At 34.4% G+C, this 60,948-nt stretch overlaps 2 protein-coding genes and 1 long non-coding RNA gene across 9 annotated transcripts; 2 read left to right on the top strand and 1 right to left on the bottom strand.

The window, feature by feature from the left end:
• The first annotated feature begins 499 nt into the window (after positions 1-499).
• LOC141387811 (uncharacterized) lies at positions 500-7,501 on the top strand. 3 transcript variants are annotated; one of them, XR_012408648.1, is made up of 5 exons: positions 500-657; positions 911-1,626; positions 5,267-6,256; positions 6,874-6,929; positions 7,363-7,501. It is a non-coding gene; the product is annotated as an uncharacterized lncRNA (long non-coding RNA). The 3 variants fall into 3 exon arrangements; XR_012408645.1 differs by lacking the exon at positions 5,267-6,256; XR_012408647.1 differs by lacking the exons at positions 6,874-6,929; positions 7,363-7,501 and having other exon boundaries at positions 5,267-6,414.
• LOC141387808 (uncharacterized) lies at positions 7,065-36,084 on the bottom strand. 5 transcript variants are annotated; one of them, XM_073958055.1, is made up of 6 exons: positions 34,482-36,084; positions 14,622-15,664; positions 14,381-14,529; positions 8,153-8,432; positions 7,827-8,081; positions 7,065-7,548 (listed from the first exon to the last, which is right to left on the bottom strand). In XM_073958055.1, exons 2-6 carry the CDS (start codon positions 15,438-15,440, stop codon positions 7,468-7,470), a joined length of 1,584 nt encoding a protein of 527 aa, XP_073814156.1. In that variant the 5' UTR covers positions 15,441-15,664; positions 34,482-36,084; the 3' UTR covers positions 7,065-7,467. The 5 variants fall into 5 exon arrangements, with proteins under 5 accessions (XP_073814156.1, XP_073814166.1, XP_073814177.1 ...); XM_073958065.1 differs by having other exon boundaries at positions 34,575-36,084; XM_073958076.1 differs by having other exon boundaries at positions 14,622-15,197; positions 34,575-36,084.
• St2 (Sulfotransferase 2) lies at positions 23,192-40,332 on the top strand. The gene is made up of 3 exons (XM_073958092.1): positions 23,192-24,931; positions 39,451-39,565; positions 39,652-40,332. Exons 1-3 carry the CDS (start codon positions 24,597-24,599, stop codon positions 40,192-40,194), a joined length of 993 nt encoding a protein of 330 aa, XP_073814193.1. The 5' UTR covers positions 23,192-24,596; the 3' UTR covers positions 40,195-40,332.
• Positions 40,333-60,948: the final 20,616 nt, after the last annotated feature.

Raw genomic sequence — 60,948 nt, 5'->3', positions numbered from 1 at the left:
AAATAAAGCGATAATTTGAACAGAAATATATGTTTTTTAATTTGCCGATTTTGAAAAATTTTTGCCGATTTTGCCGATTTTGGCACCCGAAAAGTGCCGATTTTCGACCAAACTTATCTGGCATCCCTGGATAGGTAATGGAAAACAATAAACGATTTTCGACTTTTCGATTTGGTCTAAAACTAAAAATGCGATTTTTCGGTCTTGCGATTATTTCAGTTGTCTTAAAACTCGATTTTCGACTTTTTCATAACCGCAGAAAATCGATTATAATAGACTATTCGTCGATTTTTGAGTTTTCTTTTGAAAATGTACAACCGCCAAAAGTGTAAAACCGCCAAGTCCACAATCTATGGGCAAACTCGAAAAACGATCACAAGATTTTCCCTCCAGACAAAAGACGACTACGATCTTTAGATTTTTGACTGCAAAAAGTCGATTAATCGATTAACCGAAAGTCGCCTTACCTATCCCTATTAAGTGTTAAACAACTGTAATCACTAAAGATTTTGTCTATAAAATCCAAAAAGACAATAGCCTTTTTGGCTATCTGCAAAGAATTTTTGTTTCCAAACGGAAAATATTTACAGTTTTGCCATAGACTAATGAATTTATAGACGACGGAATGCTCTCACCGAGTATGTTCGAGTGAATGTGGTAACTAAGAAGCTCTATATAAAATGCCAAAAAAAATACAAGTTAATAAATATTGTGTTCTGGCAAAAGACTATATGGTGTTAGTTTTTGATGGGAACTATATTCTCAGATAAAAATATCCAAGAAGATATTGCCATTTTCCTCAAAAATCGTCTTCGAACTTTTTTGAGTTTTCGGGTTTGAGTGACTTGACCGCGGAAAAATTGAGTAATGCGTCGTCTATAAATTCATAAGTCTATGGTTTTGCTCGTAGATTCCTTTATACCAGTGTTCACCAGCGAGCCCTTACTGAGAGGAAGTGAGCATACATTACTGCAGGTATCGGCACCAATACAAACGCATTGTTTGCGGCCTCACGCATACGACTCTCTCTCGCTCTCTCTACAAACAGCGTGTGCGTTAATGCATTGCTAAAATTAAAAATCATTGAAACAAGCGACAACAGAACCTTCTTCATTGACTTCTGAACGAAGACTGAGTGGTGGTTGTTCTGTTGTTATTCTCATCAAGGGCACGTGTGCCCCTTTTTGCCGGATGCTGCATTACTGTGTGTTTTACATTGAAAGTTACGCTCACTTGTTCTCAGTAAGGGCTCGCTGGTGAACACTGTTTTACATTGAAAGTTACGCTCACTTGTGAATAAAACAACAACCATATGATATTTATCGTGTGTTTTTATTCACGTACACTGTAAGTGAGAGAGAAAAGCAAATGCAAAAACAACTCAGGGGGCGCCCTCACTATACTTCTTTGCAAAGAAGCTCTTCTCTGATTTAGACTATGGTGGATTTAGGAAAAGTACCTGAAACTTTTTTAATGATAAAAGTGTCAAAAGAGATAAAAGTGTCAAATAATGGCAGAAACGTCAACTTTGTTGGTTTACTGGAACGCATTTTGGTGAAAAATGTGCAAAATGTGTTAAATATGTAAAACCTTTTTAGTTCTGTAACGAAGCTATGGTAACCTCAGGTATGTAAAGGAACACAATTAAAGAGAAAATGTTAAGTGTTTCTTAAACAAAATAAATATATTTAATCAAATAAATTACACTATTATACATCAAAGATATTCAGAAGGTGTTACTAATTATGAAAAACATCAAATGAGATTGGAAAATTCCAAGGAGACAGTGCAAGTGCAATTGATTCCACTGTGCTATTAAAGTCCGTGTTTTGACGTTCAAACTGGAATTTCTCAATTTCTTTTAAAAATTATTTGCAGTTTAGACACTCAAATAATGTTTGTGTCAAATTTCTGATTCTTCTTCACACTCATTTTCTCGTTTGATCATTCAAAGGCTTATAGAAATTGAATTAAAGTTAATTAAAAATTAAATAAGTACATATGAATATGTTTACTATTAATTTTTACAGATAATTTTTTGTTTAATTTATTTTTCATCACAAAAGTTTTTAATTCAAATGTATGCGTTGTTGTTTATTTGCCGGCGGAGAAAATAAAATGAAAGAAAATGCAAAATAAATCTGCAATGCATAAAGAAACAAAACAGAATACCGGGGTGTGTGAACCCCCTCTTATTACTCCCTCGCCCATAAACTCAATTTTCTTTCCCATTAACTCTGAACGTCTTAACACCGACAAACTGCCACTATCGTGAAATTGAAAAAAAAAAAACATTTATTTTGAATTAAAAATAATTGAAAATATGCATTTATCCAGTGTTTTTTCAACAATATCGAACGGGTGTTTTGTATGTGCAGAATTCTCTCATCCCATCGTTGATCAATACAAAAAGTTGAGAGAGACTGAGTTTGCAAACTATTCAGCCCAATCATGAATGAAAACAGCGTCGTCAGTATTGGGAATTTTTCCTCAAATTTGGGAATTTTTATTTGAATTGGGGAAAAACTTTCGACTTGGGGAATTGGGAACATTTTGAGGAAATCTGAAAAATATTTGGGGATTTTTGGGGAATTTCTTTTTTGACTAATTTCTTCAGATTATCTGACCTTTTTTAATTTCAGTACGTACTTTATTCCTTATTTTTCTTAAATTAAGGTATAACAAACGGGGATTTTAAAGAAAAGATGTAAGAATGGGCCTTAATCTTATTTTTCAAACCGATGCACATTGCTAATATGCATTTTCCCTGTGTATTCGAATATTGAAACCATTTATAAAAAAATTAAGAAGATATTGAAACAAGTTAGTAGAGTTGGGTAATCTAGTTCCTAGTTCCTTGTACTAGTTCCAAAACGTATGAGTAACATTATGAAATATAACGTGTGATGTTAAGTATACGCAGTTTGTTCAAAGAAAAAATATGGGCCATTGGAACTGCGAAGTGAACTAGATAGTTCCATATAGTCCCTTTGGCACAACTCTACAAGTTAGCCAAGGCTATAGTCGGGTTGGGCCGACTATGTGATACCCTACACCACTACCCCTGTGCATAAGCGTTTGACTGGTAAAATTCAAAATATTAAAATTGGGATAACTTAGCGCATTTGCTCTGAATTTCTTCATTAATACAGGTCAATTTTGTTGAAACGCATTTAAGTGCATCGTCAGTACAACTCAAATAAAAAAATGGAAAATGGGATGTACGCCAACCATCAATAGGCTTCTTTCTCTGTGAGATCTTCATCAGCCCTCAAAATTTCGTGAGGATACGATCAAAATTCAGTCCTGTAGTGTGATTGCACAAAAAATGGAAAATGGGATGCATTATCGACTATTGTGATATCTCTGTTGTTTGACCGCCTATGACAACCTACTTCACATCGTTGTAAAGGTCATATTTTCCTCTAACTGAAATCGCAAAAATGAAAAGATGGGTTTAAAAGGTGATATTTTCTACTTTCATTAGCAGGTTCTGCTTTTGGTATACCCCTTACGGAAGCTGAGATATTTGCTTTGGAAAAATACGTTGACTTTTTCTCCAAATAAGTTTTTTGTCCATTCCTACCCCTAAATATTATTCGACCATCACAAAAATCAATAGGCTTCTTCCCCTCCGGGACCCTCATCAACATCCAAAATTTGGTGACTATCCGATCAAAATTGCGACCTGTAGTGTGATTACAAGGTTTAGATGGACAGACGGACGGACACACATAGCCAGATCGACTCAGCTCGTCGAGTCTATCATTTTGGTATATATAAGTATGGGTCTACGACCATTATTTCGATGCGTTACAATTTTTTGGGCAAAACCAACTTATAATACCCTCCCCACATAGTGGTGTAGGGTATAAAAATATTGGAATCAATCGAAAACGACTCGGGCTATTTACCATGGCTTTAATTTTGACTTGTACTTTTTTGAGTAAACAATTATTAAAGTTAAAAAGACCAGTGCCGAATATCTTAAACGCTGTTAATACAAATGCTGAAACCGATGCCTACCAATATGCAATTTTTAAACTTCCAAGCAATTTTACCCCAATATTTGCAGCTATTCACTGGGTCAACACAATTTTAGCTCTATACGAACCTTTTTGGAACCAGTTTTCACCACAAAAATCTCCACGATTGTTTACGAATCGTAATGGAGAAAGTTATCATTCGTAAATTGGAGATGGTATTAAATATGCTTTCCGTTCCAACAAGTAATTCTTAAGTAGAAAGAGTATTTTATTTTGAACCATATTCAGAAATAAAATGCAGTACGAGTTACTAGAATAAATAATCATTTTTCTAACAACTCCATTTGTTAGAAATTTTGACCCACCTAAAGAAATGTTACAGCTCTTTTATATAGATCCAATGAGACTAATGATTCTGAATCACTTGAAAGTGAAGTTTTCAATGTCGTTAATTTAATTCATATATAAGTGTATAGAATACTTTACAAGTTTAATGATATGAATTTCAATAGTAAAATAAAACTACTTTGTTTTTTTGTTTTTGTAATTATTTGTTAAACATTTTTGGGGATTTTTTTTGAGGAAATTCAATAAAATCTGGGGAATTTTAGGGAAAAGAGTATAAAAAATACTGGCAACGCTGAATGAAAATTCCGTGCGGAAATTCTCTCTTTTCCCTTCTTTCCTATGACAAACAAAGATCGGCACGGAAAAAAATTAAGATGGAGAAAAAGTAGGTATCATGATTCATGAACGCTCTCAAACATGTGTTTTCCTCAAAAAAAAAACTCTCTCTTGCAAAACTGAAGGGAGTTTACCAAAAACCTTAGTATTTCCCACAAACTTTGGGATTTTATACTAAAATCTTTAACTTGTGGTTGAAAATTTATTAACAATTGAACAAATTTTACAAAATAACATTAGTTTGCAAACTCAGTCACTCTCCCCTTTTTGTACCGATCAACGATGGGATGAGAGAATTTTGAACATACAAAATTGTTGCCCATCAATTGTTGAAAAAAAAACACTGGATAAATGCATGGTAGAACAATAAAAGCAATACCCAGCTGACTGAACTGGGCTGTAATGTTACTGTCAAATTCCATACGAAATTTTATATACAGTATGCAAAGTTCATATTCGTACACCACTAAAAAATTAATAAAATCGTTGTTAATTTCATATTTTATGTGCAAATATGAAACAATTGATGAGAATTACTATAACGAAGAAAGATTTAAGAATAACAAAACACATTTCTAATTTATTCCTTCATTTAGGTATAGATGGCGCCTGTGTGATTGGCAAAGTTCGTATTCGTACACCTATAAGTACTATATATTGGGGTTTTTAAGGCCTTTTTAAGCAAAATACCAAAATTGTTTGTTCTTTTCTTCTTTTGGAATGTCTCTGCTATAGAAACATATAAAAATAACGATAATTTTATTAAAAATTTGCATGAATAAAAAGTCGGACGAATATTTACAATACTTAAGAAAAATGTGGTAGATGTGAATAGCTACAACAATTTATTCCCGAATTTTGGACGAAAATAGCAATTTTTTAAATTTTTTTCCCTCTATTAACTTTTTAATTTTTTCCCTCTATTAACTGCAACACTTCACTCAATATCACTGACAATGTCGGCTGAGCCATCTTGAGGTTAAAGTCATTGCCATGAGTTTTTTGAAAGCTTCCTTCTGCAAAAACCCTTAAAGCAGCACACACTTTAAGGAGTGGCTGTATTGCTGTTGATCTGTGTTTTCTTTAAGTAATTTTTTTAATGCCTCTACTATATAAATGACAGCGTCTTTTGGAAGCCGAAAATAGGCTTTACATAAAAATTTAATTATTTTGATGAATGTTGCAAACCAAACATACAATACTGATGGCAATTCTAAAGGACTCGATTTATTTCTTAAGTGTGATCTGCTAGATGCTATGTTAACTAAATTTTTGTCTCTATCATCAAAAAATAGTTCCACTGAGCTTATCATTTGTGTACAACTTGTTTTGATATTTTTTTTCATTTATTCAAATCAAAACAAAAAACGCTCCGCTACATCGCCGATAACTCGTTATCGGCTATTATTTTTGATGGCTTTACGTAATACAAATCATAAATTTTGTCGCAGAGACGACTGACAACGCGAGTTGACTATTGCCGCAATGCGGAATAGACCCATAAATGCCATCATTAGAGTACGCGGAACTTATAGTCGAAAAGGAATTAACCAAGGCTACAAGTATTAATATCATATAGTAAAAAGGTAGCTATATCTAACCTTTTTTTATTTATTTAATAACTTTCTTTAAAGGGAAGTGTAATAAGCTCCATTTGCTTGCAGCACTGAACGGGTAGAGAACGGCTTCATATCTCCTATATTTGTGCATTAAAATATACCGGGTTTAGTTAGTTCTAAATAAAACGAAGTACGATATTTTATATTTTAATATGACAAATTTAAATTTAGCTGGATTTGGCAAATACACAACAATGACATTAGCTTTGTTCCTTTACTTTTTAATGGTTAAAATGGTAAAAGAGAAAAGTGTCAAAATTTCTCAAAATTGCTCTCATGAACATTTTTACCAGAAAAGTAAAGGAACGGAAAAATGGTAGATCTGGTAGCAATGTCAAAAAGAAACATAAAAAATCAATTTTCGTCTTTTATTTCACAGTTTTTAATTTTGTTTTGTCAGCGTTCGGCTTTTTCTTCTGTTTTTCGTCCATTTTTTTTCTTCATTGTGAAATAATCGTCGAACAAAATTCGAAAAATCAGTTCAACCATTTTTTACCTGCAGAAATTTTGCTGGTAGCCTGTAATAGAAGAGAAAGGCATATGTGCTCTCTCTCATCTCTCACTCTCTTAAAAATTACTTCCAGTTTTCCCACTTTTTGAGGTTAAGGAACGCTTTGCAGGTTAAAAATGGTAACCTCAGGTAAGTAAAGGAACACAGCTATTAATACCTCGAAGAAAACATAATTGTAGACGATGTTAGTGGTAAGCCTATAATAACTTTTCTTTGAATCGTTTATCTAGAATTTTAAATAAGAAAAAACACGTAAAACCACAATTACATAACTTGAGTTTAATTTATTTTTATAGTCATATCAGATAATACTAATTATTTACATTTAAAACTTAAATTGTTCACAGTAAAAACGTGTAAAATTAAATTAACTTTTTAACTTAACGTACCAAATAATTAATAATAACCTATTGCATTTTGTTTGAGATTATAACGGAAAACTCGAATATCTATTATCATCATGTTTTCGTTTAACTGTGGCGAAAAGGCAGCTACAACCAAATGCTTGCTATCTTACAACTACAATTGATTACCTATAAAATTAGCGTGTTTTCTATTTTAGGAGTCTGCAGCGGGGCAATTGGAGCAGATACAGATACATGCCACGACCACGACATTGAGTTGTTAATTGGCATTTCTCAGCAATCAGAATACAATGATGAAGGAATTACAGTTCGTTGTGTATGTATTCAGTAGTCACTCTAGCTTCACCCTCATGGAAACCGCTACAATCAACAGGATATTTAACCTAGAAAACAAATGTAAAGAAATGAAATGTATAAATAATGATTGTTCAAATGAAGAAATGACCAGTTGTACAATACAACAACAGTTTGTGTATATGAGAACAGTAAAAAAGTGCTAATCATTGCAGTAAATAGTTCAACAAATGGTTGGTAGTAGAACCACATATTAGTTGGTCTGGTCTAATTGAAATTTTTTTAAACACGCATTCACATCTCATCTTAAACTCATAAACCGGTAATGTACGTACGTGTGAATGCACTCGTATGTGTTTACACTCACCTCACAATTTGATGCCGATGTAATGACACTAAACAGTGTCCAGAATGGAGTTCCAGTTTCTGTACTAATAAAGAAAGCAGCACCCATACTGCCAACTTTAACAATTTTCGGACTAACACCAGATATGAGACCTTTAGATTCTTCAGCTGAATATTTTTCGGCGTCATTTAATTGACACAACACATAACGATCACATTGTGGTTGTTTGGTAATGTAACGATAGGCACGATGGACTTTCAAAACTGGTTCAATAACCTAGAGATAATTATTGTATTCAATTGATTATAATATCAGGATAAACTTTTTTTCGCTCTAAGAAAACTTACCTCCAAGTTAATGGTGTCTGTTAGTTTATCACTAATTTCGGTGGCATTAAATTGCAAAAGTCCGCGAGCTTGTCCAAGTTGTAGCAAATCCTTGGCATAACCTACTGCGGGTTTCACATATTGTCGTGAATCGATTTTAACATTTAGGTGATGTTTGGCGACGTGGTCCAATAAATTGGATATAGTTTCACTGGGTCTGTTAGGATCGAAGAAGGTGCTCTTAGGATAACCCTGGGATTTGAGAAAACCGTTGAACATGAATTGTGCCGTTTGGAAATATCTGTTAAGAGGAAAAAGAGGTATACATATATGTTAATTAAAACAAGTAAAACCATGGACCTATTAACCCTAAATGCCAAATAACACCCAAATAGCGCGATCATTACACTACGCTACTAAATGCTAAATTACACCCAATTCTGATCGAAAATTTAGATAAAGACTTAAAAATACCTGCCTTTACGCTACCTTAAGGAAGTGATCACCAATGATCTAGTTCAGTGGACACCGGTCGTATGAATGAACCAACTGCGTATACTTAATATCTCACATTAGTTTGTATTATGTTACTCATACGTTTTTGAACTAGGACAGAGAACTAGGTCGTTCAATTGCCCAACTCTAGTAGTCACGTTAACGTATATAAGTGATCTTGGCTGCCATAAAGTTTATCGACCACTGAGAACCCTAAATGTCAAATTACCGAAAATGAACATAATAACAAATACCTGAAATCGGGCGGTACCATATACCGGTACCGGCTATACCGTGCGTGGACCTATGCCTAAAACTTTTTATGGAGAAGGTTTTCTGATTACCTTGAACCCTAAATTTCAAATTACAACAAATTCAGACATATAATGTAGACAAAATCTTCCAAACTACTGAAACCGGTGGATTATACAAAAACGTTGACCTGCGTCCAAAATATTTAATGGAGAAGTTTTCCGAACTGTAACCAAGCCCCAAATTGCATATTACTGCTAATTCGTTGTGAACATGTACAAGAAAATCAAACATCAAAATAACTGAATTCGGGTGGTACCGTTATATGGGAGCTATTCGAAAACGTGGACATATGTATGTCGGTTATTCTTGGTAGAGACGTTTCCTGATTACTAGGAATCCCAAATATCAAATTGTAAATAATTCGACCAGAAAATGTTGTTAAAAACGTTAAAATATTTGAAGTCGGGCGGCGCCGTTATTTGGGGGCTATTCGAAAACGTGGTCACTGGGAAACCTAAATACCATATTATAGCTACATAATTCGGCCAAAAAATATAGATAGAAATGTCAAAATACCTATCGATTACCAATAGAGCCCATCTTCGAATCTTTGAGCTGTCTGCAAAATGAAAACGCATAAAAAAGTAAATAAACAAGTAAAAAAGTATCAGTCGGCTTTGCCGACAGAGATATACCCTCAGCCTGTGCAAATTGAAACACTTTTTTCACAAAAAACTTATGTATTTAGGGGGTTTCAAAATTTTGGTCATATGAACCGACAAAATGTTGATTAGGATTAAAGTTCAAAAATTTTGCGGAAAAGGTACTTAAAGGAATGGACCGACATAGACCATGGGGGTGCCATAGGGGGTTTTTACAACCTTCGGGCTGTTTTCTCAAGAAGTATGGACTTGCCCCTGAAACAACTTTTACCATCGTAATTGAGGCTGCGAATGTAAGTTGCTTCAACAAAAATCAATGTGATTCAATAGCAGGTCTTAAAGTGAACTTATCCAAAATTTTGTGTGGGAGGTACGGGATGGAATGGACAAATATAGTCCATATTCGAACCTGATCTATATCTGGTAGATATTAAGAGAAAGTGTAAAATATGGACCAAATCGGTCACTCCCATCAAGAGTTATCGTGCGCACAATTTTTCCGAATATTTTTGAACTTTTGTGGGGTAGGTACCTGAAGGAGTGGACCGATATGGCTTATCTACGAACTTAAACTAAGTTTGGAAACAATATTACGAAGGCCAAATTTTGGCCGGAATCGGCATATCCGTTCGAGAACTATCTTGCGCTTCTACCCATAAACATGGTGTCATAGGGTTTGTTTTTCAACTTTCAGGCTATCTTTTCAGGAAGTATGGACTTGCCCCTGAGGAAACTTGTATCTTCGTATAGGGAACAATGAATACAAGATGCTACAACAAAAACCAAGGCGATTCGAGAGCAGGTCCTAAACTGGACTTTTCCGAAATTTTGTGTGGGAGGTACCCGAAGGAGTGGACCGATTGGAACCTCATATAAGTTTATTAGAAATTACACGATGTGAAAAGTATGAACCAAATCGGTTATACCCTACAAGAGTTATCGTGCGCACACGTTTTGCGACAATTTTTGAACATTTGTGGGGGAGGTTCCTGAAGGAATGGACCTATATGACCCATCTTCGAACTTATATCGAATCTGGACAAATTATTTCGATACCCAAAATTTGAACCGAATCGATTGATCCGTTCGAGAGTTATCGTGCGCACCAGCCAGCCAGACCGACAGACAGACAGACAGACGGACGGACATTGCTAGATCTACTCAAAATTGCCTGAAATGGATATCGTACAAACATACTTGGGGTCTAAAACCATTATTTCGATGAGGCACATTTTTGGTTGTATCAAAGTGTAAATACCCTCTTTAGCCTAAAGGCTGAGGGTATAAAAATAAACATAAATAACGGTATCATTACTCATTCCAAGAAAGCCCTGTCCACTTTTATACGACCAAAATGTGCCTCATCGAAACGAAATCCGTTTCAGGCCATTTGGAGTCGATTTAGCAATTTCTGCCCGCTTTTCTGGCTGGCTGGAACGCACTATAACACTTGATCTGATCAACCGATTCGGTATAAAATTTGGTTGTCGTAATATTTTGATCAAGTTACGACGATACAAGTCGAGGGGCGAGTCCATAAATCCTGAAAAAACCCGGTCAGCACTAATTACAATGACTGAGAAATGAATGAGACGGATACTTTGCACATTGTAATATTTCTTCCAAATGCACGTCAACCTCTCAGAGGGTCTATATCGTACAACAATTACGGATACGTCCCTGACAAAAGTTCTAAATTTAGCTTAAGCGCAGTTTAATGGCTGTCTAAAGATCATTTTGAAATTTTTGCTTAAGGTACTTCTGGTGACTTTGCTTTCAGCGATATTATGTTTTTCGTGGGCAACTCCTTGCTTCCTTTTATAATGGTCCAATAGCTCCTATCATAATGGTCTATTATAATGGTCCAATAGCTCTAAATCTTACGATGACCGACTAAAATGGCTGGTGGACGCAATAAATAAGAAGGGAAAGATTTCCAAATTAGCAAAAGGTAAGCATTTACTCAGAACATCCGCAATCGTTAAGATAAATATCCAAAAAGTCTCGATATTTTTGTCGGCAAGTTATACGTCAAAAGGGCTATTAATCGTTTTATTTTAAAAGTGAAATTTAAAAGTGAAAATAAACGAATAAATGTGAAAGAAGAGAAAAACACAATAGACTTCCATATCTAACAACAATTTACGTTGTGAAAAAGTAGAAGCAACAAGAATGTTAATTTTGTCTAAAAGCTAAACTTTGTTGTTGAAAAAGAAAAAAAGAATATAGTATTTTGTTAATTTCTGATTGACCCAATTTTCACTTTGTTTACACAAACTTTCATGTGGTCAAAAAGACGACAGACAGCTCCGAGTAAAGCTATTAAAATGTCACACACACACAAACAATCATCCACAATTCTTTCAGTCTTTCCAAGTAAATCTTAACAGTGTTTGTTGTAGGTAAAGTTTACTCCAAAGAATGCATGGATGAGAGACAATGTTCGCTGCTAACAGGTTCTTCACGACTTCTTTATATACATATAAATATATAAATATAAATGTTTGTACATAAACAATATAAACATATGTATGTGTGCGTGAGTATAAATGTATTGCTACTATAACTGTAACGTATTAACTTTTAGTTAAAGCTACGGCATCATACACGTAACGGTATGGTTAGAATCAAACTTATGGATCAGCTGGACACAAACAAGTTGTCACTGATCAACCCACAGTGTATACAAAATGCGCTCATTTGCCGCATTGGTGTGAGAATCATTTCTCGTATACTGTTTGTTGTTTTTGCCCAAAACGTAGACAGAATGTAAAATAAAAAGTGTGTCATGTAGCTTCTTCTTCTTTCTTCAACACTAAGGAGAGATTTCACCAATTTGAAATTAAGTTGAAATGAAGTTTGTACTGTAGGTAGAAGCCAAGATGCGAAGATTATGGAGAATGTTATAAAAATTTAAATACCATAATTCAGTATTCAATCCGATGTTATCCGATTTCACTTTCAATTATTAAATATGGGGATCGGTATACCAGTTAGTGCAGGAAGTGAATTCCGCTTCATTGATAACCGTCTTTTAAATAGTTTGTGACCTTTGTTTTATCTGAAATAACTAAATAGAAATGCTTCCAATAAATGCCTATATAGCGGGCTAACTTATCATCATGTACACTATCTGCTTAATATTCAAAATCAAATAATTTGGCCAAAAGAAAACGGGTCAGTGGAACGTTTATGATAGAATTGCCGACAATTATCGCTAAATGAAAGCATCAGTTTGAGTGATTTCATTGAAAAAAAAAAAATCATGAAATTATGCGTCCCTAGATCGAGTTCCATAGTGGAGTAATATAATAAAGTTACTGTAGTGGGGAACTCGATCTAAGAATGCCTAATTTCATGAACTTTTCAATGAAATCACTCTAGTGTGGACCGGGACTAACTTTGGTAATTATTGATTTTTTTCAGAAAGTTACTAGGCCTTTAAACCAGACAGTTTGTCTTCAAAAACAACTCTGACTTACTATCATATACATTAGAGTGGTTTTAAAAAATCGATGTCGGATTTTTGTATGCGGCAGGATTACTTGTTAAGCCACTACAAAGAACTGGTAAACTGTTCTCATCGATTGGACAATAAATGTGGTCTGTAGAGTGATCGAGTTCCAACTAGAGTAATTTTGTGAAAATGTTGTTCTGAGAACGCATAATTTCATGAATTTTCCAATAAAACCACTTTAGTGTTGCCTGGGACTAAAACGCATTTTACATTTTGCATGTTTTAGAAAAATGCGTCATTTAGATTGTTAATTTCATACAATATCTGTCAAATAAATGACGTAAACTTTCAATACACACGTTTTAAGTGCAAGTGTGACATGTGTGCCGACAATTATCGCTAAATGAAACCATCAGTTTGAGTGATTTCATTGAAAAAAAATCATGAAATTATGCGTCCCTAGATCGAGTTCCATAGTGGAGTAATATAATAAAGTTACTGTAGTGGGGAACTCGATCTAAGAATGCCTAATTTCATGAACTTTTCAATGAAATCACTATAGTGTGGACCGGGACTAACTTTAGTAATTATTGATTTTTTTCAGAAAGTTACTAGGCCTTTACACCAGACAGTTTGTCTTCAAAAACAACTCTGATTTACTAACATATACATTAGAGTGGTTTTAAAAAATCGATGTCGCATTTTTGTATGCGGCAGGATTACATGTTAAGCCACTACAAAGAACTGGTAAACTGTTTTCATCGATTGGACAATAAATGTGGTCTGTAGGGTGATCGAGTTCCAACTAGAGTAATTTTGTGAAAATGTTGTTCTGAGAACGCATAATTTCATGAATTTTCCAATAAAACCACTTTAGTGTTGCCTGGGACTAAAACGCATTTTACATTTTGCATGTTTTAGAAAAATGCGTCATTTAGATTGTTAATTTCATACAATATCTGTCAAATAAATGACGTAAACTCTCAATACACACGTTTTAAGTGCAAGTGTGACATGTGTTTAACTACTAACATTTTAGTCTTTAATTTCTATCGATTTCTGTCCTTAGCTACATATCAGATTCAGAATTCCACCACAGTCCAATTGGAATATAAATTCAAATGGAATATTAAATATCGAAAAAACACTATCTTTTAATGCAAAATTATGTTATGTTTGAAATTCGGCACATTCATTGCTACAAGAACAAATAAAGTGCAAGGGCATATGTACATATGAACATTCCTATTTACGTATACTTGTACAACATTATTCTAAAGATTTACAGGTAAAAGGGAATGTTGTAAATTACTTTACCAGTGGCTAACTGGTAAGTCCAAATTGTCTCTAAAGGTTTTATATTTAATAAAAAGTACTTACTTCAGGTAGACTTCGGGATTAGCCAAATAACTTGCCCAATCGGCCAGGTATAATGTTGCCGATTTAATCCAACGTCTGCGGAATGATTGATTATTGAGCGACTCAAATAATTTGTCATAATCCAATTTGCCGTCACGTCCCTTGAATCCCTGTGTTGAAAAAAATTACATACATATGGATTTAGTGTGAATCCGAGCTCGTATTACCTGCTAGGTGTTTTTAAGTTTCTCTCTAAACTTACCTTCAAAATTTTGTTGATGCCTGATTTCTCATACAATGCATCGGCCAATTCAGAGTTTGAAAAATGATCCCACAGAACATGTAGATGTTCAAGGAATGGTGGTAGAACCCAGGCATGATCTTTATGTTTTTCCTGTGTATGTTGGCCTTCGGGACCAGCAAAAGAACTAACCGCTTGCATAACTAGAGGCAATAAGCTCATAAAGCCGTTTTCTTCCTGTTGGCCTTTGGCTGTATTTCCCGGTGTCGAACGTTTTTGCTGGTGATGTTGGTGGGATTGCTCTTCGTTACTTTGACCCATAAACGCTGAGGCAATTTGAAGAATTGAACCTAAATCGATTCCTGGTTCACTAGTTTGACTTTTCTGTTGATGATGATGCTCGGTACCATCATCTTCATCAGCATCATCGCCCTGTGTGAACATTTCAATGACATTTCCAATTATCGATGGATCGAATCCACCACCGTTTCGTCCATTGTTATTTCCAGCATTGGCCAGAAGACTTCCAAGGCCAGAGAGAATTTGCATAGCACCAGATCCGGCACTTTTGCCTTGGCCTCCACCACCTGTATTGGCCTGCATAAATGAACCGATTAATGAAGCCACGCCGGCTAATGCGGCGCCACCCCCACCGCCTCCTCCTCTTGCTACGTTATTTTGATTATTCATGGCTTCCTGAATAAACATTGAGGCCATATCGAACAGGGGATTCGAATCATCTTCTCCAGCCGAGGAACGACTGGGCCGTTGTGTTGTATGACCAAAGGATAAATTAAAGCATAGCAATGCTAATAACAGAATCGCTTTTTTCACTAACATTTTTCAACACGCAACTAACTTTCACAATCACTTAAAGTTTCCGATTGTAACGATACGCTTTTTGATTTCGGCCGCCTCTTTCGGTAAACTGCGTTTATTTCCAAAAATTAATGGTTTTGTTCCACTCTGCGTCGATCACCACACTCACTACAGTTTGGAATGGGTGTCTGTGGTTTTTACTAACAAGAACTAAAAAAGACTTGCACACCCGCCAAGACTTCCGTCTGCAATGAAAACTTTTTCCTTCTAATCACTACGAAAATGCTTACAACATTTCGTGTTGGATGAACGACGAACTGAGTTCTTGGCTTTTACCTGTGTACCCACAATTTGTACCTGTATATTTGTATCAAGACTACTTCTCCAAATGCATAGTTGTTGTTGTTGCTTTTAATTTTCTTTGCCTCTTGAGTAGATCGAACATGTTGTGATGATGTTTTTGGTTGCAAAGAAAGGGGAAATTTTATTTACGGAACATCGCTTAAAACAATTTTACCTTACCAGTTGAGGTATAGAAAGCGAGGCAACAACGGGTTAGCTAACATTAATTCTTCGTTGGTACACGTCAATAAAGTCTTTCATACAGGTTGTTTGTGTGTGCTCATTTCATGGTATTGATGCAGCAGAAAAAAACCTACCTACTTTCTTTTTCAGAATTCGTATTTTAAAGAGCGTAAATATTATAAAGAAATAATTTCTTAATGATGATGTGCACACATAAACTTACATACACTACCGCCTAAATTAATGTATGCATATACATATTAGTATACATATATGAATGTACATACATGTGTATTTACATAATACATAGCAAACTTATTTCGTCTTAACCATTAGATTAAATGCAGATTACACTCAGGCAAAAAATAACGACATTTAAAAGAACACCTGTGGAAATGCGGAATTTTACATAATAAGTAATTTGAAATCAATCGATTTTCTATTTTGGTAGAAACGAAGTGTTCATCAGCATCGAATAAAATACGTCCTTAGTTACCAGTTGAGCATGGGGTTTACAATTACAAACCATTGAAGCTATCAAATGTTGAAAATAATACCCTTAGAAATTAATCTTAAAATAGCGCCCAAAGACCCGCAATTATGTCTGCACATATGTACATACAGTGTGCGCGAATGTCACACTTGACAAACATTTTTTGCGACATCGTTACTGTGTGTTCGATTTCGTAGTAAATTGTCAGCTACAGATAAATACAAAGTTTTCAATTTAGAACTTTCTAAAAATTCAATTCTAAGCATTTTGTTTAATAACTCCATATTCGGTAATAAGTGTTGTAGACAAGTTTATTTCTTAAGTCTTTTGTTTGAAATCCGATTTGTTCAAATGAGGTACATGTGTCTTAAGTCTTTTACTTCAACCAAATTTTTTATTGTTTGAAACTAAAATGTGTAAATGTAAAGCAAACTACGCCTTGTGTTTATTTTTATACCCTCCACCATACTATGGAGGATATAATAAGTTTGTCATTTCGCTATATGGGGAATTTTGAGTGAAAAAGGAACCTTTTTAAAAAGAGGTTTTTTGGTTTCCTTTATCTTTTGCTGTGTTGATGCTGCTCTTCAACAAAACATTTCAGTATATTTTCAGATTTTTTGACTAACGGTTCCAGAGATGTCGCGCCTTGAAAAAGTCGAATTTTGTAAAAACTCAGGCAAAGAAATACTCATAGCTGGTCCAAATAGAATTTTTTTAGAAATACTCATAACTTCTTTAATATTGGGGTTTGTTTTAGTTTTTATCAGTTACCGAATTAAAAATAGAAAAAACGTTGCACAGTGGGCTTGGTGCAATTTTCGGGATTTTAAAATCAATTTTATCAATGATTGTACTCTTCGATTTTTTGTATTAAACTATGATTAATTACAAAAACTGTAAGTTCTATTTGGTAGTGGGATTCGAATAATTACTATTTTTTTTAACTTTTTAAAAATTTTCAATACAATTTATCCTTTATACCAGAGAGAAACAAAAAAAAATTACATTTTTAACATTTGTTTTGTGTTTCTATTTAGCAATTTATCTTAAACATTTTGAAAATGTATTAGCAATTATAGTACAATAAATTAACTAAATTGATGATGAAATAACTACAGCTCGGAAATTATATGAATGGGCATCCGAGCCGAATATTCTACCAAATATTAAAGTGATATATTCTTCAGAAGATGATTATTTAAATACGAAAGAGGATTTGAATTTGAAATTTGCAATGGCTAAACCTATCGAGGGCACAAAAAAAGACATCATTCAGTAATATCCATTCATAGCATCGCAAAATGAAGAAGTTTTAAAGATGTTTAAGATAAAGTCCTGAATAAAACAACAAACCAACTGTTAATAAATGCAACGTATTATTTTTTTTATAAAATAACATATTTTGCACAATGGTATTTAGGAAAATCTTTATTGACAAATTTAAAAAAAATTAGAAAAATAGCAATTCGAATCCCACTACCAAATAAAGCTTAACATTTTTGTTACTGATCATAGTTTAATACAAACATTTTTTTTAAGAAAATCGAAAAGTACATTTATAAAAATTGATTTTAAATATTAAAACGCGAAAATTGCATCCAAGCCCACTGTGCAAATCCAATCTGGATATCATCCCGAATAATATTATTTATAATAAAATATAAAATTATACACGGCACAATAATAAAGCTAAAGTCATTAGAAAATTCTGATATGGCAACGCTTGCAGTTTTGTAACTCAATTGTCAATTCGCATTAAAAATACATTCCATAAATTTGTACGTACGACAAGAGGCACATTTTTTATGATATTTAAAACAATTATAGTTTAAATACCCAGCAAAAAGTTTGCATCCGCGGGTGCAGTTAAATCACTAGAACAATTGCCGCTGGAGTACATCTTTTCCTATGAATTCACCTATGAATTTTACAAGAGAGCGCGCAGCTAGGATGCACTCCATTTTGCTTCCACGGCACACAGCTAGGATGCACTCCATTTTCGATCCAGATCACAGCCTTTGATGTAGTGTTTTCGATTGAATTTAAATGCAGTCTAAAGATGCTATAGAATGCAAGCCATTGCAACTATCCCAAAATAAATAAAATACATTGCTTATTGGGATAAAACTAGAATATTAACTTTATTACATTGACACATATTATAAAAACTCTCCATTAAATATGATCGTAACTGTGTTTACTTCCTCTGCTCTGCTTTATATGACACCGAAATTGATATTGCTTCATCATCCAAATGGTTTTTCATTTTTCCTCCTACTCCAGTCCAGATTTTCAAAAAAAAAAACTCCAACTCCACTTCAAAAATAATTTGCGTTCCGTGAATTACAGCAATGTTCATAACTTTAGTTTGTATTTCTTTATTTTTTTAAAACATTCTTATAATTTTAGACACTCTTTCTTATGTTCAGAAAAAAAGACTGCGACTTTAGGGATCAAAAATTGGCTTGCTTGGCTAGGGATCTTTAAGCGAGTGCTTCCAAAATGTATCGAGCGGAGTGCATTTTCATAACTCCGTGTGGATGGCATCGAAAGATGTATTGAAATCATAACTCTGCATTGCACTACTTCCAAACTTTTTTGCTGGGTAGTAGAAACTAATAATTCAAACTGGATGTGGATAATTTTTCGTTAATTTGCAGATAAACACTATGATTACATATATACATATTTTTGCAGATATAAAAAATATCATGGCATAACCTTCAAATCAGATAAACTTGCAAAAATGAGAATAGTTTGCGATAAAGGTGATGCAGGACACATCCCTGAAATATATGTTATATCTTTCATTTGCATTTTAATGTTAAGCTGGGTACACATTGTCGGTTTTGAATGACAGATTTGCGGTTGCTTGCTAGTGTGGCCGTTCATTTTTATCATTCATCATGCAACCACAAAATATGTTGTGGTTGCTGGACGGTTGGACAGTTATCGATAATTGCGGAAAATCGACATTCAAAACTGATAATGTGTACTGCACTTTAGGGAAACATCTGTATACCTACAAATGTTGAAATTTTGCCTGTTGTTCTGTATATTAGTATACCCAAAGTGACAGCATACATTTCTGATGGTCGCCTTAGCGTTTATGTACATGTACCCAACGAGAATCGAAAAGTTCGTCAAACACACATACAGTTAGCCAACTTAATTATTGCAAAACCAAAATTATTACAAAATTTAAAATATAACATCATTTTATTGGCATAAATAAATAAAATTTTTAATATTTTTGTTAACAGTATAATTCTTACAGATGTTTATTAATATAAAACAAGTAAAAAAGCGTTAAGTTCGGCCGGGCCGAACTTTTCATACCCTCCACCATAAAATATTCTGAACTAAAATGGAATAATTAGTTTTCATTCCTGTCCCCAACTTTAAGTGGGTACTTTAAAATGTCAGATAAGGTACATAAAATGCTTTATTCGGGAGGCCCTTTTTATGGTGCCTATATCTAACTATGTATGTTGACATTTTTGGGCCAGAAATTAGGAGGTACCGTTATATAGGGGTTATAATAAAACATGGACCTATGTTGACAGTTTTTGATGGGAGCCTTTAATGTCAAATAACTCCTAATTCGGTTAAAAATTGTAGCTAGAATCCTCAAAATACCGAAAATCGGTACATACCGTGGGAACTTCAAATGTCATTAACAGCTAGTTCGGTGGTATGTGGGCTATACGAAAATATGAACTTAAATGAACAATTTTTGTTGCAGAATTTTTGTTGGCTTTTAAATTTCAAATTACAGAAAGTTCGTCCAAAAAATAAAGCTCAGGTACGGAAAATAGGGAGGTTTGTTTTGGGACTATACCAAAACATGGACCTACGTGGTTAAACATTTTAAGTAAAACCCTCAAAGTACCGAAAATCGGGAAGTATCGTTATATTGGGGCTATGTTGAAAATTGTTGATGCAGATGTGTGGTGACCACTACAACCTTCAAATGTCAAATTTCAGTTAGTTCGGTTAAAAATTGTAGCTAAAATTGTCAATAACTGAAAATTGGGAGGTACCGTTATATGGGAGCTTTATCCGAACATGGACCTATGTTGAAAATTTTTTATGGAGAGGTGTTGTGACCACTAAGAACTTCAAGTGTCAAATTACTGCTAGTTCAAATTGCTGAAAATCGGGAGGTACTTTTATATGGGAGCTTTATCAATACATCGACCTTTCTTGACAATTTTTGGTGGAGAGGTGTGGTGACCACTAAGAATTTCAAATGTCAACTGTTCAAATTACAGATAATTCGGTTAAAACTTGTAGGTAAAATTCTCCAAATGCCGAAAATCCGTTATATGGGGATACCGAAATCCGTTATACCGAGGTACCGTTATATGGGGCTATACCAAAACATGGACCTACGTTCATAATTATTTCGAATATAAGTTTTTTGGTCACTAAGAACCCTAAATATCAAATTATAGCTAATTCGGTCTAGAAATGCGACTTAAATCGTCAAAATACCTAAATCGGGCGGTAACGTTATATGGGGGCTACTCCAAAACATTGATCTATGTCCACTAGTTTTGTTATATAAACTTATTGACACTTAAGAACCCTAAATGTCAATTTATAGCTAAATCGGTCTGAAAATGTAGCTAAAAACGTCAAAATACCGTAAATCGGGGGGTACCGTTATATGGGGGCTATACCAAAACGTGGACCTATGTCCACAACTTTTGTTATATAAGTTTAGTGATGTTTAAGAGCCCTCAATGTCAAATTAGAGATAAATCGGTCTGAAAATGTAGCTAAAAACATCAAAATACCGTAAGTCGGGGGGTACCGTTATATGGAGGCTATACCAAAACGTGGACCTATGCCCACAACTTTTGTTATATAAGTTTATTGACACTTAGTAACCCTAAATGTCACATTATAGATAAATCGGTCTGAAAATGTAGCTAAAAATGTCAAAATACCGTAAATCGGGGGGTACCGTTATATGGGGGCTATACCAAAATGTGGACCTATGTCCACAAGCTTTGTTATATAAGTTAAATGACACTTAAGAACCCTAAATGTCAAATTATAGCTACATCGGTCTGAAAATGTAGCTAAAAACGTCAAAATACCGTAAATCGGGGGTACCGTTATATGGGGGCTATACCAAAAGGTGGACCTATGTCCACAAGTTTTCTTATATAAGTTTGTTAGCACTTAAAAACCCTAAATGTCAAATTATTTCTAAATCGGTCTGAAAATGTAGCTAAAAACGTCAAAATACCGTAAATCGGGGGGTACCGTTATATGGGGACTATACCAAAACGTGGACCGATATAGCCCATCATCGAACTTGACCTGCCTGCAAACAAAAGACGCATTTTCCCAAAATTTCAGCGTCTTATCTCCATTTTTGTGGATGCTAGAGTGATTACCACAGACGGACGGACGGACGGACGGACGTGCACAGATCGACTCAGAATTTTACCCTGATCAAGAATATATATACTTTATAGGGTCGCAAATGAGTATTTCAATGCGTTACAAACGGAAAAACAAACTTAATATACCCTCCATACTATGGTGGAGGGTATAAAAAAAATAAAAAGTAGCTAAATTTCACTTAACATTTTCTTAAAATTAACAAAAATGAGAACAACTCATTATTTGCACTGTCAACTAAAGAATTGCAAAATTCACAACTTTTCAGTCTTTCATGGTATTTTTTGAAAAGTTGGTTCTAATATTTCGTATGCCCAACTTTGACATCAAAAACAGCTTATAAACGTATCTGAATTTAATAAATAAGTATCGGAATGTCATATTCCAATGGTATTTTTTTCCATTCTTCTTTATTGCATTTTATTTAGTCCCCCAGGTTAGTGGCCGGCCTATTCCCGACTTTTTCCTTCAAGTGTACCCATGAATTGTCGATGGGGTTAATATCTAGACATTGGAACGGGGTATAAATGACTTTGGTACAGTTGTATAACAACCAAGTCCTACATAAATTAAATTTATGCTTAGGGGCGTTGTCTTGGTAGTACTTATAGCGCAATTTGTATGAATTTTCAGGGCCAACAGGCCTAAATTTCTTGACGGTTTTGGTTAAATCATGTTTTGAAACATCTAAGTAAACTTCCTTTGTCATTATTTCCTCCAAAATCTGGATGTTACCAACGTCACTGCTTGGTATACAACCCCATACCATAAATGACAGTTTTCCGAACTTTACGGTATGCATTAAATTCTGGTTTTCCATGGCTGTAAGGGGTTTTCGCAACTCTTTCTGAGACCCATCGTTATAGTACAGCATAATTTTAGTCTCATCAGAAAGTATAATGTCATGCCGATACTAAAGATGTCGTGAAAAGTTGTCTGTAATAAGTGTGAATAGTTTCTATATATTGTGCTGTGGGAGAGCAATGGTTTTTAGTTAGAGGTAGTTTACACTATCTATCAATGTCATATGACACGAAATAAAAACATTCCATATCTACCCACGGAGGCAATGTGGAGACGAAATTCTATTGTATTTTTGTTGGGGTGGACGCACAGAATAAATGGCGTAAGGAAAATCTCCAATATTCCACATATTAGTGAATATTTAACGATCGAAAATTTCATGTCATATGACATTTACATATAGTGTAAACTACCCCTTAGTCACTCGTGATGAGTACTTGTTATTATGTAGCACTTTTCTGACTCTTCCATGTGACACACTTACTCCAAAATCATTTTTAATAAAAAAAAGCAATTTTCTGATGCTGCTTTGGGCTTTTTCGCCAATTTCTTTAATCATTCTTCTGTTGATTCGTGGGATTACTTTTTTGGGCCTGTCATGTAACGCCTTCATTTTGAGCCTTTCTCGGTGCGGTATATGATGTTGTATACACTTCTCAGGTTACGAGATGTGGCCTTAAGGATTTCTGTTTCGGATTTACCATTATTATAAATGGAATAGACCAAATGTAGCATATTTTCCGAAACCGTTTACCTGCCTTTTTTTTCTGATTATAATGTCTATGTTACACACACAAAAATTAATTTATGATCAAAAATTATGGATCTACATGTCCACATACCATAAAAATCACAAAAATCCTTAATTGGAAATTATGATCAGATAGATATTTTTGGCTTTGAGTTCGAATTTGAATTTTTCGATACTGTAGTGCGATTCTCTAACACATTTTTTGAGTTACCGACAAAAATCGGTAACATTAAAACGCAAAATTATGAACGAAAAAATAAAAAAAAAGTTGTGTTGTCAACTTGCTATCGGTAGACTTTACGACTGCTTTTTATTCCTCGCTAACTTACCGAAAAACATCGGTATCCTATGTATATATGTAAGTTAATCAAACGTAATCCATGTCTTTGCTTTTTTTTTTGTTAGTTATGTATGTACATTTGTACGTATACACTGCAAGGCAAAACTACAGTAGGGGATCGATTAGCTGTCATGGTCGGGACCTTAAGTACCTCTCATAATTGATTTTCTCAATTAATGGAGAAACTGTCCTTCCAACTATTTTCCCATATACATATTTTAATTAAGAATATATTTTTTACATATTTCTAAACTAATAATGTTCAAAAAGTAATGTGAAGATTTGGAGATGCTTAATGTTAAAAATATTTCATAGCATTTGTAAAATATATGGTTATTTATGTATGGAAACACACATTGTGTATGTATTTTGACATTTGGTTATGTACCTTAAATTCCCGGATAATAGAGATTCCCGGCTAAGTGATATCGCAGCCGGATATTAGAGTTCCAACTGTATTTGTGAAAACTTGCAATGATTCAATGCAGTGATATTAAAAACGGCCTAGGTCCATTGGCAATTGCCTATGGTGCGGAAACTTGTTACGATTTATCAAAGCGAAAAACAAACAAATTCCAGTTTTCATTTGCAAATGCGGAAAACACACAAAATGCTCTCAACAACTGGAAAATCAAACTTTCACTACTGTCATTGAATGAACATGAAAGCGTCGTACAACCACCGTATTGAAATTTCCCAGCGATAGCCATCGTGTATGTTGCAGTTTTCCAAACGTCGTTCACATAAACGGTTGCCTGTTGAATAAATACGAGTAGGTCTGGAGCAAAATAATCATTGAATGAAATTAAAAATTAGAAACTCCCGCAAAAAAGTTTACGCAACATGTCACTAGTTTTCAAAGAATTGGAAGAAGAAATTGCGAAACGTGTGGACACATTCTATGTCGATAAAAATTGTTTTATCGAGGTTTTGCCGGGCAATGTCATAGTACCGAGAAAATTTATGGAAATTGGAGAGTCCATTCGAAATCTCAAAACTTATTCAGATGACGTCTGGTTAGTATCATATCCAAGAACAGGTTCAACGTGGGCCCAGGAAATGATATGGTTATTGGGCAATCACTTGGACTTCGATGGTGCCAAACAAATGCAACAGATACGATCACCAATAGTCGAGTTGTCGGCTTTATTTAGTGTTGATCATCATGAATGGGTTTCGTAAGTATATAATATGTATTATTCAGGGCAATCATGAGCTACGTTCCCGTACTTTTTAATAGTAAAATTCGTAAAAGAGAGAACTTTAAAAAATGTTTTCTTACACAAAAGTTTTTTGAAATAGTTCGGGAACGGAAAAATGGAAAATACGTCAAAAAAACTGGAACAAATGTCAAAGTCGGCGTATCAGCCAATCAGACGCCGGCAACCATGTTACTATTTTTTACACGCTCAAATTTGTCGAGTAAAAAGCTTTTAAAGAGAGCGCCATTCAGCGCCATTTTTGTTCAAAGAGAAGTGAACATTTTACAACTTTTTTGTGTACGGGAACGGGTTTTCGGGTAAAATGTGTAAAAGTCGTAAAAATTGTAAAAACTTTTTAGTTCTGGAACAAAGCTATGAATAAAAAGTCCGTGCGGAATTTGTTCCCTTTCCCCAATTTCACAATTTTTTATTTCCAAATTTATGTCCAAAAAGGGGAATATATTTGTCGATTCGGCGAAAATATTCTATAATTAAGTGATTGATTTTTTAAAGAATTTCACTTTTTAAATTTATTTTCCGAGCGGAAAATTCCGAGGGAATTATTTATGATTGCCCTGATTATTCTCGCTTATAGGGTTGTCTTGAATCCATGTCATATACATTTTTTTAATTGCCACAGGACCAACAATTTTTATGTATTTGGTTATTGGGTATGGACTTCTTAAATACTGAGGTCTTATTATTCATAAAAAGTAAATCGAATATTTTTGACACTCACTGTATAAGCAAATATGCCTTATAAGATTAAAATGAATTCATATCGAGCTTAAGAATTTAAAACACCTGAAACTTTTTAATGTTATTTTAAAATAAAAGTTGGGTCTATATTCGGAATACGCTTGGCACAAAACGAATGTCATCATAATTTTCGGACGTCACTGCAAATAAGAGATGACCAGATCGCCTTAAATCTGATCGGTTATTATAGTGAAACATGTTAGATATATAATCTCTGTTCTAGTTTTTGTTATATCATCCACCGAAACAGGGGTAACATTAAATTTGTCATACCGTTTGTAACACATCTTAGGCCCCATAGAATAGTATACATTAGAGTGACCCAAAAAAACATGTTTTATACCCTCAGCATTTATGCTAACGAGGGTATATATACACTTTCATACGGGAAAAATGTGCCTCATGGTTTCAGACCCCAAGTATTTTGGACGAAATGTGTTTCAGACAATTTGGAGTCGATTTATCCATGTCCGTCTGTCTGTCTGACTGGCTGGTGCGCAAGATAACTCTCGAACGGATGAACCGAATTGGTCCAAAATTTGGCGTTAGTAATATGTATATTATACTTATTTTGAATATCGGATTTTGATATAGCTATATACGGCCCAAAATATGCCAAATATGCATATGGGAGCAAAATCAAAATCCGATCCGATTTCCAAAATTTTTTGTAGAAATCGTTTTTAGCCACAATAATGAACTGGTAAAGTTTTTTCATTGATTGGACCATAATTGTAGCATTTAGAGAATTTTGGTGAAAATGCCCCTTTGGCCCCATACAAATTACTATGGTAACAAAGATCGCTAGGTTGGCACGGGTCAACCTTAACCGATCGCCTTAAATTTCATATATATGGTTTTTGGATCAAATGGAAAAAATTTGGGGGGTAGGAAATATATTTTTTTGTTTTTTGTTATTGGGTCACTCTAGTATACATATATATTCCTGATCAATATAAAATTCTATGACAATTTAACGATGTCCGTATGTATTTCCATCCACCTATTAAATCAATATAGATCTTGCAATATTTAAGACAGAACTTTACATTCCTCCTAGTATTCCCAAAAGATTTGATATTGAAAATGTACTATATCGGACCACGATTAATGTAGCCCCAAAGGATACCACCCGATTGTGCGGAATTTGAAGGTTTTATTCACATTATCCAATGACTGAAATTTGGTATATAGTATTCCCCAGGAATTTTCTAGCAGATAATTCTTGATATAATTCCACGTTCCTGCCACACGATGAAATAAATTTTATGAAATTATAAGTCCTTAGATCGAGTTCCATGCTAGGGCAATTTCATGAAATTTCTGTAGTGGGGAACTCGATCTAAAAACGCATATAAAATGGAAAATTTTTATTGCAAGTTTCACCGTGTGGCATAGCACCAAGTAGTGTCGTAAAACATACCGTTCGGACTCGGCGATAAACAGTAGGTCCCATGTCATTCCATATCATTCAGCCAATATGAATCAGCGTACACCCATCGATATGAGAGAGGTCTCCCTTTATCCCTTAGGGGATGTTGTGGGAGCATATGTATATACATATGTAGCCAATCGAATGGCTAACTAATTATTTTATATTTCTTCAATAAAATTTGTGGAGTAGGGTAAAAAATTCGACCAGGCAGAACTTAACCATAAAGCATTGAAATAATCATTTGCGGCCCTATGAAGTATATATGTATATTCTTGATCATGGTAAAAATCTGAGTCGATCTATGCATGTCCGTCCGTCCGTCTGTGGTAATAATTCTCGTGTCCTCAAAAATTGATATAGGACGCCAAAATGTTGGAAATTCTTTTGTTTTGGTATAAACCCCATATAACGGCACCGCCCGATTTAAGGTATTTTTACGTTTTTGGCTACATTTTCAGACCGAATTAACTGTTTGACATTTGAGCATTGTGTTGACCAAAAATATATCTATTAAAAATTGTGATCGTAGGTCCATGTTTTGGAATGGCCTCTACACAACGGTAGCTCGATTTCAGGCAACACCGCGTGTTGCCAGGCGCCATTTAAAAAAAATTTTGGACAGTTTGACAGTTTTTAGCCTATACGGTCAAGGTCAAGGTCAAGGTCATACGACCTTGTGTTGTGTTGTTTACAGTGATTTGAAAAAAAAATCACTTTGCAAAAAAATTTAATTTACTTGTGAACACTTTCGTCCGATCATTTTTACAACGTTCGACGTGGATAATCACGGGAAGAGTACATCGATCGAATTAAACCTGTGTATGTCGATAAAGGGCCATCCTACAGCGCTATGAAAAACTGGTTTAATGAATTTAATCGTAGCCGACACTAGCCTAAACCAGTAAGGAAAGGATCATAGTCGGGCGGGGCCGACTATATGATACCCTACACCACTGTGAATATGTAAAATATATATACGAGATATATGTATATCGATATATATATATAGTATGGTACACTTATTAATAGAGAAAATTCCGTCACACATTCCAAATTTCATCAAAATCGGACGTATATAACGTGTTTGTTGCAGCAAATACGTCAAATCGGCCGAAAATATATATGGGAGCTATATCCAAATGAGGACCGATTTCGATATAATTTATTTTTAGACCGAATTCAGTCACACATTCCAGATTTCATCAAAATCGGGCGTATATAGCGTGTTTGATGCATCAAATACGCCAAATAGGGCGAAAATATATGGGAGCTATATCCAAATCTGAACCGATTTCAATATAATTTAGCATACTTATTTTTCGATCGAATTTGGTCAGACATTCTAAATTTCATCAAAATCGGACGTATATTGCGTGTTTGGTGCATCAAATACGCCAAATCGGGCGAAAATATATATGGGAGCTATATCCAACTCTAAATTGATTTCAATATAATTTGGCATACTTATTTTTAGACCGAATTCAGTCACACATTCCAAATTTCATCAAAATTGAACAGATATAGTGTGTTTGGTGCATCAAATACGCCAAATCGGGCGAAAATATATATGGGAACTATATCCAAATCTGAACCGATATTCACCAAAAGCAATAGCGTTCTTCCTGTGGCTAAAAAAATTATATTCCCCAATTTTCAGCTGAATCGGACAAAAAAATGCGAACTGTACGTTGCGAACGAAAATACATGCACAGACGGACGGACGGACATGCATAAATCGACTCAGAAAGGGATTATATGTATATCCTCAAAAATAACTATGGGTCTATTTCGTTTCCTTTTGTATGTTACATACAAATGCACAAAGACATAATACCCCTTACCACAGTGTGGTGTAGGGTATAAAAACGTGAGTTTCGCCCAAAATCGGCCATTGTGTCAGAAAAAATATTAAGCCGAATATGAACGGATAATGCAAGATCGCCATATTATATACCGTGAAATAGGAACATCCTTGGCTATTTCTTCCACCAACTAACATTGGATATTACATTAACACCTGGCCGCAAAAATGGATTTTTCTCGTTAAATCCACCAAAATTGGACAATCAAAAAGAGGTTCTTGGGGATTGGTGCAAAGAAATTGTGAATAAACACAATCGTTGTGCTTCAAACGACGTTAATAACATCGTCACAGACGAATCTTGGATCTATCCTTAAGCTTCAACTATGTTAAATTTTCAAAAATATTGCCCATACACTGAGGGTATAAAAATTTCGGCCCAGCCGAACATAACCCCCTTCTTACTTGTTTTAATTTATAAATATTTTTTCTACTACATACTTGGCAGCATACATATGGGGATTTCTGAATGAAATCGGACACTTTTTCAAAATGAGGTTACTGCATCAAAACAACATTTCAAATTTTTTTGACTAAAGGTTCCAAACTTATCACGCCTTGAAATCGTCGAATTCTGTAAAAACTATATGCAAATAAATGCTCAAAACTTCCTTAATATTGGTCCAATTTGAAAAAATCTTTTTTTGTATGATTCGTTGTTTTATCAGCTGCAGTGCCAGGCATAATTATGTTGACAAAATTTACATTTGTCTTAAAAGGCATATAATTATTGTCACCTTTCATAAAACGGGATATTAATAGCTTAGGGGTTTTATTTGGCCCCTCAGCTAAATAAAAATCAATGGATCAAAGAAATTTCAGCTAAATTTCTGATTAGATAGCCCAATGTTTAAATATGGAGACAAAAGCAAAACGGCATAAGTATCTTGACACGTCATAATTATGTTACTTTTGGTACTTAATCGTACCTTTTGGTACCAAAATTAATAGCTTTAGCTAAATTATTCACATTCAAGTAAAAATGTACTTGACAGTCATATATTTTATATTAAAATAGGAAATGTTGGTGTCAAAAGTTGTAACGAAATTTAAAATGACAGTCTCGGTGATAAATGAAGCTAGTTATTAGATATTGCTGCAGTTATCAGTTTATTTTGTAACGAATAAATACCAAAATACTAAAAACTCTAAATTACGGACGTTGGTCTTCGGTAAATAGAGCAGAATTATAAATCTAATCTTACTTGTGCACACAAATCCTCAACTTCTGAACAATTTCGATGTCAGAACAATTTCTCTATCAAGACTAGAACCTCTAGATAATTTGAAGTCATATTTTGCTATTCCACTCGGTTGATAAGGCATAACTACAAAAATTGCCAATTAGATTTTTAATAAAAATCAGTTACCTTCTATAATCATTGTGGTAGAGCATATTATGTATGGACTGATAAAAATGTATTTGAACATAATTCATCTTAAAATACACTTTTCAGTAAGCTTGAGTCAAAAAACCGCCCAAAAGTTGGGTATCTTTGTGAAATAAATGTCCTTCTAATGCTATTTTCATGCCCAAATGCTTCCAGGCATAAGAATAGTCTGATCAACTATTTAAAATACTGTGATATTTAATTTTTATCGTTAATGCTGCGGACTATAATGAATATTTTCATAACAACATGGTAGTAAACTGATCGAGGTGTTATGTATTCATTTGCAGAACACTGCTACTATGGTAAGGCTGAATTTTGTGGAGCACGTTTTGAGCGTATTTCGTGTTCAAACTTAAAGGCACTTCCTTCAAATATCATATTTTTAAGAGAGTAAATGTTCTTACTCACATAAAAAATATTCTGAGATAATAAGAGAAAACCATCGAAAATGTTGTTTAATGATGAATCTCTTGCATATCCCTATATCCTTGAAATATCGATCCATAAATGAGTCCATAATGGTACAGATGTGTGTGAAATATATTATTTTTACCGTAACTGATAATAACCAAAAGTATAAATAAGACATTTTCAATTGTTGAGGTCTAAAAATCAATAGAACCATTTTGTCAAAATATGTACTTATGCCACGCAGTGAAATTTTATATCCATTACAAAAGTGCAAGCGTATATTCGATTTGGTAAAATTTATTAAAAATTTTAAGTACTCTAGTAAAGGATTAGCCAGAATATTTTTTCATATTTTTGTAAAAGACTAATAAGGTAAAAAATCAAACACATAATTTTTTAAATCTTGTCAAAATAATTATACCAGGCACTGTATATAATAAAAATTAAAAAAATCTTGGTTGCAATTTTCTCGATTTTTCTTGATTTTTCTTTGTATTAAACTACGATCAATTACAAAAACTGTAAGTCCTATTTGGTAGTGGGATTCGAAGGATTACTATTTTTTCTATTTTTATACCCTCAGCCTTTAGGCTAAGGAGGGTATATACACTTTGATACGATGAAAATGTGCCTCATCGAAATAATGGTTTTAGACCCCAAGTATGTTTGGACGAAATGTGTTTCAGACAATTTGGAGTCGATCTAGCCATGTCCGTCCGTCTGTCTGTCTGTCTGTCCTGCTGGCTGGAGCGCACGATAACTCTCGAACGGATGAACCGATTCGGTTTAAATTTTGGCTTTCGTAATATTTTGCCCGAACTTAGTTTAAGTTCGAAGATGAGCTACATCGGTCCACTCCTTCCGGTACCTCCCCCACAAAAGTTCGAAAATGTTCGGAAAGTTTGTGCGCACGATAACTCTTGAAGGTAGTGACCGATTTGGTCCATACTTTGTACGGCGTAAACTTTCTACCAGAGGAATATGAGGCTCCAATATGGTCTCAATAAGTCTACTCCTTCGGGTACCTCCCACACAAAATTTCGGAAAAGTTCAGTTTAGGGCCATCTCTTGAATCGCTTTGATTTTTGTTTTAGCAACTTGTATTCACTGCCCTCCATACGACGGTACAAGTTTTATCAGGGGCAAGTCCATACTTCCTGAGAAAATAGCATGAAAGTTGCAAAAAACCCCTATGACACCGTGTGAGGTGGTAACTCTCGAACGAATCTTACGATTCGGTCCAAAATATGGCCTTAGTAATATTTTGTCCCAACATAGTTTAAGTTTGAAGATACGCCATATCGGTCCACTCCTTCAGGTACCTCCCCCACAAAAGTTAAAAAATTTTCGGAAAAATTGTTCGTACGGTAACTCTTGAAGGTAGTGGCCGAATTGGTCTATACTTTACACATCCTAATATATCTACCAGATATAGATCAGGTTCAAATATGGACTATACTTGTCGACTCCATCCGGTACCTCCCACAAAAAATTTCGGATAAATTCACTTTAAGACCTGATATCGAATAACTTTGATGTTTGTTGAAGCAACTTGCATTCGCTGCCTCATTTACGATGGTAAAAGTTTTTTAGGGGGAAGTCCATACTTCTTGAGCAAACAGCCCGAAGAGTGTAAAAACCCGCTATGGCACCATATGTTGTGGCTGGAGATACACTTCCATAACGGTCAATGTCGATCCATTCCTTTTAGTATCTCCTCCGCAAAACTTTTGATCTTTAATCCTAATCAACATTTTTGTTTGTTCAAACGCCCAACATTTTTAAAACGCCCTAAATACATACGTATTTTGGGAAAAATTGTTTCAATATACACAGGCTGAGGGTATGTCTCTGTCGGCAAAGCCGACTGATACTTTTTTACTTGTTTTTTTTTTTAAATTTGTCAATACAATTTTTCCTTTATACCATTATGAAACATTTGTTATTCTACCAAAAAATACATGGTAGAACAAGAAAAGGTAACAGCAATACCCAGCTGACTGAACTGGGCCGTAATGTTAGTGTCAAATTCCATACGACATTTTATGTATTTATTTCTATGTTCGATGTATATTAGGGATATATGTTTTTTGAAGAACAAATTTATTCATCAGAAAAAAACTATTTCCCATAAAGACTTCTTCATATCGTTGACATGTAACCTCCTCCAAGTCCGAACAATATGCCGCACACTAAAACACCGCTTATAGAGGCGGTATAATATTTATTAATATGCGTGGCATTTTGTTAACCTTGAAAAGAATAAAGCCCTAATAAACGTGTGTATTTTGATTTCAAAAACAAAAGTTTGAGGCAGCTTCTCCTTTTTCAATGAATTTCCAGCGACCTAAAACATATTTGCAAGAATTATACTTTCTGCGAGAAATAATGCATTTAGTGGAATGATATGGAAACATTCAAATTGAACATCTAACGAGTTTTCATTCATGTTTTCCAAAATATTCAATCAAATGTGAAAAATATTAGTTTTTTAAATTCCAATAATTTATAGACTTTTCCCTATTTTGTTTACATTTATATTTGACACTAACGTTTCAAACAAAAACAAATTCCTATGTGGTTGTATTTGTTGTAGTACTTACTTTACCCGGTTTGTTCTACCATGCAAAAAATACATAATTACATTTTTTAACATTTGTTTTATTTAGGAATTTATCTTAAACATCTTAAAAACTTCGATATTTTTTCGATTTTGAAAATGGATTAGCAATTATTGCACCAGCCGAACATTACACTAACTAAATTGATTATCAAATAAATACAGCTGGGCATCCGAGCCGAATAATCTACCAAATATTAAAGTGATATTTTTTAAGAAGATGATTTTTTAAATATGAAAGAGGATTTGAATTTGAAATATGCAATTGCTAAATCTATCGCGCGCACAAAACAACTTAATTCAGTAATACCTACTAATGCTGATACACTAATTGCCAAACCATTTTCAAAATCGAAAAATGACGCAGTTTCTAAGATGTTTAAGATAAATTCCTAAATAAAACAACAAAACAAATGTTAAAAAATGTAATTTTGTATTTTTTTTTGGTAAAATAACAAATTTTTCACACAGGCATAAAGGAAAAATTGTATTGACAAATTTTAAGAAATAAAGAACAGGTGCGATATTTCGGGAACCGTTAATCAAAAAATCTGGGACACACGCCGAATTTTAAAGACGTTGAAATATTGGCACATGAAACAATTTACAAACGAAGATTTATGCTGGAGATGCTACATATCATAAACGTGTCAGTGGAAAATCGTATAAACTACAAAATGGATACGGAACACTGTGCACAAATTTATAGAAATGCAATAGAGAGACATAAAAAGACTTTAGTTTAGTTGTAAAATACTAAAAATAAGATGTCCATAATTGACTACCGCTAAAAAAAGGAAAACAAAATGTAATTATGTTAAAATAATTTAGTTTAATATTTATATTATAATTGTTAATTGTTCTTTTAAAGTCAATTTCCCTGATGATGTTCTTCGGAGTGGGTCGAAATATTGGAAAAATAAAACTAAAATAAAAAACAAAATCCTATTGTTTTTATTTTCTGACCTAAAGCCAAACAAATCAAGCCGTTAATACAGTCCAAAGGTTAACAATAATTCTAACAAAAAAATTAAACCTATAACAACCTGGTGTCGATTGTTCAGGTAACACACACGTGAGGATTGTTGTAGACTGCCGGACGGACAAATTGTCTCACTGTGATCTTATCTGATAGTTACCATAACGTGTTAGAATGGAGATCACCCCTTGTGATCTTATCTGATGGTTATGTAACGCGTTAGAATGTAGATCACAAACTGAGCGATTTTATTGAATTTTGTTCTAGCCTAAGTACTAATCGTGAGAAGAAATAGTAGGGCGTTAATAGTTTACAGTTGCATAAAATGGTATATCGAAAGTAGTAATTAATGGGTTGTTTTACAAGAGTAGTAGAATAAATTATTTACATAGTTGCATTCTGTCAGTTAACTTTAAAATACAATGAATCAATCACAATGGGGAATTGGAATATTTACAAACTCACAATGACAAAGGTACAAAACTATGAATATTGTTACTATTGAAATGTAGAGGGCATTAAAGTGTAATTATTGAAATATGGATTGCTTCAGTCTCCCCCTCTGATGCTGAAAGCGTCCCGATGAAGCATCAGAAATTACGGATTGGTGAACTTCAATTGTAACCTGCATCAGGATTGTTGCTTCTGCTTAGGATGGACTGCATGAGGAACATTCGTTGTTGAAACTGCTATTGTGCCAATAAGATGTAGTAATTGCATGAAGATGGCGTTGAAGACTTTCTGCGGAACCTCCCCCTGGAGTAAAGGTGACTAACTAACAGTAGAGGTGGATGTATTTTGCCTCCCCCTGGAGTAAAACTGCATCGTACACGTACATTGTTGGTGATTCATCAACCTTCTTTTTCTCAACATGGTTCGCGGTTCATTTTGCAGTTGTAAAGATGAATAACTGACAGCAGAGGTGGATGTATGTTTACCTCACCCTGGAGTAAAACTCATACATCGTACATAGTTGATTCATCAAGCTTCTTTTCCAACAGGCATTTTCTTCTTGTGGATCATCTTTGGATACGAATGCGGCAACTGATCATTCCAAGAATTACGCTGTGCTATTGAATTTGTTGTTGTTGTCCTCGGCTATTACTCACAGATTATGGTTGGTGTGGTCGTGATACATGGCCACGAGTTGGGCGCCATTATAACAACCTGGTGTCGATTGTTCAGGTAACACACACGTGAGGATTGTTGTAGACTGCCGGACGGACAAATTGTCTCACTGTGATCTTATCTGATAGTTACCATAACGTGTTAGAATGGAGATCACCCCTTGTGATCTTATCTGATGGTTATGTAACGCGTTAGAATGTAGATCACAAACTGAGCGATTTTATTGAATTTTGTTCTAGCCTAAGTACTAATCGTGAGAAGAAATAGTAGGGCGTTAATAGTTTACAGTTGCATAAAATGGTATATCGAAAGTAGTAATTAATGGGTTGTTTTACAAGAGTAGTAGAATAAATTATTTACATAGTTGCATTCTGTCAGTTAACTTTAAAATACAATGAATCAATCACAATGGGGAATTGGAATATTTACAAACTCACAATGACAAAGGTACAAAACTATGAATATTGTTACTATTGAAATGTAGAGGGCATTAAAGTGTAATTATTGAAATATGGATTGCTTCAAACCTTTATTTGAAAAATTGTCCAATTTCACTCAGAAATGCCCATACAGTGAATGTCACTGAAAATGATGCAACCTGAAATAAAAAATGTAAACGTTGATAATATGGAAACGGGTCGAGCTTTTTTAACAATTCGAAAAAGATTCTGTAGGCTGAAAAGTTGTCTTTAAGATGGCATACAAAAATATTCCGTTTACAGTACCGTTATACTAAAATTTTACAGGAAAACAAAAAATTGTGCATTTTTGAGGTGAGCATTAAAAATGATGCACCACAATAACCGATTAATAATTTCCAAATTGTTCGCTTATTATGCAATTTTAGTAATCGGAATGGTGGAATAATTGGTTCCCTACCGTTTTCAGTAGTTTTGTCATTGATTCCAACAGAAAGAATGATGTTCCTGAGGCAATTTGGCTAGAAATTTCAAGTTTTTGAAGTTATTTTCCAAAAAAATGACTATGAAAAATCATTAAGGGTTATGTCCAGAGTACGTACAAACAATCTAATGATATATGGATAGTCCTGCATTAGCCCGACTTGCCCTATATTATACTAGTCTTTAACGGCGTTGCCCTGATAGAGGTAAACATCGGGGCATAGAACACAATTTTTTGCACTTTTCTTTGAAAATAGCTTTCAGAAATATTGTGAACAATGTTTTGACCATGTTTGCTTTTACAAAAACAAAAATTTCAACACCCATTGTTGCCATTCATGTCCAAGCAATACCACTCCCTTCGACGAGTTTCATAGAATCATCATATTTTTGCGGGCATTGCGTGGTATAAAATTCTTAGTTCGGATGAAAATTTGCATATCTGGCGTAAAGTCGTTATCTTACTTTGGAAGAAGCCAACACACACCCGAGTTTATATAAATAAACTGTCGCTATCAAAATGCTTCGTAAGAAGTACTATTGTTTGGGCTTGAACCGCAACAGAGAGTGTCGAAATATTTGTTTTTATAAAAGCAAACATGGTCAAAACATTGTTAACAATTTTTTAATTTTTTAATTTTTTAATCGAGCTTTATGATCTATTATGCAAGTGAAAAAGGAAAGCCGACGATTCGAACCCACACACCCACCACTATGTGACATGCATGTTTCGTCTTCGGTAAAGACTCTTCAGACATATCGGATGTGGAGCGGCTTCGATGTCCTCGAACTTTTCTTCTTTCAAATGCATTTTTGTTTTGTATTTTACAACAACAATGAGGATTTTCCCATTTAGTTGTGCTTTCATGACAAACGCTTAGCGCTGCCTTTGAAAGTTATGAGTTTGGCTCTGAACGCTAACACGCCGTGACTACACTTTTTTCCTGTGTTTTTCAAGGACGTGGGTTCAAACCCCAGCCTGGCTCAGCTGATTTTATTTATTTGAAAATTTTTTGCCTTTTTTAGGCGAAGATCATTTTTTTAAGATTAATTTTTTAATTTTTTAATTTTTTAATCGAGCTTTATGATCTATTATGCAAGTGAAAAAGGAAAGCCGACGATTCGAACCCACACACCCACCACTATGTGACATGCATGTTTCGTCTTCGGTAAAGACTCTTCAGACATATCGGATGTGGAGCGGCTTCGATGTCCTCGAACTTTTCTTCTTTCAAATGCATTTTTGTTTTGTATTTTACAACAACAATGAGGATTTTCCCATTTAGTTGTGCTTTCATGACAAACGCTTAGCGCTGCCTTTGAAAGTTATGAGTTTGGCTCTGAACGCTAACACGCCGTGACTACACTTTTTTCCTGTGTTTTTCAAGGACGTGGGTTCAAACCCCAGCCTGGCTCAGCTGATTTTATTTATTTGAAAATTTTTTGCCTTTTTTAGGCGAAGATCATTTTTTTAAGATTAATTTTTTAATTTTTTAATTTTTTAATCGAGCTTTATGATCTATTATGCAAGTGAAAAAGGAAAGCCGACGATTCGAACCCACACACCCACCACTATGTGACATGCATGTTTCGTCTTCGGTAAAGACTCTTCAGACATATCGGATGTGGAGCGGCTTCGATGTCCTCGAACTTTTCTTCTTTCAAATGCATTTTTGTTTTGTATTTTACAACAACAATGAGGATTTTCCCATTTAGTTGTGCTTTCATGACAAACGCTTAGCGCTGCCTTTGAAAGTTATGAGTTTGGCTCTGAACGCTAACACGCCGTGACTACACTTTTTTCCTGTGTTTTTCAAGGACGTGGGTTCAAACCCCAGCCTGGCTCAGCTGATTTTATTTATTTGAAAATTTTTTGCCTTTTTTAGGCGAAGATCATTTTTTTAAGATTAATTTTTTAATTTTTTAATTTTTTAATCGAGCTTTATGATCTATTATGCAAGTGAAAAAGGAAAGCCGACGATTCGAACCCACACACCCACCACTATGTGACATGCATGTTTCGTCTTCGGTAAAGACTCTTCAGACATATCGGATGTGGAGCGGCTTCGATGTCCTCGAACTTTTCTTCTTTCAAATGCATTTTTGTTTTGTATTTTACAACAACAATGAGGATTTTCCCATTTAGTTGTGCTTTCATGACAAACGCTTAGCGCTGCCTTTGAAAGTTATGAGTTTGGCTCTGAACGCTAACACGCCGTGACTACACTTTTTTCCTGTGTTTTTCAAGGACGTGGGTTCAAACCCCAGCCTGGCTCAGCTGATTTTATTTATTTGAAAATTTTTTGCCTTTTTTAGGCGAAGATCAACAATAACAATATTTCTAAAAACTATTTTCAAAGAAAAGTGCAAACAATTTTGTTCTTTGCCTTGATTTTTACCTCTATGAGGGCAACGCCGTTAAAGACTAGTCTAATATGGGGCAAGCCTGGCTAACACAGGACTTTCCATATATCATTAGATTGTTTGCACGTACTCTGGTCATAACCCATAATGATTTCATAGTCATGTGTTGGATAATAACTTCAAAAACTGGAAATTTCTAGCCAAATTGCCTACAAAGGGACATTAATTACAATCATGCCAAAATTACGCCAGGAACATAATTTTTTCTATCGGAATCAAAACGGGAGAGAACCTATTATTCCACCATTCTGATAACTAAAATGGCAAAAAAACGAGAAAAATTTGGAAATTATTAATCGATTATTGTGGTGCATCATTTTTAATGCTCACTTCAAAATGCTAATTTTTTGTTTTCCGGTAAAATTTTAGTATAGCGGTACTGTAAACTTAATATTCTTGTATGCTATCTTAAAGACAACTTTTCAGCCTACAAAATGTTTTTTGAATTGTTAAAAAATCAGGTTGCATCATTTTCAGTGACAGTCACTGTATAAAAAACAATAATTAAAGAGGCTACCTAAGCAAAATCTTTAACTTCTAATGATTCTTTTTACATTTTTCACCTTATCATTTAACGGAAAGTGACACCCTAGGAAATACTGTGGAAACTGTGCGCAACTTGCAGAGACCCAGGTTTGCCCGTTCACACTTACCATGGCATTTGCTGCCAAAAGATATGGAGACATCTAATGCGAAGGTAAATTGTTTGTGCACTTTATATTTCTTAATACATATGTATACATACATAGATTTTAATGTTAACATCCTTTTTCCCCATTGCAGATTATATATACTTCTCGGAATCCAAAAGATCTTTGTGTCTCTTTTTACCACTATTGTAAGCTAATGCATGGTTTGCAAGGCTCTTTTGAGGAATTTTCACAACTTTTCCTCGATGGACTCACACCAATTGGTTCATATTGGAAACATGTCTTGCCTTTTTGGGAGCGAAAGAATCAACCAAACGTTTTGTTTCTAAAATACGAAGACATGAAACGTGATCTGCCAGCAACAATTCGAAATTGTGCAGCATTCTTAAATGTCGATTATGAGCTATCCGATGACAACATGAAGAAAATTTGCGATCACCTAAAATTCGACAAGATGCAATCGAATCCAGCGGTTAATTTAGATCCCTTACTAAACCGTTTCGATTCAAATGGTAATCGAAATACTGAAGATGAATCGAATGGACAAATCAAATTTATTCGTAAGGGTCAAATTGGCGATTGGAAAAATTACATATCGCACGAAATGTCTAAGAAATTTGATGATTGGATAGTTGAAAACTCCCGTAATACAGGACTGACTTTTGAATATGAATAAGGCAAAAGTGTAAATGTTATGAACGCCAATTTCTGTACCCCACATAACTTTCTGTGGAGGATATCGTAATTATTTATGGGATGTTTACAGTATATTAAATTACTTTCATGCTTTATATCTTATGCAACTGTATTGGAAACTTGTTTATAGTAAATAAATTATTATAAAATATACTATACTATCTACATTTTATAAATTATTATTGATTGCTTTTACGCCAAATCGTGGGCGCATAGTGCCAATATATATTTATTCCAATCGTTTCTATTTGAACTTAAAGTTTTAATAGTATTCCATGATTGATTTCCTGGATGTAAGGTAGTTTCTTCTACAATGCTTCTTCTCCAGCTACCTCTCGGTCTGCCTCTTCTTCGCGTTTCTTGGGGATTCCATTGTTGCTTTTGAGTCTCAATAAACTAAACCTTAACCTTTGATATCCAGTTATTTGGCCACCATATGTGGAGAATAAAACGTAGAGATCTATTTACGAACGATTACAGTTTATTCGTGAGCTCATTAGACACAAGCCAAGTTTATATTTATTTATTTATTTATTTATTTATTTATTTATTTATTTATTTATTTATTTATTTATTTATTTATTTATTTATTTGATTGCTTGAGTGGAGTATTCCCCCATTGCACAGTGTCCGATTTTCCGAAAAACCTAGAAATGAATGGATTTTGATCTAACCTTTGGTTCCTATGTTTTTCGGGCCGCTGATTACATTTTTGATATTATTTAACCCTCAGGCGGTCATTTAAGGTGTCTTTTTGGTCCCTCCTCCTATAAAGTGTGATCTTATCGGATAAAAATATTCTACAAATTTGTTCGCCATCAATTTTTACTATGGGTCCTAGAATACACCAAAACTCTATACCTTACCTAAACTCCAGAAATATGCAAAATTATAAACACATTTTAGGGTTAAGCGCGTACTTCATGTGAGTTTTGGCAAAATTGTCATACAAAGCATCATTTTAGAAGAATGCCGTCAAAAATAAAAATGCTCTCTGCTAAATTTCACTATAAGTTACCAAAGAAAAAAACCTCTATTTGCATTACATACCAAGAATTTTGCCAAAAAAACAAGAAACTAAAATAGGGTTGCAAGCTTCCACAGTTTTGGAAATATTTGAGTTAAGATTACTTGGAATCCTTGCACTTTAGGTGTATAATGTCTTTGGTAACTATACTGACAAGAATGCCAGGAATATTTTTCTTAAAAAAATTAACCCTCGTGCGAGTCATAAAAGGGGTCCTTTTGCTCCCTTTTTCCACAAATCTTTAAAATCTCCTATAAAATGTGATCGGATCAGACCAAAATATTCTAGAAATTTGTTTGCCATAATTTTAATTTTACTATAGGTCATAGAATATACCAAAACTCCAAATTATACCCAAACGCCAGAAAGTGACCCTATACTATATTCTGACATTCTGAATGAAAGAAAATCTGTACATACCTGCAAGACATAATATCACATAAAAACAAAAAGTGCAAATATGTGCAGGATGTTTCGATGGAAATTGTTAAAAAACTCTTATTTTTTATGAAATGATAAATTACACGGCCCAACTCGATCTTACTCACAACTACTTTCATAATTTATTGTGAAAATTGATCTTGCAAAAATTAACAAGTACGGACGTCAATTATTAAAGAACGCACAATTCATTGGCGACACTGAACATCTTAAATACGTTTCACATACCTTTCATTACAATTACAAAAAGAAAATATTTAATAACCGTTGTTTATTTTGCATATTATCATAGATTTATAAACAACTTAAATATTGAAAAAAAAAAATCCAAATAGGGTCACTTCGACCTGCTTTTATACCCACTTATTAAACAAGAAATGTATATATTTTTTATAACTACACGCACTGGGATCCTATAAACAATATCTGACCCTTTTTAGTGTAAATTGATAATTGAATTTTATTTAGTTTGCGCCGGTGTTTTAAAAGTACTAAGGCAATAGGTCATTAACGTGGCGGTATGTTTGACATCTTTCTTTAAAGTTGCTTGCCAGGATATTTGAGGCGTTCAGAGCACACTTCGACTAACTCCATAAAACAAAAAGTTGAGAAAAGCAATGATGAAATGTATATTGTTTTTTAAAGTTCCCCTGATAATATTGGATTCAAATATATAATGTAGAATAGCGGGTATAGCTTTCTTCTAACGGTATATAAAATAAAATAAAAAAATAGTCAACAAACAATCGTTAGTAATGTTGTGGTAATGGCGGTCCGTGCGGAGTTGTTTATCTTCACTTTTTTTCTCCTATCGGACGCCTCCCCAGGTGGTGGATAGGGGAATGCTCGTCAGCGATTGCTCACTGAAGGGTACCGCAAAAATAAAATATGCGGGGCGAACCAAAAAAAAAGGGGGAAAAGGCAGTGTCTGTTCCCACATTGGGCGACTGCAAACAGCGTCTGTACTCCAGTGGAGCGGCTGAATACGGAGACGGTAAACTCCAAACCCTTTAGAAGGCAACGGGAAACCACTAAAGTAATATCCCATAAAAATCATACAATGAAAATGGAAACACAAAATAACAATCGGCCCTCAGTCTCCGGCCAAACGAGGGTGCTAAGAATCCCCGGAGGTAAAACAAAACTTAACATCGGAACATGGAATATTCAAAGTCTTTATGTGCTTGGAAAATTGGATAACACCATAAGCGAGATGAAACGGCTGCAAATAGATATATTGGGTATAAGTGAGACATGGTGGACTGAAAGCTCAGAGTTCTTCTCTGAAAATACAAAGGTTTATCACTCAGGCAATGTTGACGGAATACACAGAAAGGGCGTTGCTATCTTAGTTAAACGTAACATTGCACCCAGTGTGACAGGATACTTCCCGATTTCGGATAGGGTGATGATGATCAAAATAGCCGGAAAACCGGTTAACTTGAACGTAATACAAGTTTATGCACCCACATGTGATGGCTACAATGAGGAAGTAGAACAATTTTACAGTGATGTGGAAAAAGTATTGACAATGACAAAACCCCATGATATCACAATAATACAGGGGGATTTTAATGCGAAAGTTGGAAAGGAAGAAACAACTGATGTTACAGGAAAATTTGGATTAGGCCAACGTAACGAAAGAGGAGAAAGGCTAATCCAATTTTGCCAAGAACATAAGTTTAAAATTAGTAACACTATGTTTAGTCTCCATTCGAGACGATTATATACTTGGAAGTCGCCACAAGACAACAATAATAACATAGTCAGAAATCAAATTGACTACATATTAATAAATAAGCGATATTCCTCGTGTGTGAGTAGATGTTCCACATATCCCGGTGCTAACGTTCCCTCAGATCACATCCTTCTAATTTGTAAAATACGTTTAAAACTGGCGATAACACGCAAGAGAAATCCCCAGAAGAAAATCAATTTTGAAAGGCTTAGAGATCCTTCTACGTGGCAAACAATGAAAAATCAAATAAACGACAATCTAAACATCGTTGGAAATAACATTGAACAACAATGGAACAGTTTAAAAGATACAACAACAACTAGACGTAAGAAGAACGACTGGATAACTGAAGAAATACGGGCACTTCGCGAAGAACGAAGCAAATATAAAAATATTAACTTTGAAAAATATTGGGAATTGAATCAAGAAATCAAAACCGCAACCCGTGCCGCAAAAAATGCACAAATAAACAGGGAATGCCAGGAAATTGAAAGATTACAACTACTTCACGACGATTTCAATCTCCACAAAAAAATGAAAGAGGCATCCGGTATTTACACAAAAAGAACGTCCACATTTATTTGCGATGATAATAACGTAGCCCACTACGAACGTCAGGATAAGAAAAAAGTATGGGAAATATATATAAGAACTTTATTCACAGACGAAAGTCAAACTCAGCTCCTAAACAATACTCACCAAATCGGCTTTCCAGAAAGACTAATCAATGAGGAAGAATTAGAATCGATAATAAAATCTATGAAAGTCAAAAAGGCACCGGGCCCTGATGATATACCTGTCGAAATACTCAAACTAATAGAAGGCAACAATAAACAACTGTTATTGAAGTTGTTTAACCAAATTTATGTTACAGGGGAATATCCGCAAGATTGGCTCCAATCAACGTTTATACCAATACCCAAGAAAAATAATGCGAAGGCGTGTGGTGACTTCAGATTAATTAGTTTAATGAGTCATGCCCTGAAAATATTTCTAAAAGTAATACATAGAAGAATATACCCACTATGTGAGGCACATATGGGCCAGACGCAATTTGGATTCAATGAAGGCATGGGAACTCGTGAAACATTACTTGGACTGAACGTATTAATACAAAAATGTCGCGAAGTTCAAAAGGACGTATTTCTTTGCTTCGTGGATTATGAGAAGGCGTTTGATACGGTGAAGCATGACAAACTGATGAATATCTTGACTTCTATTGGGCTGGACGAATGGGATATAAGATTCATCAAAAATTTATATTGGAATCAGTTATCAAATATTAAAGTGGATGATGAGACAACTGACAATGTTCAAATTTCAAAGGGAGTAAGACAAGGATGCGTTCTGTCTCCCCTTTTATTCAATATACATATATTCAGAACAAATATTTGCAGAATCCATAGCTAAAAAGAACATTGGTATTGCTGTAAAAAACACGCTTATTAATAACATTCGTTACGCCGACGATACAACATTATTAGCAAGTAGTTTTGCGGGGCTACAACGATTATTGGATGCACTCACGAAAACAAGTGAGGAATGTGGACTACGTATTAACATAAAAAAGACCAAATTTATGATTGTAAGCAGAAAGAATGTGGAAACAAATGCACCTATGTTAATAAATAATACGGAAATAGAAAGAGTAAAAACATTTAAATACCTTGGTGTCCAGATTAACGATGAGTGGGATATGTCAAAAGAAATAAAGTGCAGAATTGAAATGGCACGAAATTCATTTTTTAAATACAAAAAAACGCTTACCAGTCACGATATAAGCTTACCAACAAAAATGCGTTTTGTTAAATGTTACATATGGCCAGTACTACTATATTCAGCCGAAACCTGGACCATAAAGGCATCAGATCAAAAAAGAATAAATTCGCTTGAAATGTGGATATATCGTCGCATTTTAAAAATTCGCTGGACAGATCGTGTCTCAAATGAGGAAGTGCTTAGACGCATGAATGCCGAACTCCAAGTTGCACGTACGATAAAGACCAGAAAAACATCCTATTTGGGTCATGTAATGAGAAATGAAAAATATAAACTTCTCCAAACCATTATTCAATCTAATATCGAAGGAAAAAGACCCAGAGGAAGGAAAGAAACAACATGGATAAATAACATTAAAGAATGGACGGGTCTGCAAGAAGAACGAAGTCTTCTGAATGCCGCCAGAAATCGAAGCCTTTTGATAATTGAATAAAACATGTCATTTAATTGTATAATAATATAAACTATTAGTTAAGTTAAATGTGGTAACACAAAATTGTAATTGTATGATCGCTAACGTCCGAATACGGATTGGCAAATAAAGAAGAAGAAGAAGGTAAAGGTGGAGTTAATCGAAATGTGCACTGAAAAAAAGTAATAAAGTTAGGTTTTGAATTTTTTTATTTTTTATTTACGAAAAACATAGTTTTATACACATATATTACAGGTTTTACATAAAAATAATGATGGCAGTTCGGTTATAAAACAATATTTTTAATTAATTCATGTTAGCTTTATGTTAGCGGCATTCTTCATTGGGATGATTCAGCTATATTATAAATAATGTCTTCTCCATCAGTATGTAAGGATTCTTCATTTTGATTTGTTAATGTTTGTTATAGTAATCGAGTTTAACCGGAGGAATGCATTTTAGCAGGTCCATCATGTCTCTCCGTTTTTCTTTAGTCGCAGTTCTACCTTTAGGATATAATAAACGTTGATCTTTATTTTTCAAACTTTACGGTCTACCCGCTAAAGATTTTCTTATATTAATGGTTTGAAATTCTGTGTCTTCATTATAATCACATTTGAATTGTATGAGATAGGGTTTGGACCTTTCTAGCTTTATCCAGGGCATTTTAAGCCAATTTACTAAAATAATTGAACAATAAATTGGATGACGCACACCATCTACCGTACAATCTGCATACTTCCACTACTTTACGTGTGTTGCATCTGTCTACATAGTGATTTTGTTTATTTTGTCGAAAACCTTGTTTTGGCTAGGTTTACGACGTTTCCGACATATGTAATATACGTCAAAAATGTATGTCATATACGTCATAATTTCCTAAAGACCATCTATGGTTTCAACAAAAGCCGAAAGAGCATTGAGCAGAGCTACATTTGAATGTGGAGTTAATCGAAGTGTGCACTGAAAAAAATTGCATATTATTCAGTGGTCAAAAAACTTGTTATTTAAAGGTGCTCATCTCTATTATTCAGGAAAGATATAATCATAAATAGATATGGCTATATCAAAGGCTTTGACACTAAAATCTCAAATGTTTCAAAAAGTGGAGTTAGTCGAAGTGTGCACTGAGCGGCTCATTTATGGGTCGATCTTGCATTGCCACTAAACTTGAGTTGCGTTGTCAGTTGTCTGCGTGACTGAGATGAAATGTTGTACCATTAATATCAACTCAACTGGGTGGTCGATAAACATGTTATCGATCAGTGTTTTTTTCAAACTTGTGACCTCTATTCGCAAAAAAAAAAAAACTATTTTAAAAATAATTTGCGCTTTGGATAACTCTTTTGTGTATGCTTGACAATATTTTAATATTTTAGCTGAGTTTTCGAGCAAATTTGGAAAACAACCCAAGATTGGAATATAACCTGACCATTGAATCTTCGGATCATCAAGTTTTATTTGCTGTCCCAAAAAATGATAGGTTCGGTGGAATTATTTTTTGATGATGAAGAAAATGTGCAGGACATTTCATCTATTAGAAGAAATTTGAGGGACAAGTCGATTCCATTGGAATTGCCATCTGCACTGTAAGTTGATGTTCATGTGGAAAGATCTGTATAATCAGTAAATTATTTCAGGTTTAAGGCGTATTTTCGATTGCCAAAGGATGCCGTAGTTTACATTGTGGAAACGTTAAACGTTCGTGTTGTATGTCCATGGCTGTTTAAACTGTCCGAAATGGACCTCCAAGCTTCATCCGCTGTGGCTTTGTTCACCAAAAACCCGAACTCATCGGACTAAGCTTGGATTTTCACTCAGTTTATCAATTAATATTTCGAACTGTTGCTTTGTCGTTATTTTCACCATATTGATACACAAAATTAATTAATGATGCAAAGAATCAATAATTGGTAACAACATGTTTATTTTTCCTTCTATTTTACTTCTTGTTTCTTCGAAAATGTTCACTGCAACTGAAAATTGGTGGTTGCTGAAAAACAGCCGCTTGGCGAAGTGAACATTTTCGAAGAAACAAGAAGTAAAATAGAAGAAAAAATAAACATTTTTGCTTTGTTCCCGTACTTTTTAATAGTAAAACTCGTAAAAGAGAGAAAGAAAGAAATTTTGTTGTCACATAAAAGTTTTTTCAAAAAGTTCGGGAACGGAAAAATGGAAAATACGTCAAAAAACTGGAACAAATGTCAAAGTCGGCGTATCAGCCAATCAGACGCCGGCAACCATGTTACTATTTTTTTACTCGCCCAAATTTGTCGTGTAAAAAGTTTTTAAAGAGAGCGTCATTCAGCGCCATTTTTGTTTAAAGAGAAGTGAACATTTTACAACTTTTTTGTGTACGGGAACGCTTTTTCGAGTAAAATGTGTAAAAGTCGTAAAAATTGTAAAAACTTTTTAGTTCTGGAACACAGCTTTTGTTAACAATTATTGATTCTTTGAGATTCGCAACTTCAGTTGAGTGTTGCCATACGTGGATCAATTTTGACAACTGGCAACGCCACTCAACGATAATTGTTATCGATGATCGACCCCTTATTCTATCATGTAGCATGATAATCCCAGTTAACGAATGTAATCTATTTGTTGAATACAGCCAAGGAAGGTTATAAATCATTTTAAGGAGTTTGTTCTGCGAAACTTTAAGTTTTTTATGTGGCATTTGGCAGAAGAAGACCAAACAGGGTCACAATAATACATTATGGGTTGAAATATTGATTTGAATAAGAGTATTTTGTTCTCCAAGCTAAGTTCATATTTCCTGTTGATTAGCGGGTACAGCCTTCTGGCGACCTTGTTGATTTTGTCCACGATATATGGGATGTGGAGTTTAAAGTTTATTCTTTTGTCGAGTACATCTCCAAGGTAATTGATATTTTCCTTCTACTCAATGTTGTGGTTGTTAAAAACTTTAGGTCTATTTGGCAACAAACAAGATTTACGCTTCCTGGTGAAGTATATTGCATCAGTTTTTTCGTGATTTAATTGTATTTTCCATTTAAGAAAATATGAATTTAGTACTGATAAGACTGATTTATGGAATATATGTATATCAGAACATAAAATAGAGGTATCATATGCAAATATGGAAGTAGTGCAGCTACTAAGTGTTGGAAATCAGATGTGAAAATGTTGTACAACATTGGAGATATGCACGATGCTTGAGGGCATCCTGCGTTTATACTCATTTCTGTAGATGACGTTGATCCAATGAAAACTTTGAAGGATCTTCCTTTTAAAACACTTTGAATAATTTTAATAATATATGTATAATGAAAAATTTAATTTGCTCAGTTTAAACATGAGGCCATCATGCCAAACGTAATCAAAAGCGGCTTTAATATCCAACAGTACCATTCCGGTGGATTTTCCTAAATTACAATTTTCAATACCATGTTTTTAATTTTGTAGACTGGGTGAGCGGTATTACGTTCTCTTCTAAACCCGAACTGTTGGGGTGGGAAGACATCATTTGTTTCGATGAAATGTAGTATTTTTTCCTTAATTATGGTTTCCAAAACTTTGCTTATGGACGATAACAAACTTATCGGCATCAGAGCTCCGATTTACTCGCGAGTGAAAATTTGGGGGGAGGTGGTAAGTTTTTTTGGGTGCAATTTTTTTGGTGGAGGTGGGGCAAGTTTATTTGAGAGTGGGGTAAGTTTTTGTTTGGGTGGGGGAAGGGGGCAATTTGCCCTCCTCACATTGCACGATGGGGCCAGTGACAGGTTTTCGAGGCAACAAATCACTGGGGCAAGCTAGACCTTCCAAATTTTGTACAGATGTTTATAATGGGCTTAGAAACTAATATGCCAAATTTGGTTCATATCGGTTCATATATACATATAGCTGCCGTATATATGTTCGCCCGATTTCAAGCAATTGAAGGACTAAACACGCAAATTCTGCCCAATTTTTAGGCGATTTGGAAAATACCACGGAATTAGGACTACAAATAAGTTTGCCAAGTTATATTGAAATCGGTTCAGATTTTGATATTGCTCCCATATATATTTTCGCCCGATTTTAGGTATTTGGTGCACCAATCCCGCTATGTATGTCCAATCTTGATGAAATTTGAAATGTGTGACGGATTTTGGTCTAGAAACATTTTTGGCAAATCATATTGAAATCGGTTCAGAATTGGATATAGCTCCCATATATATGTTCGTCCGATTTCAGGAAAATGATTGACCAAGAATGCAAATTCCATCAAATTACAATAAAATTTGGAAAATGTTACGGAATTCGGACTACAAATAAGTTTGTCAAGTTATATTGAAATCGGTTCAGATATAGAAATAGCTCTCCTATATACATATGTCCAAATTTCATGGTTTTGTCTGTGGTTTGTTATAAGTTAATCAAAAAAAAAGGTTCCAAATTTAGTAAAAATCGGCTAAGATTCCGCGATATCTTTGAAATTATATATTATTATTATATACGTCTATTAAATTTTTCCGAAATCCAATTGGTAACATTAATTGGTTTCCGATTATTCGCCAACCAAAACATAAAAATTTCCATATTTTTAAGTATTACGACATCTGAAATCAGATTTTTATGAAAAGGCGCAGATAGGCGCAGCTAATTTTTTCACAAAATGATAGTACACATTAATACCTTTCACCACATATATATATAATATCCTAGATCTACCTAGATCTCAAAAGTTATACTCCAGAGAACACATGGATAACAAAGCAAAATACCCCAAAAAAACGTAACATCTTAACTCAAAAATACATTTACCACACATAACATTTTTATTATTTGTTAACACTATCTTATTTTACATACCCATTGAAGAGCTTTCCATGTTTAAAAAATATAAAAATGTTGAAATGTTCTTTTTGGCGCCTAAAATGCTTTCACTACTTATTTATAATGAATGTCGGAAAATGATGCATAAGAAAATATGTCACCATTGCCAGATCAGTATGTCGCTATGTGATGTTACCAGATTGATTTATGTTTTTATTTTTAGAGATTCAGAGTGTTGGCAATCGAAATCCGTTATTATTTTTTTCATATTGTTCACTTCAAAAATTGACTTTTTGCCTCGAAAACCTGCTATTGGCCCCATCGTGCATTGCTCGAATTCAAGAAGAGTTTCACTCGCGAGTGGAATTAGAGCGAATTAGAGCGAGTATTCGGAGCTCTGATCGGCATATACGATGCTGCAATGTCAGGAGGCTTGTTGGGTTTGAGCAAGGGAATGAATTCTTTTAGAACATTTCCAGGCAAGAGGAAACTAAGAAAATTTAGGACAGGAATTAATGATGTATGTGAGGTATTGCTTTCCCTTCTTAGTTAAATGTTTTAATTTGCTGGATGGGCTTATTGACCTGTTTATCGATACAGAGTCGGCGGAAAAGGGAACTGATGAAGTTGTTTGGTGACAACTGAAACTATAGTATTCTCTACCCTCCGCCCGCAACTAATCAATTTCATATCCACTGTAAAACAATGTCTTGTTATTCAAATACTTGAATACAACAAAATATGGACTCATGCTGAAATAAACACAAAGATGTAAAATTCTGCAGTCCAACAATAAAAAACGCCAACAACAATAATAGGCATCAGCACGGCCTTGTTGACCAATGCGTAATGCAAAAGCAACAACTTTCTCGTTGTTTTACCACCGCTTATTGAAGCGACATTCCTATGTTCGTATTCTTTGCAAAGCAAAGACGACATAAAAACAGTGGTGGATATGAAATTCTTTAGTTCGACTCAAATTGTAGGGTAATCAGCTTTAGGGCCATACAGTAAATTTCTCATTTTGTTTAATTTGCTGGATGGGCTTATTGAACTGTTTATGGATACAGAGACGGCGGAAAAGGGAACTGATGAAGTTGTTTGGGGACAACTGAAACTATAGTATTCCCCACCCTCCGCCCGCAACTAATCAATTTCGTATCCACTGTAAAACATTGTGTTGTTATTCAAATACTTGAATACAACAAAATATGGACTTATGCTGAAATAAACACAAAGATGTAAATGTTTTAAACAATGATTGTTTATATTGTCAATGCCAGGAGCTTTTCTGGGTTTCAACTTTTTAATATGACCTCCAATTGTGTCGAATTAATAAAGCAATCATTATTAGAGCTGATATTCTGTTGTTGAATTTAAAAAAATTTTGTGTTGACTTCGAAAACAATAGCATCGTCACTAAGGTTGTTGGTCAGGTTATGGTTGTTCTGAAAATGTTTAGCAATTATATCACATTTGTCCTCTTGGGAGTAATAAAACCCCGTTGTTGTAGGACAATGTTGGGATATGATTAGTTTTTCCCCTTAGCATCTTGGAGACTTTTCACAGAAGTTTTGCAGATAGATGTAATTATGATAACATTTTGTTCCAATTCTGGTTTCTAAAGGTAATTAACTCCTGGTTAATTTTTTATTTAAGCGGTTCGCCGTCATCTCTGATTTTTTAAAGTTTCTTGTATATGTTTCTATGTTGAATCAAAACTTTAATGAAGTTAGGAATTGATTTTAAATATCTGGTCAATGGTGGATATGCCAGGTATAAAGCCGGATTGGTATGGCCCAATTATTTCATTGACCATAGGCTTTAGTCATTCGCACATTATCCGTGACACTATCTTGTGGGCAATAGGGGGAAGACTTATACCCCTATAGTTAGAGCATACAGTCTTATCTCCTTTCTTGTGGACAGGGTCTCTGCTAGTTAGCACCATCCTGCCAGATGGTGCTAACTAGCACAGACCAGCTACCGTGTCAAAAAAACTAAATAATTCTTTTTCTATATGCTATCAGAATTGAGGGTTAAACACAAAATTAACTCGCTTATTTACTGATAGTTTTGGATTTGATTATAACATAATTGTATTCACTGAAACATGGTTAAAACCATCGCACAGTGGTGGCACTTACATGGGAAGGTGTGACAAAAATACTTCTAGGTGATATATCGAACTGAAATGTTAATCAATTGGTCCTCGGGGGCTAAAAACACTCTAACAAAAATATTGGAGTCCTAGGTCCAACATTTCGCGTGGTTCCCATGTAACGAGTCATTCTGAATTGAAATATTTTCCTGTTGCCAACATATTGTTTAACCGAATTCTCTGTAATCCCATACTAGGAGTTGTTATTGCATAGTAAACCTCTCCGCTAGAAACTTTCAATATTGGTCCATGATTTTCTATACCCCCATATATGATTTCTATCTCGATCTAATGTATTTTACATATATTTAACAAATTCTAAACGGATTAGACTTTAATAGTGAACTCAGAGTTTAGAACAAGATTTTATAAATAAATGTGACATTGGTCCACTTTTGGCCACAGCCTCCATAGGGTTACCATATATTTTTCTGAAATTTATAAGATTTAATCACCTTTTGTCTGCAGAATTACCGGTAATAACGTATTTTTGGTTCTCAGTGCGGGGAAATTTTCCACGTTTTGACGTGTTCCAACATTAGGGTGTCCCCAACAGGAAAAAATATTTATTAAAGTATATACCACAAAAATAATTTTTTTTTCCAACGCGAGTTTTCAGTGCGGCTTTAAGTTACCATGATAAAATACATCACTAATAGCACAAAAACATTATATTGAACATAAATGTAAGAAAGGATAATAAAAATTATTTTAAAAATTAAAAAATATGAATTCAGCAACTAAAAAAGGGAGTTAAACCTTTGGCCATAACTGCCAAAACCGCAAATTTCCGCAAAAAGTCTATACAGTTTTGAAATCTACAGGAGCTAGGCTTCAATTTGGTACTAGTGACCATTTGTTCGAATTTGTAGAAAGTGATTAAAAGTTTAAGAAAATCCATACATCTATATAAAATAATTTCATTTTTACCAATATTATAACCAAAATATTTGGCAACCCTTGCAATTTAGAGGAATTTTCATAACTAGAAAAATGAAGCTTATACCCCGGTTACACTATTGAAGGTTAACCCACTGGGTTTAATAGATCCAGTGGGTTAATCTTTGCTGATTACACTTATAGTGCGGTTACACTACAGTTTTTTGCCGGGTTAACCCACTTTATGAGGATTTATTGCTTAATCCGGTCAAATCTGACCAGATTTGCCATACAAAAATTAAATCCTCTCACAACAGGGTTTATTTTAAATCCGGCACAAATCCACCAAAAATACAGTGTTGTATTCGGTATTTGTGCAAAAAAATGCAACTCTACTCAAAAAGTACCAAAAGTTGCAACTGTTTTTGCAACAGAGTTTGTCGTGTTTTACACGTTTACGATTGGTCGCATGAGATTTTATGGAGTTAATAAATCTAAAGTTAGTTGAAAATCATAAAATTATTTATTTTTTTACATTATACACTTTTTTAAACAAAAGTACGCTTGATACCATGATACAAAAATGTATCCCTGTGTGAAAAATATACCAATATGAGCAAATTGAAATTGTAAAAGTGTAAAACACGACTTTATTAGTTATTTTGTATGTATACGTAAACAAACATCAGCTGACAGTTTATATCCTTGAAAAGCTAAGTGTAACCAGCAAAGATTAACCCACTGGATCTATTAGACCCAGTGGGTTAACCTTCAATAGTGTAACCGGGGTATTAGCTTTTCGAGGATATAAACTGTCAGCTGATGTTTGTTTACGTATACATACAAATTAACTAATAAAGTCGTGTGTTACACTTTTACGATTTCACGTATGAGATATCGTCCCCTCTTTGCTCATATTGGTATATTTTACATAGTGATACATTTTTGTATCATGGTATCAAGCGTACTTTTTGTTAAAAAAGTGTCTAATGAAAAAAAAAATAAATAATTTTATGATTTCCAAAAAACTTTAGATTTACTAACTCCATAAAATCTCATACGACCAATCGTAAACGTGTAAAACACGACAAACTCTGTTGCAAAAACAGTTGCAACTTTTGGTACTTTTTGAGTAGAGTTGGATTTTTTTGCACAAATACCGAATACAACACTGTATTTTTGGTGGATTTGTGCCGGATTTAAAATAAACCCAGTCGTGAGAGGATTTAATTTTTGTATGGCAAATCTGGTTAGATTTGACCAGATTAAGTAATAAATCCTCATAATGTGGGTTAACCCGGCAAAAAACTGTAGTGTAACCGCACTATTAGGCAATTTGTTAAATGATTCATCTTAATTTAAGGCGTTAAAAATAGTCCTTTGTTTCATAAATTCGCTTAGAATATAACTATTTTTATAATTTTTAAATAAATTTTTTTCTTCAAAATTAGTCATGTTTGTGAGGCTTTTTCTCCTTAAGAACCGCGAAAATTTTAAAAAATAAGTTGAGTTTCGAAAAAATTTGGAATGTTTTGAAGCGATATGCATCTTTAAATTTTTAAAATGACGACATGATTTTTTTGATTTTTGTCGTTAGGCGCATCCACTGTGCATCGGTATTAACCCAGCAAAATTTTATGGAAGTGGTTCCATGAGATGCCATGATTTCACTGGATCTTTTGCATTGGTTCAAATGAAGTCGTGAAAGATCCGATCTTTTCATCAGCATTTGAACCCATTCGAAGGAAGTCGTGAAAGATCCGATCGTTTCATCAGCATTTGAACCAATTCAAAGGAAGTCGTGATAGATCCGATCTTTTCCTTAGCATTTGAACCCATTCCATCGATCCAATAGAGATGAATTTTGTGTTTTTATTTTTACACATGTAGATATTCTTTTATTTATCTAAATACGTACGTTTAAAGCAATGTAAGATTTATTATGCTAGGAAGTCCCAATCATTGAGCTAAAAGTAGAGTCGGACTGCGCTCTTTGGTATTAGTCGTGTTCCTTTACGTGCCTGAGGTTACCAGTTTTTACCCGCAAAGTGTTTCCTTACTTTTAAAAGCATAAATTGTATGCTATGAGAGCATTTCACCACTTTTACCATTTTTGCAACAATTACCATTTTTAAAAGTAAAGGAACAGACCAATTATAAAAGTTTCCTTGCCTGCACTAGAGAACCCCGCTCAAAAAGTCGATTTGTAGATCCCTACAAAACAACAAACATTTCCAAAACGTTGTAAAATAAAATTCACGAAATAGTAATCTACAGTTAGAGTCAATGTCGAAATCTACACTGCACTGATGGGAAGTAAAATCCTTTTGTAAGGTGAATCAAAACCTGTTGCGGAGGAAGTAAACTCTGTTGCGTGCATCGGCGGTGTTTAGACTGCAACAGCTGGGACGGCCGGAAGTCAAGTTTCTCACTTAAATTTACAACCTGTCGCTTGCCAAACACATCGTTCCCGAAGTCTGGAAAATAGGCCAGCTACTGAAGCCCGAAAAGGATGCCAGCAAAGGTGAATCTTACAAACCGATTTCGCTTTTGTCGCCCGTAGCAAGGACCCTTGTGGCTATAGTTCTTCCATCCAGTTGCCGATCAATAGCATAGGATCCGTAAGCAGCACAACAACTGCGCTGAAGGCCATCTCCATATTAGCAGAGGACTCACTCAGAGCAAGCCGTGCTCATAATCTAGAAAGAGAAGTCTAACGTTACAAGAGAGAACCTCCAGATCAACAAGCCTTTCAACCAGGTTTAAGTAGCATTCACACGAATGCAGTCGCAGATGCAGTAAACAGTTGTCGTGTGAATGCGGTCCTTGGAGAACATCTACCATCTATCGCAGCTGAGAAGCGCCAGCTGTCAGGACAAACCAGATTAGTTTTGGGTCAATACGCTCGGGATGGTGCAGACGTCAAAATTCCTATAGGGCAAGTACTGATGACACCGTGGAAAACATCTGCCCAGCATACAGCACAGGCACCCACGACACACTGCTCCTTTTCAATTGCCCTACCAATCCTGCTAAGAAACTTAAGTTTGCAGCTTTGTGGTTACAAACCATTAGATTAAACAGAAAAATGAGAATACAAACATATTAACTACTGTTACAACAACGAGAAGAAACTGCTATTGATGTAAACTTTATGATGATAAATAAATTATAGTTATTTCAATAATTCATTTGAATTAATAAAATAAAAAGATGAAAATCATTTTTCAATACAGCATTTTCCATTTTCCGAACAATACGTGAAAATTACATGCCAAAGGGTTGGTGAAAATGACATGCCAAAGATTAGTGAAAATGCTATTCTTGGGAATTGGTTAAGATGGCATGCCAAAGGATTGGTATAGATGCCATGCCAAAGAATTGTTGAAGATGCCATTCCATCGAGTTAGTAAAGATGACATGCTTAGGATCTGAAAATGAATTGCATCTTTTGGGGGTCACGCTCTTGTAAAAAGAATGAGTGAAGATGCTGAAAAAATGACATTCCATTTCACTTGCACCCATTCTTGAATAGCATCTTTGGCATCGAACATTTTGCTGGGTAAGTACTGAAATTTTATGTTCACATTACCAAATATTTAGAAAAGATCGCATTGATAAAAAAAGGTGGTGGAGTCCTCATTGCAGTTGATTCCAAATATTCCACTAACTTAATTGAAGTAAACTATTCTGATATTGAATTTATTGTCACATCCATTGACTTAGGCAATTATAAGTTATTAGTTACTTGTTCTTATATACCTCCGTCATCACAATTTGATATTTATAATAAGCATAGCTTAGCAAAAACCTCAATAATTAAGAAAATGAATGATTCTGATAGAATTTTAGTTCTTGGTTACTTTAATATGCCGTCGGTTAAGTGGCTTATATCCCATTTAGATATGACTTCATTAGCCAGATTTAGCACATTATCAGGTTTTATTTGCTAAATCCAGCCAAAATCTACCAGATTTCCCATACAAAAATAAATCCTCGTCTTGAGTTGATTTGTTTTAAATCTGTCATAAATCCTCGTATACAACTCTGTTTTTTGCAACATGTTGCTAGAAAATACAAAAAGTTGCAAGCTGGCACAAGAAACAAGGTAGATGCATCGGCGAATTGGTACACTAAAAATAATTTAAAATGTAAAAATTTGTAAACAAGGCGAAAAAATTAAATCTGTTTTGATGTACAAAGTTGATTTTAATCAACCATGACTAAGGGGTCGATCATCGATAACAATTATCGTTGAGTGGCGTTGTCAGTTGTCAAAATTGATCCACGTATGGCAACTCTCAACTAAAGTTGCGAATATTAGTTGACGAAGCGGCGGTTTTTCAGCAACCACCAATTTTCAGTTGCAGTGAACATTTTCGAAGAAACAAGAAGTAAAATAGAAGGAAAAATAAACATTTTGTTAACAATTATTGATTCTTTGCATCATTAATTAATTTTGTGTATCAATATGGTGAAAATAACGACAAAGCAGTTCGAAATATTAATTGATAAACTGAGTGAAAATCCAAACTTAGCCCGAGGAGTTCGGGAGTTTTGGTGAAGCGTGGAGGTCCATTTCGGATAGTTTAAACAGCCATGAACCTCCAACACGAACACCTGAAGAGTGGCAGAGTCTGGATTCTGGATTCAAAGTTGAAAAAGAAAATGTCTCAAAACAGTACACGGTGCTCTTGAAACAATTTTAAATGGAAGGTGCTTACACCTCGGAAGTTTTGGCGGATTCTGAAACTACAATGTTTGTAGATGAGAAAAATCAAAAAACAAAAAAAATCGCCGGAGCGTTTTTTAAATAAATCGCGATTCAAGTTGACATTTTTAGGGGTTGTTTAGGTTTTCACGATTTTTCTTAGAAACCGCAAGTCCTATCAAAAAGGGACTAAAGAAAATATTGTAGCTATGAAAATTCTTTACAAGATTTACATTTATGGTATTCGCAGCAGTTTCACCGTTTTTCAGATATGGAAGTTCAAATTGGGACAATTCAAATTCAATTCAATTCTGTATCGCCCCCTTATAAAACAATGTCATGACTGCAAATTCCCAACCTAAACTTATATATCTAAAAAAGTGTTACAACTAAGGATAAGTTACTTAGGCCAGTCTTGTAGAGAATTTTCACAGCTTTTTCTCAGGTCCCATATCGATAAGACTTACCGTATTCAAGCAAAATCGCGAAACCCTAACAAAAAAACCTAAAAATGTAAACTGAGCTTCATTATCTCAAAAATGGTACAGGCTGGGAACAAATAATAAACGTCAATCCTATAGAGAATTTTCACAGCTACAACATTTTCTTTATCTCCATTTCGATTGGACTTGCGGTTTCCAAGCAAAATCGTGAAAACCAAAAAAACACCTAAAAATGTGGATTTTGACCGCGATTTATTTAAAAATCCATACAGCGATTTTTTCTTGTTTTTGGATTTTTCTCATCTATGAACACTGCTGTTTCAGAATTCACAAAAACTTTCCCTGTGTAAGCGGTTTTCATCAAAAGTTAGTTAAGGGGCACCCTTGATGACATTGTTTTGTAAGGGGGCGATACAGTCAGTGCATTGTCCCAATTTGAACTTCTATAACTCAAAAATGGTAAAAACTACGAAAATACCATAAAGGTCGATCTTGTAGAGAATTTTCATAGCTACAACATTTTCTTTAGCCCCATTTTGATAGGACTTGCGGTTTCTAAACAAAATGTCAACTTAAATCGCGATTTATTTAAAAAGCGCTCCGGCGATTTTTTTGTTTTTTGATTGTTCTCATATATGAACATTGTAGATTCAGAATCCGCAAAAACTTCCGAGGTGTAAGCACCTTCCATTTAAAATTGTTTCAAGAGCACCGTGAGTAGGTTCAGTTTAAGTACAAATGACGAACATCCTCCATCTATATAGCCAACTACACCAGGGAATTTCGTTTTTGAATAAAAATGGTTTTTATTTTGCCTTTTTTCTTCCTCTGTCAACTTCGAAACGATCCAATTTTGGAACAATTTGTCCTCTATCAAGTGGACAACTTCCTTCAATACTCTCGACAATGTAGATTGAGCCATGCAATTGTTGAAATTATTGCCATGGGACAAACTTCCGTCCTCCAAGAATCGCAACGCTGCGCACACTTTTAAAAGTGGGGGTATTGCTGTTGATCTGCAACTTACTCTGAAGTCATCCTTTAACGTTTCCACAACGTAAACTACGGCATCCTTTGGCAATCGAAAATACGCCTTAAACCTGAAATAATTTACTGATTATACAGATCTTTCCACATGATCATCAGCTTTCAGTGCAGATGGCAATTCCAATGGATTCGACTTGTCCCTCAAATTTCTTCTAATAGATGCAATATCCTGTACATTTTCTTCATCATCAAAAAATAATTTAGTTGCAATACAAGATAGACCCATAATATTTACGATGTCTAAGCGATAAAATAATTCGTTTATTTACTATTATTTTATTTTAGATGGGCAAACTGCAATAAAATATTTCTTTATTTGCTCTTTAGTTAGCATTAGTAGCATAATGTGCTAACATTTTCAGTATAAACAATAAATTTGCAATTTGACGTATGTTTATTGAGACGAATTCAATTTACAAAAAATTCTGTTGACGTCTCAAATTCGATCAGATAGGCTGAAGCATCTACCTTGGTAATTGTGCTATGAACAAAAATCAGCTGACTGCCATTTAAATCCTCCAAAATGTATATCTAAATGCAATGAGCTTTGTACTGGATTTATTAAATCCAGTCGAGGATTTATGGCTAGTCTAAATGAGCTATTACATTGCCTGATTCTGATGCATTGATTGACTTCCTTAACATCCGACGCAAATATAAATCAAGATACATTTAAGATTGTTAATCGATTTTGTGACCTCAATGTTCATCAAATAAATAATACATTAAACAGCTATAATAGAATTCTTGATCTAGATTTTGTCAATTTTACACAATATTTCGAAATAATCCGAATTTTGCCGATAGTTTTAAATCAAATCCAAAAGTCTTCTACGAATTTGTTAACTTGAAAAGAAAAGTTTTTTCTAAACCTACTTACTTACTTAGCTGGCCCATTACAGAACATTTCTTCCATAGACCGAACTAAGAAAATATCTCCATTTCTCTCTATTTGTTGCTTCGCACTCTGGAATACCGCGCCTTTTCATCTCATCATCCACCTGTTTGCGCCATCTATTCCTTGGCCTGCCAATTCTGCGTTCACTGCCAAGCGGTCCGTATTTATACGCCTTTTAGGTTTCTAAACCTACTATTTTGAAATTCAACGATCAGACGTTTGTAAATGACTATGATTTCGCTGAAGATTTAAAAAAAAAATTTTGCTACAACTTATTCAAGTACAGTTTGTCAAATTAGAGACTCATACCCTTAAAAGTTGTCTAAGACAGACCAATGCCTTATTTAAAAACTCAATACGTTTCCAGAAGTTTACGAACTTTAAAGTCAATAAAAAGTCCAGGCCCTGATGGGATTCCC

Source organism: Musca autumnalis, unplaced genomic scaffold, assembly GCF_047663935.1.
Source record: "Musca autumnalis isolate F117 unplaced genomic scaffold, ASM4766393v1 scaffold_1, whole genome shotgun sequence".
Lineage (NCBI taxonomy): Eukaryota > Metazoa > Arthropoda > Insecta > Diptera > Muscidae > Musca > Musca autumnalis.
Note: the sequence above shows the minus strand (reverse complement) of the source record. Positions and strands in the feature narration are given on the sequence as shown.

Bases quoted from the DNA above. Each gene is read 5' to 3' on its own strand.
- St2 (XM_073958092.1), top strand. From the start codon at position 24,597: ATGTCACTAGTTTTCAAAGAATTGGAAGAAGAAATTGCGAAACGTGTG. The intron at 24,932-39,450 runs GTAAGTATATAA...TTTAACGGAAAG, and splicing joins GATCATCATGAATGGGTTTC to TGACACCCTAGGAAATACTG. The intron at 39,566-39,651 runs GTAAATTGTTTG...TCCCCATTGCAG, and splicing joins TGGAGACATCTAATGCGAAG to ATTATATATACTTCTCGGAA.
- LOC141387808 (XM_073958055.1), bottom strand. From the start codon at position 15,440: ATGTTAGTGAAAAAAGCGATTCTGTTATTAGCATTGCTATGCTTTAAT. The intron at 8,433-14,380 runs GTAAGTACTTTT...TCCTCTTAACAG, and splicing joins AATCCCGAAGTCTACCTGAA to ATATTTCCAAACGGCACAAT. The intron at 8,082-8,152 runs GTAAGTTTTCTT...AATTATCTCTAG, and splicing joins CAGACACCATTAACTTGGAG to GTTATTGAACCAGTTTTGAA.